The following is a 72089-nucleotide window of genomic DNA, read 5'->3' as shown; positions in this document are numbered from 1 at the left end:
ATAGGAAGGATTTCTAAGGCTGCTTGAGAAATGCTTACAGAGATAAAAGGGTCAAATTCATCACCAATTTTCACTCTGCACAATAACAGTTAAGTAAATGAAATAACATGACCTGCAAATCAGTGCAGGATACAAATCTCAGAACACATTGATACACCATAAAAGTCATCATGTGATTTCATGTTAACATGGAAGAAATGGTATCTGACCTCGAAAGCATGCACACCAGATCATTGTTTCTAATTATTGTAATGTTCTTTTTCTGAAGCAACAGCAGCATCAAAACACTACCAAGAAACTGCCTCCTGGCTAGGATTCTCGGCAAACCCTCATGGCTGTTTTCTCAAATGAGCAGCCCAAAAAGTAAGTTGCTAGCCTAAATGGAAATTATGGCAGATAAAAATTGTCAGCCTGGGAACTGAACTAATAAGGAAAATAATTGCATTAAGCTGACGGCATAGTTTTGAACATCTTGAAGAATAAAGGAAAGCACAGCTACTGAAATTATCTCATGAGACTGAAGTAAACAGGAAAAATTCACATCCATCGTTGCGTCGCACAGAGCTGATCAGTGCAAGATTCTCAGGAGCAATGGCTTACCCGTGATTTGACAAACTAAAACTCAAGACAGCATTTGCGATAGGCATTGAGTTAAGTGTGGACTGACAACGTAGCACCATGGTGCTACTGTTAACTCTCCTTTCTTTTCACTTGAGTGCAGGAAAAGTGACTAGACAGGGTTAGGCAACCTGGATGTATTTTTCAAAGCATTCCAGAGGGGTAAACAAGGTATTTGCAAGAGGTTGGGGAAGCATTCTGGCACAAGGTCCTGAGCTGGCCGAGTGGGGCGAGGAGTTGGAGGGGAAAGGTGATGAGCCACACTGGGCTTGTTCTGCAGTGTCTCTGGCTGCTGTTCAGACCATCTTGGATACAGTCCACTGACAGGCCTTCTGCCAGGAGATTTGTTACTGCAAGAGTTTTGTTTAGGCAGGATTTATTAAAAAAAAATTGTCTCAATCCTCCTTCTATAAAAATCTATCCCACCTTTCTTTTCTGCCCCAGGAGGAGGAGTATTTTGTATATATATCTGGGTGAAACACACAAACAATTTCATTTCCCATGGATAATGTATTCAGAGTGATTTGCTTTTCAGAGTCAGGAGCTCAAAATCATGAATTTATTATGCAAAGTAATAATTGCAAATGGTATCAGTAAACTCCATTCCAGGGAAAAAAAAAAGAAAGAAAAAAAAAGAAGGAAAAAAAAAGAAAAAGAAAAAAAGAAAGAAAAAAGTGTATTAACATAACTAAAAGGATTAAAAAAATACTGGCTCTTAACTTGGGGCTACTACAGATATTTTAGGAGGTTATATATCTCTGTTCCACCTAAACCACCAGAGGCAGTAGCTTTCATTTTAAAGGTCTAGTGAGATACTGCAATTAACAGGCCCACCTAACAGCATGTCGTGCTTGTATTGAGCAGTAAGACATGGAAAGAAAATGAAAGAAATGCTTAGTGTCATAAAAATTTGCATCTCTTTCTAGTTCATTTTTTAGTGCAAAGAAATGAAATATATCAGGGTCAGAACATGAAAGAATGTGACTCCAGTTTTTGGGTCAAGCTAGGCTATGCCTTTGGTGGGATAACTGGACAGCATATTTTGACTTTTTGGGTCTTAGAGAATCTGAAATGCCTCATTAACAATCCCTTGGAGATAAATAACATTTCCCAAGGATGACTGGAACAGTCCAGCTGCTCCATGTGAAACTAGGGGCAGGTGGTTACCCGTCCTTGAAGATGCCCACATGTTCCCTGCCTGGCTTGGTCCTTTGTGGTCATCAGCAGACAGGGGCACTGGGAGCTTCTAGAGTCAGGATCTTTAATGCAGTGCTTGTCAGCTACAGGAGATTTATTTGTTCTGTTGGATCTCTATGTTATATCAGGGTACTCACAGGATTAATTTGCAATCATGGTCTTCTTCATAAAAACCCCACAGCTCTGTGTTGCCACAGGAGCATGTTCTTCTCTGGCACGCATGTTCCATTAGAAAACATTCTGTAGTATTATATTATCCAGGCTAGTTGAGTTTCATAGGTAATTATGAAAAAAATAAAGATAATGTGCTTGTAAACTTTGCAAGAAATAAATGCAGTACTTATGGTGTAATTCACAGATTTGGCGCTATTAGAAAGTAACAAAGTAAGTTAAAACTTTAAATATAAAATATATTTAGCATTTCATAAAAGCTTTATGACCTGAGTGCAAGGATGGGATTCAAGTGTTCTACAAGTTACGTTTCTGTCTCTGTCACATGTGCTGACTGTGCTCTTGAGAGAGTATAGCGCTTTCCTTCCCATAGGGGAGATGCTTGAGAATCGTTCCTGTCAGCCCAGGAAGAACCTAATCAGGTTCTGTCCTGGGACCCTCTGTGTAGCTGGGCTTCCAGGCTTTACATGAGGCATTTAAAACTGTTTGATTGTTGTTAAAGCCTTAAGGGACATGCCTTTGTTAGGTGGGGAGAAGGGAGATTGTTTTTTAGCATTTGCAAGGGGCATTAAAGGCTTAGGAGCTGTGGGAGTTAACAACCCACTGCAGGTACAGAACAAACTGTCTAACCCTTATTATCTGACATATTTTCTCATAGTGTGCCTTATTGATAGTGATTATTGTAAAAGGGGTTCCACCTTGTTGAAAAATATCATTAAAAAAAGAAATTTAACTGAGATGTTTAGTGTGTAAACTGAATTTGTTAAAATTCTCCTTTACTGAAAAAAACCCCCTCTATTTTGATTTTCAGGCAGAGCAAGAGAGATCATGATTCACAGATTGTTTACACAGATTCCAAGACCAACGTGCCTTAGGACTGAAAAAGAGTAGCAGTCTGCAGCCTCCAACCTTGCCCAGCTGTATTATCAATAGGGGAAGGGAACACCTTACAAAGGTGCTCCTCAGGTGTCACAACACAGGTCCTCCAAATGGAACATATTGTAGTACGGTCTTGGTCTTCCCCATCAGATGAGGACACAGATTAATTAGCTCTTTTAAACTTGCAGTACCTCTAACTAAAAGCACAGTTAAAATCAGAAAAGGGAAGCAGAGTTCAGCAAAACTCAATGAAGCTGAATAACTACTCAACTACATCCAATTCTCTTGATATTTTTAGGGTTATTCTTGTGAGGAAGCTGTTTTTGGGAACTACTTTGGGTCATCCAAATCATGCTTGATGTGGCAGTGTTTTGATATTGTTTGGCAAGTTCCTGTCGCTTCTTCATATTCTCAGTGAAATTGCTATCATGACTGATGACCTCAGCAGCAAAGAATGAGGTGTTCTGTACCTCTCCATCCATTGACCCAAAGAAACTTTGCCATAAGGTTTAGCATTAAGTCTTGAAGTACTACAAACAGGTAAAAATGATCTCTACATGCCAAATAAATGGACATCATGGCTAAAGTGCCATACTATTTGGCAAAGCTAACAACAGAGGTTCTAGGATGAGCTGAAGATGCTCAGGTTAAAAACCATGTAGGTGGCTCCCAAATTGCATCATAAGAATAATGTAAAAATAGAAAGTCAGGTCTGTATTTCCTTGCTTGGGTCTCAAATCTGATTTTGAGGCTTCAGTTGGCCCCACTGCCTTGAAAACGGCAGAATGGTCGGATTTTACACTATTTTAATCTTCAAAATGTTTTGCAGTTTAGACTAATTTTTCTGCTGGTGAAGTGGACAGTTCAGCCCATCACTGTGTAAGAGTGGCAGTCTCTAAGTCTCTGACTTCTGAAGACAGCAAGGTGATCCTGAAGTGCTTTGGAGCTGATACCATGCAGGTGGCTCAGGCATGCATTCTACAATGCTGAATGAGCAGTTTATGTTTATTATCCTGCACCTCAAAATATGTTCAAAACAGCAGACAGAAGCATCTATTCACTCAGCCGGCAACCTCATGAATGTAGGTCTTATAGGCTTTTTAATTTTGTTGTTTCTCATCAAACTGAGAAGGCAAACACTGTTTTCTGTTAAAATATTTTGGGAAGAGAACATAGCAAGAGGCAGTGCCTGCCCTCTTCTTGTAGTGCAATAGCCCTATTGTCAGAGCTGTCACAGAGGAAGAGGGACACGTGGGTCCCATTTCCACTTCTGCTTTGGGCTACTCAGAGCCTTGTTTCCTTCCCTTTAGAGAAAAAGCTCTAGTCAACGGGAGGATTCAGTATTCACTGATAAGCCAGTGAATGAAGATGAAAGGGAGCTCATGGATTCAGGGGTCAGGGAATCCTTTCAGTTGCACTCTCTGCTCCTAGGATAATTTCTGTTTATTTAAAGATTTCCTTATGTAAGCATACACAGTCTTGTGATGACACAGCGACATAGTTTCAACATTTTCTGCTGAGCCACATGACATGGACCGTGCCTTGTAAAAAACATATGGAACACATATGTTTTTGTTGAATAGAAACTGAAGAGATTGGGACTATTCAATTGACAGAAATGAGCAGGAAGGAATATTAAATAGCACTATTTGAGATAAGGAATTGTACTGAGAAAGTAAAACAGGTTCTTTGTTTATCCAATCAAGAAAATAATGAAGCAGAAAGGAGGAAAAAATGTAATCAAAGGAAGCTTTCCCTTTTCTCTCTCTCTTTTTTTTTTTTTTTTTTTTAAACAAAAAGTGTAATTAACCTATTGAACTAATTACTATTAGGTATAACTTAGGCCAAGAGATTAGTAGGATCCAAAAAGGATTACACATGTATATGCATAATGAAAATATCCATAAGCTACAATAGGTAGAATATTATCTCAAACCCTCTTATAGAATAGCTTACCTCTTAATACCAAGTGAATCCTGTGTATCTCTGTCTAGTCAAGGACCTTGAGAAGCACTTCTCTTTTTATCAAGGGTCTGTACTTATCTTCCTTACTGAAAAAAAGACAATAAAAGAAGTCAGCTAAAAGATAATACACTCCTCTGCATTGTTTCTGTTCCAGAGGAGCAGCTATTTTCTTGCTTAGATGGAACAGTGATTTTACAAAGTTAGGTGATATGTATATTATCATTTTTGCCTTATAATTAAAATTAAGCTCTAGTAAATTGAGGGTGAAGCATAATCTGACCACCCAGCTAGGAATGAAATGTTTCCTCATTTCCATAAGAGGAAATCCACAACAGTAAGGATGTAATTTTCCATCATACGTTTACTCTTACTTGCAACAGGAGTGAGCTGACAACAGGTCTTTGCAGAATAGCTTTATAACAATAATGCATTGGGAGAGATGGACAGTTATCAAAGTCTCTATGTGTCATTTCATGCAGGCTGAGGATACACCTTTCCCCTACACTCTGTCATTAGGTGCACAATGATGCTTGGAAAATAAGAGAGTTTTTCAGGGTTGGGCTCTTCTTCCTCCTCTTCCTGGACTTAGTTATTTAGAAATTAATAAGTACAGGCAGATCTTAAAATAACTGTCAGAGTTTTATTATTCGTTTCAGCATCTGGGAGACCATGGAAGTTGAGGGAAGACTAATTCTCACATTATATTAAGTCAATAGTTTTTTACTTGCTGTAGTAAATATCAAATCAGAATTTCATTTGAATTTATACAGGATTTTGCTCTCTGATCTCTTTTTTGCTGGTCTCTTGGGCCATCTAAATTTTCCCCTTCCTGAGGAAGGCTGCCCTTCTAGCCTCTTAATGTGACTCTAAGGGTGAGAAGACCAACTGGTTTTCTGTTTGCTGCTGAATATATTGTTTTATAAAAACATAGAAAGGCCTTGCCTTGCTACCAAACCCACTGTCTCACATTGTCAAATTCAGAGAAAAGTCCCACTGTAGTTATATCCACCACAAGGAGCTGAGCATCAAACAATGGATTCCTGGGTGTTCTTGTGTCCTCAGGTACTACTGAAGTTTTTGCAGTATAAAGGCGTTCACTGCCTTAAGTGTCCAAGACTAAAGAAAGCTCTTTTTATCAATATAAATTTATTGGCTAAATTCAGTTGTAATTGACATTTAATAATTCCAGAGTCTCTTTACTCTTGTTTTATATTTGTCACATTACTTTATTACTGTTTGCAAAAGTAACAAAAGATATTGCAACAAGGATTCATTTGGGCAAATTAAACCTCCAGAGGGATTTCAAACACAGGCATTGGTTCTCTGGGATTAGATATCAGCAGCCTGTAGAATTATTTCTGACATTTCATCCATCATACACTCAGAATAACTAAACAAGCTGGTGATGATCTCTTCCTGCTCAAAGAACAACTTTCACAGAACCTTCCCAACCTATTAGTGTCAGTAAATTTTGCTTGGAAAGTTCAGAGAAAAAAGAAAATTCTTCTGCAAATGAAAGGCAGAGATCTTATCGTGTGTCAATAACATGCACTGGGAGGTCTGTTCATAAACAGATCTTTAGCTGGGTTAAATCGGAATGACAAAACTGGTGTATGTATATTGATTTAGTTCAGTCCTGGAATTTTCACACAGGGGTGTCTAGATCTACAGCTGCGAGAATCCAGACCTGGTCTTCTAAAAGTAAACCATGCAATTTGTATTAGGTGGAATGTAAGGTGGACTGCTTCTTTTCCTCTTCTTTGTTTGAAAAAGCAAATACTGAAGCACGTAAGTTTTCAGCATAACCTCTTGCACTCTGCAATTTTCAGTCTTTTTTTGAATTTCTGAGCACATATTTTGGTGGTCTAAAATTTTATTTCAACCAGCTGCTTCCAGGACAAACATTGTCAAAGTAGATTAACTGTACTATGTAAATACCATGGCATCAGTGAAAAAAACTCTGAGCTACCTCATAATTAGAGTATAAGAACTTTTTAAATAATATTTTTTTTTCTTAATACACCTCAAACAGGTTTCCCATTCTGGACAGAACTTCAAGGATTTTTTCAATTAAAGAAGGTTTCCCTCCTCACCTTGTCTCCCCCCCTCTCCTGCTTTAAAAACAAATATAATGCGCTTTGATGCAACACAGTCTCACACTGAAATCTACAATCAGAAACCCAAACTAACAGAAAAGGTAAAATCACCAAAAGGGAGATTTTAGAAACAGAATGCATAATCAGATAAATGAAAACAAAGTTTTGAAAAGCATTGCAGAAAAGTAATATAAGATATTGTTGGTGTGTTTCTTAATTCATTTTTGTTTTCCTTCAGTAAAAGTCCTATCAGCTGGGGAGAGTTACTCACATGTTTGAAGCTGTGTCTAGTTTCTCTGAAATCAAATTCCTTATTCCCAAGACTCCACTCCACAGTGCCAGCACAAGCATACATCAGCAGCTGCACAGCACTTTAAAGAGTTTTCAAGGACCTATCAAGCAATTACTCAATTTCAGATCTTTGTCCATTATTTTCACTGAGCAAATCTGAAGTTGGGAGAATCAAAGTCAGAGAAAGCAAATAAGCATTTTGGAAATCTGAGCATCTCATCTAAGAAGTGAAGCTCAACCACTGTTTAACCTTGTAGGTAAGAAGTGCTGCTGTGAAGAATGATCCCTTTTCCACAAATAAAGATTTTAAAAAGAACTTGGATCTTCATTGACAAATAAAGTGAAGTGCTGGCACACTGAGCTTTACTTCTGCCAGGGGCAAGTGCAGGTCTGGTTGCTTCTGCATTTGGAAAATTGTGTGCAAGCTGATTTAACCTCTGGTAGAATCACCTTAGTAGGGCTGTGCTGTGGATGAATTGAGTTAGGTAGAATGAAGTGAATGAAGAAACTAAGTTTGAAATTCTCATATTGCTTCCAAAATTAACCTCTTTCTGTTGTAGTTGTTGTTACTGAGCCTAGATTTTTGCTGTTTTCTAGCGTGCGAAATACCAGTTATTGTAGACAGACTTTTTGTAGAAACAGGTACACACTTATCCTGTGCCCTGAACCTGACAAATAAAAGCATGAAGAAGTTCTCATAAAATAAGCAATAGTGTAACCATGAGCCACCTTTCCTTTAAAGGTGTCAGTGTGACTGAGGTTTGTTAATAATACTTGTGGTGTCCCTCGTTTGACAGCAGCAATGCAATAAGGCATCACAGCAAAAAGGCAGGAAAATCTCAAGCTGATCTCTGCAAGCGTATGAGAAAAGACAAGATTTGCTGTTTACCCAAAAGTTTCTTTTGGCTTGTATGGTATTAGTTAATGCCAATAGAAGTGCTACACTGAATAATCTGAGAAAAAAGAAAAAAAAGAAAAAACAACCACAACAACCCTCCCCCAAAACCACCTAACAAAAAAGCAAAACCCATACAAGTACAATTTACCATAATGAGGAAGTCAGAAAGTTTCAGGACAACATCCTGATGTTTTACAGTTTTCTACTATTTTAGCTACTTAATCTCTATCCTCCTTGCATTTTCTTATATGTGTATATATATATATACACACACATATATAAAGTCTGAAACGAATGAGAGAGAACTTCTCATTTGTACAGTTAGGTGTGTCTGTGCTGTGGATATAGGATTTTGTAAATTTTGATAGAGCACTTTTGACAGTTTACTGCAGTGGTAAGCTAAAGCAAAGCTGTGGGGTTGTGCTTTACCTTCTTCCTTTCATTCACCCTCAAAGCAGCGAGATTTGCCCTAGGTGAGCATCTGGGGTGAATCTCCGTAATTGTATGCCCCTGGCAGAGGCGGCAAATGTTACTGTGAGATAGATCACTTGAACTCTGCCACTGATTTACAGCCTGGCTCTTCATCTATCCACCTTCATTAATGTATGTATAAGTGTACACAACTGTTTAGGTATCTCCAGTACTAAAATTTCAGCAAATAGTGCCTCAGTAGGAACCAGTACTTTCCCACCAGAGCAATTTGTTAGTTTTGCCATGGGTATAAGACTTGTGAGTAGGTCCATGAAGAGTTCTGGGATCCAAGCTTATAATCATCTTTATATGTCTTTTCCATCTTTGTCCTGGACATGTTTAATTTCTCTGAGAGCATATTTTTTTGAGCTGAGATAGAAAGTAAGAGAAAAACAAAACTGGGTGGGATGGTTTGGAAATATCAATACCAGGCTTTGCATAAGGAGTTATTTCAGACATTCATCCAAAACAACAGAGGATCAGCCCTAATCTCTGAGGCACTAATAAAACTCCATCAGTGCAGGAGACAGCACTGAATGTTTTTGGAGAGATGGGGTTGGATGTCAGCTTGAAGGAGACATGTACAGATGTGAATTGCTGCAGAACAGAGACAGGCATCATCTCATGGCTAAGGATTTCCCAAGATGCTTTAAAAGTAGGTTACTTTATTTATTTTTTATCCCTCTAGACCTTTTTTGGAAAATCTGGTTCTGCTTCTGAAACATTCACAAGCAAAGAATTATGGAAGATATCTGTAACTGAGTACTTTGTAGCAGACAGCTTTTTAAATTAACGACTTAAAATTTCTTTTCTGCCTGGAAAAAGTGAAATTATTTTTTCAATCTTTGTATTGGAGCCATAGAGTCTAATGCATGGCTCCTATGTGGCAGCAACAACTTTTTTGATTTATGCAAGCAGACACAAATACTCTGGAATAAACCTCCCTACTCAAGCAGGGTCTTCCTGGAACAAATGGCACAAGATTGTGTCCATATGGTTCTGAAATACCTCCAGTGAGGGAGACTTCACATCCTCTCTGGGCTATCTGTTCCAGTGTGTGGTCATCTGCATAGCAAAGACGTTCTTCCTCATGTTTAGGTGGAACTTTGTGTGCATCAGTTTCTGTCTATTGGCTCTTGCTTTATTGGTTTGCATCACAAGAGGAGCCTGGATTCAGCCTCATGATATCCTTACTTTAGATATCCATACATATCTATGACATCCCCTCTCAGTCACCTCCTCAAGGCCCAGCTCCTTCAGTTTTCTGTCCTACTAGAGATTATCCCGATCCTTGCCCAACTTAGTAGCTTTCTGTTGGACCTGCTGAAGGAGCTCCATGTCTCGTACTGAGGGGCCCAGAACTGCTCACAGTACTGCAGTGGGGCTGCACTAGGGCTAAACAGAGGGGACAAAGGGGGATCATCTACCTCAACCTGCTGGCAATGCTCCTCCTAATACATCCCAGCATTCCTTTGGCTTTCTTGGCCACAAGGGCACACTGCTGGTTCATATACTGCTAGTTGTCCACCAGGATCCCTGGCTTCTTCTCCTCAGAGTTGCTTCCCAGAAGGTCAGCCTGTGCTGGTGCCTGGGGGTTATCCCCGAATTTACCCTTTTCGAATTTCAGAAGGTTCTTCTCTGCCCATCTGTCCAGTCTGTGAAGGATCCTCTGAAGGGCTGCACAGCTCTCTAAGGCATCGGCTACTCATCCCAGCTTTGGATCATCTGCAAACTTGCTGAGGAGGCATCTGTGCCTTCATACAAGTCATTGATGAACAAGTTAAGCAGCACTGTACCCAGCACAGGGCCCTGGGGCAAACCCATAGTGACAGGCCTCCTACTAAACTCTGTACCACTGATCACAACCTTCTGGAATCTGTTACTTAGCCAGTTCTCAATCCAACCTAGTGTCCATTCATCCAGCCTACACTTCTTGAGCTTTCTAATGAGGATGTCATGAGAGACAACCTTACAAAAGCCAGAACAGACAATACCCACTGCTCTCTCCTCATCCATCTGGGTAGTTGTTTCATTGTAGAAGGCAATCAGGTTGGTCAAGAATGATTTACCTTTAGTGGATCCTTGCTGACAACTCCTGATCACGTTTGTCTTCCATGGTGGTAGATATGGCCTCCAGAATAAAGCACTCTATCTTCTTTCCAGGGACTGAGGTGAGGCTGACTGTAGTTCCCCTTGTCCTCTTTCTTGCTCTTTTTGAAGAACTGGAGTGAGATTTGTTTACTTTTAGTCCTTAGGCACCCCTCTTGATCTCAATGACCTCTCAAAAAATATAATGAGATATTATCATAATCCTAAATATCATATCATATCATAAATAACATTTATGATGTTTGCCAGCTCTCTCAGCACTCACGGATGCATCCTGTGATGGCCTGTGGATCTGTGGATGTGAAATTTATTTAGGTGCTCTCTGACATAATCCTTCCTCATTGAAGGAAGGTCTTCCTTCTGACATTTGTAAATCCTGGTCTCCTGGCTTAGAAATCATCTTGGGGCTGATGTTATTGGTAAAGACAGTGGCAAAGGAGACATTCAATAACTATGCCTTCTCTGTGTCTTCTGGGACCAGAGTGTCCTTCATTTACTTATGGGTCCACATTATCCTTTGCTTTCCTTGCACTATTTATGTATTTGATAAAGCCCTTTTCGTCATCCTTGACATCCTGGGCTAGATTTAATTCTAGATGGATTTTGGTCTTTCTAGACTCATTTCTTTCTTCTTATCCTGACTTCCTCTTTATATAAACTCCAAGTGGTCTGATCTTGCTTTCATCTCCTACGAACCTTTTGTTTATAGCTAGCAATGACAGGGCTTTAATCATGGAGTTTTCTTGCGCCCTTGGCCTACCCTGTTCCTCACTGGATGCATTGTTCTTGAACCTGAAAGAGGAGAGCCCTCAGGATTGACCAAGTCTCCTGGACTCCTCTTCCCTGCAGGAGCGAAAGAGGGGTCCCTGCACATATTTCTTGCACTGTAGAGTCACAAACATAAGTTGTTTACATGCTCCTGTGTCTTGACACATTGCTGGGTTGGGTCTTTTAGAAACCCTGGGTTAATGCTTCCCCATCATTACAGCAAACTTCCACTTTGGAAGTTTTTAAAAACAGGAAAAGAAATTAAATTAATTTCAAAATCCCTCTTAATTATTGACACAAGAGGACAAAAAGTTGTCCTGAAAACTGATGTAAAATGTCAAAGCTAGAGTTCCTCTCCAGTATATCATTCTCAGTAAATCTGGTCTGTTTGTTGCACACGTACACATATAGATCTGTCTTTATATATACTTTCTCCTTGTGAAAAGCATTCTGGCTAATTAACAGGCATGTGGCATCCTGCATAAATTATGCTGATTCTACGTGATTCAGACAATAAATTTTAAAATTGCATTCCATTTTCAACATGTGACTACACAAATTATGTGGAACGTGAAATACTGGAAATTCTTCATTCTCATTTGTGATTTTTTTTTTCCATTCCACAGTCCCATTGGTTTCAACTGGGCCGGGTAAGGTCTCACATAAGACCACATTCTGGCCTTGTTTTAAAACCACATCAAGTCTCCAGTCTTGCAATCTGACCTGTGCAAAGACAGTCACATTATGCTAGTGGGCCATTTTTCTGGTGTGGGAAGACATTTCATGGATCATTGCAATAAACAGTTAACTACCCAAACACGACAAAGCTTCACTGCAGCATTTAATCTGATGGGTTTTTAGGTTATACTAACTTTTAACTTCAGAGATGTGTAGTGTTTCCCCACCAAAAAAGTGTAATATTCTTGAAATATTCTTACAGCTTTAAGATGACAAACATCACACAAATGTTAGAGCATGGCAGTGTAGTCACTTCTGTAAATCTGAGGTGGACCACAGCAGACAAACGGCAATGCCATGTCCTTTCAGGACACCCATTCCTCCTGTTGGATTCTTGCATGCATGTTTTTCTGCTGTCTTATATGGAAGTTTCTGATTTGCTTGTGAGCAACATGAGTATGAAAGCTCAATCAGCCAAATGTTTAACATACCACTAGACAGATGTGTTATTTCTGTGACAGTGAAACAGAGGTATCCACTTTTTTCACAGCTTTACAGTGCCCGTCTGCTTTCACTGCTGCCTATTTTAATATTGACAGCGGTCAGAAATGTGAGTACTCTCTACAGGGTACTTTCAATAAACTTTCACTGGACTCTAACTGGCACATTCATGTCTCTCCAGTGCTTCAATGTGTTCTCTTTTTGCAGATATATCAGACATTTCGCTCCTTTAGTATATGGCATACAGATAGATGGTTGCACCCACACGAACCTTGTTGCATCAGTGGGCAGTCACAGTGTGCATTACAAGGAGAAAGGCTGGGGCTTGACATGAATAGAAGTGTCCTATAATATTGTACATGAATTGATCTTTAATGATTTTATTTGATGATTGTTTTTTTAATGGCATGAACACCACTGTAAGATTTGTTGGTTATCAACTATTAAGCCCATATCATGAAGTTCCTATGCATCTATAGCTTCAGTTTTCAAATATATCTTCCCTGAGTAAAAGAAAAAAATGGTGAAGGACCCAGAAGAAAAACTTTGCCTTTGGGCTTCAGTTGCTGTGTGTTTTCATATTGTATTTTAATTTTATAATGGGTTTTTAAATGATTTGTTCCGTAGTCCCCTGTTCTCCTGGAAAATGTTACATCTCGAGGTTTGTCCCTGCCCTTTTCCCTGTCCAGCCTCCCACACTCCTCCCAGTCCCCTCCTATGGGCCCTGTCTGTCATTCGGCTGTTCCTCCCACTTCTGGAGAGTTCAGGTAAAGGCATCGAATGATAGGGCAAGGACCAAAGAGATTCCTCCCTTTATGTTCCCATTGGTTTCCTTGAATGTCCCTCCAACCCTGTTCCACTCCCACCTTATCCCTCACTGGGTGTTGGTTTGTCCCCTCCTTTAGTCCCTCCCCTGCATATAAGCCCAGAGCACGAGGCTTCAGCCATGACTTGGTCAGGGCTGCGGGGCCGGGGCAGAGGTCCAGACAGGGCCGAACAAAGACTGAATAAAAGCCTTGGATTCCCCCCTGGATCAAGTCTCACTCCTTCCCTCCACCGCCAACGGAGTCTCGCTCTGTCTTGTGCTAAGGGGGAAAGCCCTCCACTGCCTCCCGGGCTTTTAGGACCCAGGGGATCTCTTTTGTCTTGCCGCTCGTCTCGAGCTCGTCTCTAGCTAGCCTGGGTGAAACGGAGCCGAGAGCTCCGAGAGAGACGAGCGACAGACTTCAGACTCTCTTAGCTTGTAAAACAACACTGGTGGGCTACATGTCTACAGCTGCTTGTCTATGTTAGAGCAGGACTGGAATGTCTTTAGATCTATGAAGAAATGAATTCTTTCTGCATCTTCTTAGCTCATGAAAAGTCATATTGCTGCCCTCAAAGGTGCAAAGGTTGAATAAAATTTCATTTCAGGCAGCGTGAATCCAATCCATCACCTGACTTTGGAATGCCATTTTGACAATTACCAGGAGCTGCATAATGGCTTGAAGGGCATCCCAGTAGGATTTCTCCTTGCTGGAGAGGAGAGCTGTGGAGGTTAATCAAAACAGGTACAGCCCTCCTTACCTGTTAATACTTCTGCTCATCTCCCATTCAGCACCTCTCTAATCCGTGCATGTTCAGTACAGTATTCCCTGTCTGTGCACTCAGAATGATCTAAATGCAGCTGTCAACATCTCAATCAAGGCACAGTTCTAATTAGATTTCTCTGTCATAGTGGAAGGAAACATACTTGGAAAGTTGCTCCATGCCATATTTCAACTACCAACAGTAGCTGTTTCTGATGAAACTTCCATTAGGTTAGAAAAAGAATATATTTCTTGTTAACTTCATGTTTTCATTTAGGAAAGACTTTTGGAGCAAAGGTGAAAACCAAAAGGCTTAGCCTAAAATGTAAAGGCATGAATTTAAAGGAGAGAAAAATTTAAATACTTAAATATAGGAGCTTAAAATGGAAACTAGTGCACCTCTTAGGCATGGTTATTTTCTGTACTAATCTTCCTGTCTCTATGAAACAAAGGCAGATACATTATCAGTTTTGAATTGTTTTTGCAGTCAGAGAAGAGGATGTCTTTAACAAAATAATAATAACAATAATAAATAACAACAGAAACAACAACAATAATAATATTGCCAGAAAAAGTAATGCCGAGTACAAAAAACATGCAAAACAAATAGGGGTCAGGATAAGGAACACTGGAATGTGAATATTCAATGAATGAAAACAGATATTATGTGGGGCATGTTATGCAAATAATGAATGCCTCAGGCCAAAACTTCTCAATAGCAAAGCCAATAAGTCACCCTAGGACAATATTAAAAACACCTCACATGACTGTTTTTTCAGCTCATGAGAAAATCCATGTTGAAAATGTTTGCTGTTCTAACAGCAAAACCAAACATGTTCCATAAGGAAAGCATTAAGAGGATGTATAACCTGCGCAGTATTCACAGCTAGGAAAATTATAAGAAGAAGAGATGCTTGAGGAGAAAAAATTTGCTAACCAGAGGTTTTCATATGGACCACAGCACCCCATGTCCCACATGCTGATTTCTCAAGGAAACCTGTTGCCAAGACACATTTTTTCTTGAGCTGTAAAATTCAGAGGACATGCTTGGCTTATGTTAAGAACACAGCAGTTTATTCCCCACACAAACAGCTCTATCTAGCTAGGCTGGATATAAACAGAAAGACTGTTTCACTAATTATTTATCCAAAGATGGTTGCATTCTGGAAGATACATAGGAACTGGAAATTGGTTTACTTTTGATTCTTACTGTTCTTTTGACTTTCAGGGCTGTTAGACTACTGAGAACCCTCTAGACCTTCATCCACAGGAAGGTAATCCACTAGTGATTTTTTCCCCCTGAAAGTACTGATACTGCTTATTTAGTAATAATAAAGTATTTCTATGAAGCACAGTCTTTACTTGGACAAAGAATTTGTCTTCCAGCCTGTCCCACTGGCATTTGAGACTACTTGTATGTACTACTATGTAAGGGATATGCCACAGCTACCAGCATCAACCTTGGTGCAGATGTTTGCAGCTGTGAAAAGAATATTCTTACATGTCCAGAAATATGTTACACTTATATGTCCCAGCAAACGGTGGCTTTTCAAATCAAAAGGATTACTTTTATGCATCAAGTGGAACTTATTTGTGTTTTCAGATTCAACTCAGCTAGTTTTTACATTATGCACCTCCTTCTTTCCCCTCTTCTACCCGCTTGCAGACCAAGAACTTGAAATACTGAAACAAGCTTAGGAAGGAAGTAAGGGGGGGGGAAGAGTCCTGGTGCTTTACATACTGTCATTCATGTCCTTTCACTTGTTCATGAAATGCAGCCACAATAAGGAATATGCGAAATAAGTTCCCAGCAGTTTAAAGCAAAGCTTCAGGGAAAGGAGGTGAGAGAAGAAAGAATAGTGCAGCCAGTAGAAAAACAACTATCATTTTGGAAAGGCAGGATACTATGGATCTGCAGTCACCTTGGACTGTGAACGGAACCTTACTCTGTTTTAAAAATATTTAAAGGGTTTGTGGGGTTTGGTCTCAGTTTAGGCTCTGAGATTTGCATTCCACTTGTGCAAAGTACCATGGAATTTTAATGAATACAAGTAGTCAGAGTTTCTGCTCTCTCTCAGAGATCTGTTTATTTTGCTCATTTTGAGACATTTCACATCTGACTTCAGTGGTGCATTTGTACCAGCGCCATACTGAGACAATGGTTAAAAAATCTGATGCTGAGAAAAGAGGCATCCATTAATCTTATGCAGTTCTAGATACACACATAAATGTTTCCTCACTTTAGATAATGAGATATTAAAATACTACAAAGATCTAAGAGTCCAGTCCACTTTGCTGTTGTGAGGGGTTTTTGGGTTTAAAATAATGGAAAAAAAAAATCAAGATATTATTTAAATTTGTGTTATAAATGCATGAATATTTTTCATTAGGAAATGAGTCTCTAGGACACGATTATCTGAACACTTGTTTTTGTCAAACAGAGTTACTATAGTGAAGTAACCCTTTAGACCCTTTATGCTGGGTCCTCAAGGGGAGTTGGGTATTTATCCAAAAATCTTAATCTAGCCTGAGAATCAAGATGCTTGGCCCAAATCTAAAATTTTGTGTAAGTGGTTTATATGTCTTTAAGAAGACTGTTCAAGAAATTTGTATTTTAGCCTTGAGATAAGGCATTGTGAGATGTGTAGTAAATGCTTTGAGACAAAGTTTTAAGCCTTTCACTGACATTTGCTTTGGCAAAAAATTAGGTAGCTGTCTATATAAAATCTGGTTACACAGCACTGAAATCTGGCTATATTCTTTTTGTTACTCAAAACCAGACAATAGTATGCAAATTGTCTCTCTCTCTCTTTTTTTTTTTTTTTTTTTTTTTTTTTTTTTTTTTTTTTTTTTTTAATTTCAATAGAATGAAGTATTTTGGATATTAGCTGCTTCTTAAAATGACTATAAATTTCAACAAATACTGAGACAGACACCAGCTTCAAACAAAAGTGGAAACACCTCACCACAACACTCTAGAGTACTTCACACAACATTTCTGGAGCTTAACTGCACTCTCTAGTGCAGCTTCTGGAGCTACAAAAATCTGTTCATTGTCACTTAATGTCACAGGTTATAGTAAACAATTAAATGCTGAATTTTAATATTTGTGTTTTTGTTGTAATTTAAAAGAGTCACTTAAAAATTGTTATAAACAATTGGAGCACAGTCAAGTTTTGGTAAAATCTGGCTAGGTGACGTATTTTCTTCATGATTTCTTAGCAGAGTGAATATTCATAGCTGAAATTGTGTTTCCTGAAATACGAAATTCATAACATGCATGAGATTGTGTTCTTAACAGCATATATGAAACAAATTCTTAGAAGCAGCTATATGTGACATTAATGACTCAAATATGAATCAGGCAAATTGACCACTTAGTTGCCCTGGGTGTGCACACCCATCACTGGAAGCAGCTGCTGGGTCTTGAACAAGAGAAGGGAAGAGGCTGATAAGAGGCAAATCCTGTGAGGGGGTATAGTGTTTTTTATAATGGCAATGTCCCCCCTAACATAATGGCTCTGGTGGAAAACTCCCCTCCAGGTGAGTACAGGACACTCAAATTAGCCAGAACGTATTCATGCCTTTTGATGGACCATAGCTGACTCAATTTTGCTGACAGGAGAGGCAGCTGTAATGTCAAAACATGAAAACTGCACCAATATCCTTTCAGCATCCAACAGGTGGTGACTCTATACCTTTCTAGTTTCTTTTTCCTATTTACTTCTATTTCTACCTCACATTTATTGTTAAATAGAAATCCACTCTATTGACTTTGGCATTTTGGTTTTGTTTACAATAACCAGATCATAACACTATATAATTGCTTTTTAAGTCAATTACTTGGTTGTTTCTCCTTATGACCCTATGTGTAGTTTGGGATACAGTACTCCCCAAACTGTATCAGATATGATTTTCATTATTATTTCCCCAAATAAGAAAAAAAAAAAAACAAATGAAAAATGAAGAGCAAAGTTCACTTGCAAAGATTATAATCTTCTGTAGAGTTCTCCATATGTGAGCATATTCAAGATTGCATTCTTATTGATGTAGGGGCTGCTGCTTTTAATGGTGCTTTCTTAGTAAAGTCAGTAGAAGTAAAGCCTTGGACTTGGTAGCAAGAAGTCGGTTGTGCATTTGAATCCTTAATTTTGTGGCTATAAACAGCCACCTCACATTTCCAGCAAAAACAATGCGATTGTTTTCAACTCTGCTCTACCAAGGAGGCATGTTTTTTATTTTCCTCTTGTATATACAGTTAAAACCATTCCAGTCACAGAACTCTGCCTGGCATTCACTTCTGACACAGAATATGGGGGATGTCACTCAAAAGTGAAAATCTTGCCCTTCCTTGGGCCAAATAATGAAAGAAAAGCCTAGTAGTGCAGCATTACTCACTGGACTTCTTTTAAAATTTTGAATTCATTTACTAATGATCAGAATCATTTACTAATTCTGATACTAATACTTGCCCCAGTGTACAATAAATAAGGAGATATCTTGTCATAAGCAGTCTTTTTTCTTTCTGTATGGAAAAGATGGAAGTATCTTTCTCGTAGTTCTAGCCAGGACTTGGAGGGTATTCTTTACCACCTCTCAGAGTTGCTGGGACCCAGGGAAGTGACTCTCACTTCCAAGAAGGGCATAGCTTCTGGCTGAAAAGAAGTGGTGGTATTGTCTGCCATTGTTTATTTCCTTGAGGTCCTTGCATGTGAATCATCCTCTCTTCTACATACTTTTGTTAATACTGTTGCTGTTACTGTCCAGTTTTCTTATTTTTTGTTTGCAGTAACTGTTCTTGTCTCAATCAGCGATCTTCACCTTCTGTGCCTCCAACTCTCAACTCCATCCTGCTGGAGCAGGAGTGAATTAGTGATATGTGGTTTGGGAGAGTCTAAGTGGGGTCGTTGAATTAGGGACGCTGAATTCCTAAACCCTGACCTTTCATCAGGCAAGTAATAAGGAATTGCATGCATGGAGTATAGGCAGGTTCTCCTCTTGCTGTAGAGGATTTCTACCAGTGTCTGTGTTCTTGTTGAGTAATAATGAGATACCATAATAAAACAGCAGAAGATGTATGTCAGATGGTTCTCCAATAACATTAGAAAATAAAGCAGCTGATGTATGGGATATTGAAGACAGATTAAGTTGTTAATGTATATTAGTATAATCTTAATTTCCTTTTAATTGAAAAAGACATATTGACTTTAATTAAAACCATTTCACAGGAACTGTCAATTAGCACATGTCAAACTGGTTAATTCAGAACAGAATTATTTTAATTAGGGTCTGCTTTCCTTTAACTGTGGGACCAGTGAAATCAGCCTTTCCTTATCAAGAATTTAAATGTCTCAAAGAAATACAATACAAATCTCTAAAAACTCTTATCTATTATTAGAAGCCCATATGGATAACATTAAAATGATGGTGCTGGCATTGTTCATGCCACAGACATCAGAGTTTCCTTTATGACTGTTCGAAAGAAAAAAAGGAAGAAATGGCTTTGAAGAAAGACTATTTTAAATACACAGATTTATCCTACATTAAAGAGACTACAAAATTTATGACATGGATGCTCACATTTAAATTATTTAGTATGTCTGCTTAAATAAATGGGCTTATTCAAACGTGTTGTGTGTTCTATCAGCCAAAAACATAAAACATTTTCTAAGCATGCAGCATGCAGTTCTTCCCTTAAATGAATTATAATCAAAAGGAGAAAAGAGATTAGATTTTTTTTTTTTGGAAAATAGAAGTATTTTAAACTTTCATTGCATGTGGAGATTTAAGAGTGAGTGCTAATCCAGTGGCTGTGAACATCAGTGTGCTAATGTCATCTCAGTTATCAAATAGTATATAGGCCCTGTTTTGACTTTCACATACTTTCTGAATATATCTCTAGCTTGCTGATGGGTCTCCAGCTCTTGGCTGATGTACTGCTTTAAAGACCTTCTCCCTGGTTTCTGGGAACAGCCACGTGTGACATCTGTAATGCTGGTCACATCCCTTTAGGAGTAAGAACAGCTGAGAAAAATATAACAAGTCATAAAAGGAATAATTCCAATACCTAGACTTACATTAGGCACTGTTTTACTGACCTCTGTCAACATAGGATTACAGAGATTAGTGAAAGGAATACTTAATAACTGAACTGTGGATTCCATAGAGGATTATCTGGTAAGATATTTCATATATCCTGATGTTTTTTTGAATATATTAGGAACCTGATTAGGGGCCTGACTAACTCAACAATAAAAGAAGACTAATTCCCCCAAAGTAAGTATAACTGGTGTGCATTAAAATTTAATGTGTCCTAGAAGTACACTTTACTGAAGGATTCTACCCATACCAATTTTTCCCCCAGGGCAACTGTCCGGTAGGTGGTGGGTAGTAGAGCTGGAGGAGGGCCATGTGTTAAAATCTGTGTAGAGGTTTCTACAAAACCTTGAAAAGTGGATGAATTTTAACTAGATGATCTGCAAAACTGAAATACTGTGCCCCAGGAGTAGTTCGGCTAGCAAGAGGCTGTGCAGAGATACCACTTCACTGCCTAGGCTCCAGTATAAAGTGTACCCCAAATATAACTAATAGCTGTAGTTCTACTTTTAAATATGACTGTGGATTGGTAACATAAGATCCTAATATTTATTAATTAATCCCATTGTGGTCCATATGAAACTATGCTCATCAATTTAAATGTTTTCCATAATTTAGAACCCATTCAGCTGATCTAAGTCACTTTGGCACTGAATTGCCTATTTCAACTTCTTTTATAACCGAGCAGAAACAGTGTTTTGCATTTTGATCATTTTGCTCAATATATTGTTTGTTTCAAAATGGCAATTAGCAGTAACTTTTCTTTTAAAATCACTCCTACAGTGGCTGTACGTGGGAAGTATGCTTATGTTCATCACAAGGGTTGTAAAACCGTAGGTGACTGCCTTTATTGCTCTGTTATACTGAACTTCAAACTGTAAAAATATTTGAACAGTTTAAATGATAAGAAATTCTCAGATTATGGTGAAATTTTTAATCTTTACAGTATCCCAGCCAGGTGGTTAATTATTGATGTAGCTCATACATAGTGACAGGAATAATGAAGAAATAATTTTATGAAGGGGAAATAGTATACGGAACCCTCACACAGAGCCAGTTAGAAAAGGAATTAAAAGTAGAAGACAGAAGATCCTCCCTGCAAATATACTGGAGCACCTCTCAACACAGCCTACTATGCTGTCAAGGTATTGCAAAGTGGTTTGTTTGTGGTTGGTGTTTTTTTTTTTTTTTTTTTTTTTTTTTTTTTCCAACTGGTACTAAGGTGACTCTTTGCTTAGCAGCAGCCCTAATATTTACACACCTATGGATCTGATGACTTAGTAGCAAGCTTTGTCTTCAATTAAACCTGTCAGTTTCTGATAGCAAGAAATCATTACAGAACTTCAAAAGCACTTGAACTACAGCAAGATCTTTACAATTATCTGTATAATATCTTTCTGCCTTTGTTGGCTCCTTGATCTTCTGTGGCAGCCCCAACCTCTCTGTCAACTTTGTTTTGTAGGAAGTTGAACCTTAAAGCAAGCTATTAAGTACATATATATATATGAAAATGCTGCAGTATACATGGATGCATGTATACATGAAATGCAGAATGGATTTCACCCAGTTTGACATTCTTTTTGGGATAAATGCTTAATAAAACTTGCCCACGTGAATCATGTTCTTTTCATGCATTGTTCATGAATCAAATGAAGAGCCATTTAAAAATTACTAGCATTAGAGAAATGTAACAGCTTTTTAACAGATTATTTAAATGACTGTAGCTCTGACTTCCAGTCATTTTATCCAAACAGCTCTGGCAGAACTATCCCAGAAAAGGGAGTAACTTTCTGATTAAACTCTTTTGTTGTTGGACTTAAGAAATATTTTAGAAACGAGAATTTCTCAATTACGTATTTGTCTGTCAGAGCACAGTCATACAGGGTATAAGAATCCCACAACCCCAGATGAAAGCACAAAGACTTTGGAGGATTCATTCCATTCTTACAATCACAGTGAAGAAAGCCTTTAAATACAGGCTGAGTAGAAAAGACAATTTATTCTGACTAACCAGTGTGTAGATCACTTCTTCAGGAGTCTTTGGTCCCTTCAGCTTTCCCTGCCAGGTACTTCCTCCTGTTCCAAGGAGGACTTTGAGTCATGACAGCTGTGCTCATTACACCAACTGGCTAGCAGCACCCAAAATTGGAGCCCCCACCCATTAATCTGTGAGAGTTCCTTGATCAAAGTCTTCTAGACTAACTTTTTTTTGCTATTGCTTTGAAGCACAGCTCAAATTTTTTTCAAAACCACTGTGTTTTGGACAATTATCTTCTGCTGGCTAGTTTTGAAGAAACCAATCTTTGTGTGAAGCAATGAAAACTACATAGTTAAAAAATAATGCTAAGGCACATAATACATACCTAATTATTTGCAATGTTGTTTACTAGCTGTAAACAAGGATAGTCAGATGGCTGTCCCCTCATCTTGAACAAGGGACTTATGGACCATCAGCAGTTTGCTGATCATAGATGAGGAGCTGATGGCTTTGTTCCCGCTGTGTCTGTGAGCATATTCCTTCAGGTCATATTGCCTCACATTACTGCAAGGTTGCTTACTAATTTATTAAACAATTCTACAAGCATAGCTAAAGCATTTGGGTTGTTAACATATATTAAAGAAGATTTCAAATAAGCACATGGTATTTTGCAGTGAAGTCATAAAAATATGCCAACATGAGCATATCTAACGAGGAAAATGTTGCATACAGATGTCAGTTTCCTTATTATCACATAAAATAACTGTGTATTTTTATTTATATGAGTAATTTTAAACACAAATATTTTACCAAACTCCCATTCATTTAGGAAATATATAAATACAATGAGACTAATATAAGAAAGTGTTTTAAAACATATTTTAATGATTACAAAATGAAAAGAAATTAAAGAAAAAAAAGAGTCCTAAAGAACTTTTCTTTCTCCCTCATGATGAGAAAAAAACTATAGGTTATCGTCTAGCATATTATTTGTGATGTGGCAGTGAAGTGAAATTTGTACCTCACGCTATGTATTCTTTACAGAATGATAATTTTTTTATTTGAAGGTTCTGTCTGGGCACATTGGCTACCAATTTTATTTTTATTGCAGTGCATGGATAGCTAAGTCACATATTCTTATGTTAATGCAGAGTACATAGGAGAGGAAAGGGAAAGTATAATTTTTGTTGTTGCTTTTGTCATTTGAAATTTCCATAGTGTCTATGCACATTGGCTACCATTTCCTTTTTACTGCACTGCATTGATAGCAATGTCACATATAATTAACACCAAGGTAAAAAACAAACAAACAAAACCAAAACCAAAACAAACAAACAAAAAAACCCAAAAAATTCAAGGAAAACCAGTTTCCCCCCCCTGCCTCTGCTATGACCATTGTTTGAAATTTTTGTACTGTGTGAATAGCATTTCCAGAGGGTGGTGGATATACTGGAAGATTTATCTCCATTGTAAAAAAAACCCTATAATGGTGTATGTGTTTATATTGCTCCATATGAGAGTGGATAGAAAATATAGTGCTACTCACAGTTCTTATCAGTGGCATATGAGTTTGTTCAATATCTAGGAACAGTTAATGTAGAAACAGCCATTTTCCAAGAAAACTGGAATAATAACAGAATTTAATTTCCCCAAATCAGTATATTTTATTAAAGTGCTTATCTCATACATCCCAAAATAACTTCTGTGTCCACCTCACTGTCTTTTATCTCTTGAGCAGAGAATGTGACCCTCTTTAGGACGTGTATGGTTATTCTGTAGTTGTGGTGGACTCATTCCTCATTGATTTGTATAAACAACCACCACCAGGATGGATACAGCACCCACTTACATGGGGAGGACCAGACAACTGTGTCGCTGGTCTCTTTTCCATGACATGTAGATTTGTAAGCTAGCACCAATGGCAGGCAGGAGTATGGCCCTTGGATTAACTTTGGGAAATTTGTACCTTATTATGGTGGATCTATTGTGAGCAATTTTCTCAGTTTCAGAAAGCAAAAGAGGTGAGTTTGTTTTATGTTTGAATTTATTATTAGAATTTGCGTATAATACACAACACTGCTTCTCTATACTTGACCTTTGGAGCAACTGTGTTGTGGTCCTATAAATTCACTTTAATTTTTAAGGAGACACCTGTGGACACACGGATATAGGGCTGTCAACAAGAGATGTCAAGCTCCAGTATGGTCCTTCACAGCTTGGGTAGTTCTACCAGTCTGAGATAGATCTTAGGCGTTGCAGCTTGCACCCTGCTCTTTAGGCAGCATGCCACAAGCTGCTCAAAAAAGCTACTGAAAAGACTGGAAAGCATAACTTTGTAGAGCAGCTGAGCATGCAGAGTTTATTTAGTTTGGAGGAAAGGAGGCTGAGGCATGAGCCTATTGCTGTCTACGACATTCTGAGAAAGGGAACTGAAGAGTGAGGGGCTGATCTCTTCTTGCTGGGATCCAGCAGGAATGGTTCGAACCTGCTGCAGGGAAGGTTGAAGCTTGCCATTAGGAAGTGTTTTTTTATTGGAAGTGTGGGCAAACACTGTGAACAGAGGGATGCCCCCAACCTTTCAATGTTTAAGACACATTTAGGTTATGTGCTGAATAACATGCTTTAACTTGTTATTTAATTAAATAACTTTAATTAGACCTGAAGTGCTGAGGCACAAGGTCTAGACACCTGTTGTAGGTCCCTTTCACTGTAATATTATCCCTCTTCTCTCCACTGGCCACAGAGGATGGTCTCAGACAATTTACCCAGCAACAGTAATGTTCCTTTGTTTTTGCTGAACAACATTTTGAATGTGAAACGTTTTGGAACATATGGCTTTGCCCCTGCATGGCCAGACACAAAGCTGTCTCCAAGTTTTTTCATGCACCTTTGAAGAGGCTCTTTATAAGGTGGCATAAACCAGTTTCCAGGCTCTTACACTCCTGCCAAAGAGCAGGACAAAAAAGGAACTAGGCTGAGATTTGTGGTGTACATGAAGCAACCTGAATCTGGAAGGACAAGATAACCATGTCCAACACATCTTTAATTAATGCTGTATGGCATTAAATGACTACAGATGTACATAATACATTTTGTGGTGTCACAACAGTTTACATGGCAATAAGCCACCTGAAAACAGAAATATGTGACAGATAGCATGGTGTACATTTTTAATCCATTTCCTTGTGTGGGGCTTGGAAAACTTGTAATAGAAGTGATTGATAATTTTCTGTGAGAAACTTTCTCCATGAAATATTATTCTTTTCCTGGAATGAGAACTGTAATGCATGGTGATAGATGCTGGTACTCAAATTTAGTTTATTTCTGTCAGAAACTTATCCTTAGGACTTTCTAGTTAGCAGCTCTTTTGATATTATCAAGTGTTATCAACACTTCTCATCCCAGAGACTCTTCAGCGGAGTGTGTACTTCTTGAACAAAAACTTATTGTACAATCTTCAGAATAAAATAATTCTTACTTCTCCTAATTTGATCATTTATGCACCTGGTAGCTTAGATACAAAGAGTCAGGTGCCTAAACTTTGGGAAAATTAAAAAAAGTCTCAACCCCCAGAAATCACCTTCCCCACAGAACACTGGCTTATAGTAAGAAAGAATTGGGTTTGCCTCTTTCTTTACAAATAGGAAATATCAAATGCTATGGCTTAAAAACGTTATCATGGTCTGGCAAAGTCAATTGTGTATGAAGCACAATATTGAATAGCGATTGTCTTAGTAACAACAGGAAAAGATAATTTTGCTGAATGCTGTTTTTACCACAGTCAAACCCCTACTTACCTCTCACTCAGGCAGCACTACACTGAAATGACATTTCTCGATAAATAAGAATTTGACCACATGTAGAAAGGCAATTTTCCTACTATGTGAACTCATGAACTGATTAGAAAAGAAGCAATTATGCTTTTTCAGCAGATTAACTGTAAATTTCCTAAAACCATTGTCTGATATTCTATATTGTCAAGTTATATTTAATAATTATTATGAGATTAAGACACAAGATATATCTAGTTTAAGGAAATATCTTCAATATTCAGTTGTAAGAGAGCTGTACTAAAGCAAATATTCAGATTAATGGGTGATGGGATCATTTAATGTCTAACAACAAAGAAGAAATCACTAAGTCAGTGGAGAGAGAAATTTTGGCATCATCACTGTCTCTTTGCAATCACTTCCCCAAATATTTATACATGTAAGCACTGACTAAAAATCCCTTGAAAGATTTAATCTGATCTTACTATAGTTTTTGCTGATGGCTTACTATGTTTGACCTGCTTCTGTAAATTAAACTACTGCATTGTCTGAAACTAACTTGCAGCAGGTGTGTTTAAAGGGTTAGATAAAAACATTCATGTTGATTATAAAATGAACAGAATAATTCTAATTTATTTCAAAATTTGTGTAAAAATAACTGCATCAAAGTACACTAAAGTATCTATTTATACTCAGATTTTAAAATTGTAAATATATAATAATTAACCAGTAATTTAAAATTAGATAATTTCCCTCTACGTTTCAATACATCTAATAACTGAAATCTTCAGGCTAGCATGTTCTAAAGAAGACATGCAAATGTTTGGTGAAAAAACCCCAAGAGAATGCACGCTGGTACTCCTTGGAAAGCAACTTTCAATGTGAAAACACTATTGACACATTTGACCTGTCATGATGTTAGCAAAATATGATTTTACAAAAATTAAAGTTATTGGAATGGATAAGAAATAAACAAAAAAGTCTTTGATAAAGGTTATATTTCTGGACATCTAGTACAAGCAATTATTGGTAATAATAATATTTCTTTTCATTGATGCCTATCAGAGGTATTAAAATGGTGTTTGGTAATCTGTTGACTGTCTGCCATTTGCCTGGCATACCAAAGAAGTTAAAATAAAATCATCCGGGAAGAACATTTTTTCTTCCCTAGATTTATGATTATATTCATAATAGGAACAGATTTCATGCTGTGCCATCAAGTGACTTAGTATATTACCCAACAGTTTTCTTCCTGCCAACCCAAAGATGGGCCCAGGAGGAAAAAAACTGCTTACTGAACCACATACTTCCCTCTTGCTCTCAAAACGTTACATCAGAGCATTTGTTGTAACACCACAGCCAGACAGGGGGAACATTTTTCAGCAGAACAAGATGCTAAGGAATGATCTACAGGTTTCCATGGGGGTTGTCACCTGTTCATGGTGCTGCAACTTGCTGTCTGCAGATGAAAGTTACTTCCCATTAATAATCGATGCTGCAATACATCCTAATCTGTTCTAGTGACAGATAGTGTTTCTTAGTTTAAAGAACCACAGCCAGGATCTTAATAATCATTGGTTTTGGTGAGCAGCAAACAGGCTAACACTGGCCTCTGTTTTTTTCATAAACACTTGAAAAACAACTACTGCCATGATCACAAAAGAGTAGCAATCCCTTTCCATAAATTAAATTTGTTCATAACCTTGTGACACAGACCAGAAATAGCCTTCTTATATTTCACACACATGAACAAATTACATTAACAGTATATATATTTACTTTACAAACAAAATATAAAGTGCCATATGAACAACCCATCTATTAACAAAGGGTTAATTTCCTACTCTACATGAAATCCAGATTGTATGCCCAGCTGACTTGCTTGCTATGACATTGTACTTGTTACAAGGTATAAAGTGGTAGCAAATAAAATATTAATCAGCTGGCACTAGGACTGCGTGTGCAAAAGTTACACCAGAGGAAAAATTAAGAGGAGGCTGAGATCTGCATCATGGAAAAGCTCGTGTGATTTTCTGCAGCAGATTAGGGAGTTTAGAAATGAAAAAATACTAAAATATTTAAAAAGAAGCAATTTTTATATTTGAAAATTATTCTTGGTGAGTTTACTGAGTATGTTTTATTTGCACACAGGATTAGTATGATAGTAATAACAAAAAAATGCTAAAAGAATATGGCAGAATTCCAAAGTACTAAATCAGAAAGTACTTGTTGGAGAGAATAAAGAATAATCTTTCCTCTGCTTTATACCTAAAACCCAGCTACCGTGTAGGAATATAAGACAGAGTAACCTTTTTTTTTTTTTTTTTTTTTTTTTTAACTGATTTCTCTTTGTGCTTTGAAAACTAGAAAAGATATCTCGTCTGATGAATTGGATATCTTAGTTTTTAAGTGATATAATTAAAAGTGTTGATGACAGGGTAGAAAAGCAACTGAAAGCGGTGTATGTAAGAAAATACTGATTTTTTTTTTTTTGTTTCAATGTTACTGCAATTTCTTGATGAAGATTTATTAAAAAACCCCAAAACCCAAACAATTAAATTCATAGAGTATTTAATTCTATCTTTTGTTCAACTTAATGGAAAAACATTTTTGCCTTCCAAATGCAATGATGCTGATTTGCATTTTCAAAGGAGAAATAAAAAGGAATTGTTAAGCAATAAGAATTGGCAAACCATTTCTATGCTGGAAATGTCTTTACTTTTAAAAATCTTTATTGAGTGCAAGAAACTGTCAGTTTGTTCTGTTATCTGAGATAACACAGGGGCAAAAAATGGGCAGATTGAACAGTCAAGAAAAAGATGAGTACCACAGAAATTCTGTTTCTTGTATACCTTTGGGTGATCAGGAAAGTGACCCTAGAAAGTGCAAGGTATTCAGGACGCCTTCTCCTTCCCAGACATGAGGTCAGAAAACCTGATGGATTAAAGGATATTGCAATCTCAAACACATCCATCTGAAAGAATGACCAAACCCATTTATCCATTTTCATTAAAAGAGACCAGGCTCCTTGGTGACATATATAGCACCAATGTAGACACTGCTGCAGGTTTGGAAGGATCAGCAATAAGCAAACTGCCACCTCCGGGTAATGGAAACCTGAGGATGGATCTGATTGGCAAGTTATGTTGTGAGTTGCAACAAAATTGAGAAGGAAAACTCTTTTTGACTATAAATTGGAAGGATGAAATTTTGCCTGTTTAGTTGAAAAGTATGCTTTTTGGTAGTAATCCACTCTTTCTCAGCATCAAATAGTTAACACTATGTCATGACAACCAGAGGAAATTATAATAGTACAAGATAATCCTTTAAAAAATAATAAAATATAGACTTATTGGTGGGTCTGGGTAGGAAGTGACACTTAAAGTTCATTTAGTCTAGTCCCTCTGCCACAGGCGGGGACAGCTTCTGCTTGATCACGATGCTCAGAACTCCATCCAACCTGGCCTTGAATGTTTCTAGAAATGGGGTGGGCATTTACCACTTCTGTGGGCAACCTGATCCATTATTTCACTATCCTAATCTTAAACTATTCCTTCCTCATATCTAATCTGAATATACCTGTTCTCAGTTTAATGTTTTTACCCCTTGTCCTTTTGTTCCATATCCTTGTCAAAAGCCCCTTACCAGCTCTCCTTTAGCCCCTTTAGGTGCTCTAAGGTCTCCCCAGATCCTTCTCTTGGTTGAACAAACCCAATCCTTTTCATCCTGTCTTCATAGGAGGGGTGTTTCAGCCCTTGTGGATTCCCCTGTATTTGCTTCAATAGGTCCAAATTCTTCTTACACTGTGTGTCCCAGAGCTCAGTGCAGCACTCCAGCTGGGGTTTCACCAGAGCAGGGAAGCAGCATCACCTCCCTTGACCTGCTGGCCACAGTGCTCTTGATGCAGCCTGGGGACATGCACAACCTTTCTTCTGTAAGTATGCACAAGTCCTCCTTGTAAGGTCTGCTCTCATTTCTCTCATTCCCTTGACTGTGTTAATTCTGGGGGTTGCCCTAGCCCAGGGGCAGGACCTTGCACTTGGTCTTGTTGAATCAGGTACGTTTTCCAGGGTCCCACTTCTTGAGCTTGTCCAAGTCTCTCTGGATTGTTGTAATACATTAATTGGGTTTATATTGTGTTTCATCGGATTTGCAATGTTTTTTCTCTGTATCACGCAGTCTGTCCTTGCTCAGCAGTGCCCATCTCCCACACTGAAATGTAACCCGACTCTGTTCCACTCCCACTTTATCCCTGATTGGGCAGTGGCTTGTCCCTGCCTCTGGGCCCTGCGCCCTGGGGAAAAAGCCCCAGCATGGGCAGGGCCTAGCCCTTTCTGGCACAGGGGTCCACGGGGAAAAGACTCTGGGATAAAGCTGTTATATGCCGCCCGGTGACAGAGAGCAGAGTCTTCCCTTTTGCCATTGGCGGTTGTCTGGTCTCATAAAGAAATACCACACTGGATGGCATTCTGTCCTTCAGGCAGATTTAATTTATGTCATCAAAATAAATGAGTGCAAGCAGTGAAGTAGGAAATGAATACACAGTCAATAGATTTGAAACTATTACATGCATCTCCACAGATATAATTAGGATTACTTAATCTCATTTGACTCCACCTTTCAAAGAAGTTTGGGTTTCTAGCCAAATGAAGGCCACCCATGTAGGGTAAGCTACCCGTTACTCCTTTGCCTTCATGTTTCCCCTAAAACAGTTGTAAAAAACCCCAAAATTTTTTGTTTGTTTGTTTGTTTGTTGTTTTCATAGGAATTTAGAAAATTATAAGACTAAAGTGGGCCTCAAAAACGTGAAGAAACCTTGGAGTGGACACTCTGCCAGGTAACAGAAATAGATGAGAGCGCACATCAGACAGACCAGGAGCAGTTAGGAGTGAAAAATCAAATAAGGTGAAAAATCAAAACAGTCGGAGAGCTTTAGAGGAGATACCATACTATTAATTTAATTACAAGTCCAAGTGGTACATGTGTAGACAATATCATGTGCTAAAGAGAGGGGACACAGAGGTTGAATGTTGAATTTCTCTGTTCCTTTATTTTCTTCCTTTCTCTACTTCATTAATCCTCATGTCAAAGGAGTGCAGTCTCTGTCCATACATTTCACTGGAATTTTATCAAGCTAATGGGGATTCTGCAAATTAATCTGTGATGTTGTATTATAATTCAGTGGACTATGTTTTCAAAAAAAATTTTCTAGACCTATCCCTGTATTTTTTTTTTTTTTTCATATTTTCTTGTTGGTGTGATTAAATATTTTAAATCAACACCAGTTGCCACATCAGTGTCTGAAATACTATTGTCATTTTTTTCCTATAAGATAGATACATTAGGATAAATATTTCGGTGACAAAGCCAATATTTCTTTCCTCCATGAATACTGTTAAAAGACTACAGATATTTATAGGTTTTTATTAATTTTCATTGTCGACACTTTTCAATACTCAGAAATTAAACTTCTCCCAGTAAATCACTTCCCTCAGTATTTTAATGTATTTTTGTTTCTAAATTCTATTCTATGGTCACATTTCAGAGGAAATAAAAGTGTGGACTTAACAGACTGATGAATGTCATGAAAATGATTCAGCAATTTGAGAGATACAGTCACCAGGACTGAATGATCTCCCTCCAGAATTCTGAAGACAGCAATTTATTAATTATAGTATGTACAGATGGGAATATAATTTCTCTCTTTAAGATAGTAATAATAATATATAACCACACCCCATCACAGTCTGAAAGGCACTAATACCGCTAATTTCAGGGTTTTGTGTTTAAGAAATGTTGTGAAAATTCAGACACATTCTGGTGCTAGGAACTGTTGAATTGTCTTAAAAATTATGACAATGCAGGACTTAAAGAAGTATAACTGAAGGAAAACAATGCCTTTTCTGTGAAGAGGAGCTGAATTAGAGCAAAACAGGTAAAAGTGAGAAAGGAATAATAAACCCTGGACTTTCCAAAATCTTATGGTAAAGATAATTTCAATAAACTGTTTAAGGAAATAAATTTCTGTGTGGGAAGGAATGGATTCCTACTTTGGATTAAAGCAGGTATTTATTATTTTTAGTGCATCAGTTCTCTCCTCCCTCTCTGCCCTCTCAGCACAAAGGTAAATTAAAATTGTAGTAACACATAGTTAGGATGGATAATAATTCCTGCTGTGTTTCTCTGGTGATGTCCACACATGTTGACTGGATGAGAAAGTAAGAAGTAGCTAATGTCAATAAGCTGATTTGAGTGGCTCTAATGCCTATATGGCCATTGGTAGAATGCTGGAATAAGTGAGGTGTCTGCTGAACTCCAACTCTCCCTGCCAGCTCTTGCAGGGTCTAACACCATACAGCAACTTGTATGTCTGTCTGTGCCCTAGCTGTGGCTGTGTTTACTCCTGAAACAATCTTGATTCTCCATATTTGTTTTGTAGGAGCATACTATGGAGACTGCAAGGCTGTTGTAGTGCCAATGGAGACTCATGCAAGATTTGCTTGTGAGGAGCAGTGAGACAGCTTGTGTTCTCCTGTTTAAAAGAATAGCAATAACCCAACCAGCCAATAAATAAGTTTTTTCTGCTCTAAACCTGTAAATGATACAGAAATAAATGTCATGTTGTCATCCTAACCACAACTTGTTGCTTGTAGGAGCATATCCATGTTTGTTCATCTGACTTTGGGAAGGACACTTGGTGTCACTTGGGTAATACACTTTGAAAATAGGTTTTATTTAGCATGTCAGATTGCAAAGCAAGTAGTTAGACCTCAGTCTGAGACTGACTCACTTTGGATTCACTTGATGTCCATAGAAAAGAATATTATTTGAGTGGATGTAGGCATACAACAACTGGCATGTATTCTGCCCTATTCAGACTTACAGACCAAAAATAAAATGGCATATTGATGAACTGAAATGAGATTAATTCCTATATTTGGCTGAAATTAAAATGGAATCCAGCCCTATTCAGTAAAATATTTTGGCTGGATTTTTGAAAAGGATTAGATAGGTGCATTGCTGTTATTCACAGTAACAACTCACAGAAAGAGATAAATACATGACTTTTTAAGCCAACTGCCCTTCTCCAGCTTTGAATGATACTACTGTGAAAAGTTCGGCTATCTAAAAGTAATGAAATGTAATGTTCCATGTTGTACAGTGGCTTTTCTGTCCAAAGAGGTTAGGAGGGATCTATTTTCCCATGTTAATGGGTAACCTCTCTTATTTTTTAATAAGCTGGTATGTTTTTGGGGTATTTACTCATTAATGCTGGAGACACAATATGCCTACTTCTGAGTGCCAGGTGTTACTACTCCAGTTAGGAGAAAACATTTAACATCCCAGAAAAAATGGAACAGTTGTTCCCTTTGCTTCTCATGGATTTAGCGAAATCATTCCCTTGTGTTCATCCAAATTTTGGTCTGTTGCTTTTATCTTCTTTTCTGCCAGAGTCAGGATTAAATGTTGAGATGGTGTTTTGTGTTCAGACTCAGATGTTTATTTATTCTTATCTATATTACAGTCTCACAAGCCCTGAGTTCTACAGCACTCCTAGCTAACAAAGTAAAAATAGCTGCTATTTCTTTCTCTACAAGGCCTTGTAAGAATAACCAGTCCAATTAAGAAATGCCACCTAAATTATTTTTACTTTTAACCCAATAACCAAGCCCCCATGGCCCGCAGTGTGGATCTTTCTTAGCCAATTGCAAAATACCATGCAGACCCATGAAGAAGAAGGTGAAAAAGGACCAACCTCCACCGTAAATATTCCATCTTGCCATATATATATATATATATATTACTATATTCTAAAACATTAAAGTCTTAAGTTTTCCACCATGTGATATTTCACACTTCTATTCAAACTACACACCCATAATCCCAGTTCTATCATTCAACTTTGGAAGCCTTTTCCAAGGCCTCAGGACAAATGCAGGGTTTTCTTGGGGGTCAGTGCCTGTCAGCACAGAAAGTCTAAAATTCTCTGTGCCTATGATTCCAGCATTAGTCTACTTCCTTACTCTTTCAGTTGATCAAATGTAATTTTTAATGTGCCCAGTAATCTCTATGCCCAGACCTTGCCTATTAAAATACAAGTATGCACAAAAGTGATGCAGGGTAATGATGACTTTTCCTCATATATATGAGGAAAAAGCTTGTCAAGTATACCTCTGCCTAATGAGAAAGCACAGGTGTTCTGACAAGCAACAGCAACAAATTAAAAAAAAAATAGTCACTATCTTGTCAAATAATGTTTGTGTATCAAGGATCTTGAATACAAAGATTTATCACAAATCACATTTTGAGTAGAATTCACTTGAATATAACACTTTTTCCCTCTAAGGTTTTGAGTGAGGTACCTTAAAGAAGATCATACAACTTACTTATCCCAGGAACAAAGGTTCTTTTTTGAAAGCTGTCAGCTTGCTGACAGATATGATGAACATTTACTTCAGTCTTGTAAAACATATTAATCAAATTTTCCTATAGCTTCAGTCCAAGGAGGGTTACTGTTTTCTTTAGAAAAATGTTGCACATAATTGAGGAACTATAAGTACATGTACAACTTGAATGCAAGCCATTATCTATGACATTAATTTATTTGTAATGAATACCTACTAGTCTATAGCAGGCTTAAGGGAGATGTAAGCAGTATACGGAAATCTGTTTAATACAAGGCTATTTGCCAAAGATCCATGCACCATTATTGAACCTTAAAAATTTTTTGAAAATATGGGTAGCATTTGCAAACTTCCATGTATGGAGAGCTGGCAAGCTGCCTGGTTTCTACTTAAAGGGTTGTCATCCTTGGAAAAATAAATCTCTCCTACTAGACAAAAGTCAGTGTTTTCATGTTGTACTGCAAGCAAATTGATATGGTTGACAATTTAATGTCTCAACACTTAAAATACCTGTGGATAATCAGTTACTTCAATCATTCATAACTATGAATTCCTCTGTTTTCAAAGACTGTATGCATATGACAGAGATATTTAACAGTTTTACCAGAAATCTCCCCATCCTTAATCTTTTGTGATTTCTCTTAAGCTGTGAAGTTCTTTTTTCCCCAAATGCATGATTTTATAATTAATGGGGAAAAAAATTCCAATCCTGCACTGTAATCAGATTTTTAAACCTTTATGTTAATGTCCTGTTTTATTTAATTTGATGTATATTTCATAACCTGCTTGCCTGTTAAACGGATGTGGAAATGTGCTGGCACTCCATCTGAAGAGACCTTTATGAGTGAGAAAATGCTCAAGGCTTTTTCAAAGTGGGTGCTGAACATACAATTCTCTTCTTTGACTCCAGGAGATGCTAACAGCTGTCTCAGCAGACAGGTATCACAAGGTTAAAGGCTAGCAGAACTGTGCACCTTCAGGATCTGACTGTCAGCAAAGGAGATGGGTAGTTTCTCAACACTAATAATGAAAATGGCAGCAATGATGAGAAGCAGAAGGAGCTGACAACAAAAAAATTAATGAAAAGGAACCAGCAAAAAATGAATTCTGGGCAGAACACCTGGAAGAGCTGATTTTAATATATGGCAGGTTGAATTCACTAATCTTTGCTATTCATATTGATGTGAAACTTCATAGAGTTTTAGAGATTTGTATCTCTTAAGACATGTAGGAGTGTTGCTACAATATGGGAACAAGTTTGCTAGCACCTGCCATTCTTTCTTCATGATAAAAATTGATATGTGCTGTTTTAAATGCCAAACAGATAATTACTCTCAACACTGAATAAGAAAAGCTACATCTTTAGGGTGTCCTTTATATTTAAAAATAATTAAAAAAACCAGACTAAAACTCACCAGCAAGGCAAACCAACATTCTTCCCTCTCTCTTTTTTTCTTTGATTATTTGGAGGCTTGTAATCAAAATAAGCTTAGTTTCAGGACCCTTGGGGCAGTATCTCAGTTCTATGTCAGGCAGCGTTGGAAAGCAATCAGTCTTGTTTCTTGTGCTGCCTAGGTAGAAGTGCCACAACACAAGGAGTGCAATACTTTGCTCTTTCTGTGAAGCTTCGGTGACAAAAGTTTTTATCAGAAGCTGACTGTATTTAGGATTATGAATATGCAATGACTCTCATTAGTACTGAAGCACAGGAACATGGTCTGACATCCCTTGCCACTTTTAGCTGCTGCAGAGTTGTCTAATGAATTTTCTTGCTCTTTTACTCTCACAGTCTTTACTGTTATGGCCCAATTTGAGAATACTATTGATGGCAAAAGATTAATTGCCAAAAACTGCTCTTGATTTTGTTAAACAGTGTTGAGTCAGTGTTTAAATTGTCAAAACAGAAACCCATTAAACTCTACAGGGGACAAATCCGTTTGGTGGTGAGGATATGCATATCTGCATTTATAGCCATGCACAAGTATAAAGGTGTATGGCACAGGTATGCATATGGTCTTGCAACTGTATTATACATACAAACATATATGTGTGTATCAGTGATGGGTCTCAGAAACTTAATGTCCTGATGAATTATTTATTTTTTTTTTTCCAATAAGAACAAATGGAGATAATGGAAAGTTTTTCAAATGAGCTTGACTCAATATATTGCTACTTGATTAGCTGTTTTATACTCTTTCTTATCCCATTGGAAATATGTCAAGTACTTTTCAGCTCATCTGCGATCCCTTTGAATAAGTTACTGATGAGAATGGTTCCAACAAGTGATTAAGATATATGGCTTTATTTGTTGTATTTGAGTACATGTGTAGGCTTTCAGAAACAAGCAGAAATGATCCTTTCCCCCCAGCTGGTTAAATAAAATATTTTTTCCCCTATTCATCTGAAAATTCTCTGACATAAAAGAAACTTTAATAGCCCTCTGCAGATTATGAAGGGTAAAGTGAATTGAAACTGCTAATGTATTCAAAAAAGCTTAAGCAGCATTCTGAAAGGTGTGTGTGTGTACTGCAAATAATAAGGGATATGAAGTTCTCCCAGTAAGATGTCAGTCCTCTGGAGCTCTATAGCCATTTAATCAGTAATGGAAATGGTCCCAGTGCAAAGAAAGAGGATCTCTTTAATTTTTACCGTGATTTTTTTACACTGTTGCTCTAATACAAGCCTGGCTTACCTCTTGATCCAGCCCCAGAACTGTCTGTTCTTATCAACTGGATTAGAAAATTAAGAACATCTACATCTTGTGAGTATCAAATACAAGAGCAGTTTAAAATAAATGCAGTTCTGACAAAAGTGGCTCAACTATCATACATCAAATGCTTGTTACCTCTCTTTGCCTTAGTGACTGCACATGACTAAGAAAGAGTGAGTGATAAAATCTGAAGAAAGATGAAACCAATCTGGACCTTTTTAAAGATCATCAATCATTCTGCACAGCCATGATATTATTAGTTCCAGTAAGCTTTGTTCTCCCATTTTACGGGCATCTAAAGCCCCCCACCCCAAGACCAATGCTACCATGGGAAATCATTTTTATGGGCAGCATCTCAGTGTGGGCCAATCAGATCTAATCACATAACAAACAACTGAGTTATTCAATGTTCTTTCTAATTTTGCATTCTTTCTGCACTTTGTTGTCACTACAGAGTTTTAAAAGTATGGATTTTTACAATATTTATTAAGAAAATAACCATTTGCAGAAATTTTTCTTTCTCTATAACTGTCAATAATCTTCATTCCCTTAGATTGTTGCAGTGTATACATTGCAATACACAGAATATTTTTTCTAAAAGGCATAGCAATCCACAATGTGTCACTCAGCTTTAAACTCTTCCAGTTTTTAATATACCAAATTTGAGGACAGCAATAGTGAAACAATTGTGTTCAAACATAAAATATTCATATTTACGGAGCAAACTATAACCAGCATGTCTCTTAGCTGTTGCTATGAATACAGGGCTTATATTGTATGTGAAAATATTTCAGTTTTAATTGCAAATCTGTGCAGAGATGATTTGGGGTCTGTAATTAGCACATAAATTTCAGACTTTGCAACTGCTGTGAAAACACACATTTTTTATGGAACTATTATCTAAATATAATTCAGTATTTTTTGCTTTCAATAACTACTGTAAAAGTCTAATTTAATAAAATGTGAAAAATTTCCCATCTCTTGCACTTCTGTTCACATTATGGAGCATTCATTCCTCTTCACCGCCGTTTCCCACTCTATCTGCAGTGGACTTTGCTTTTATCCATACATCACACATACCTCAGAGAGATTTCCTCACAACCATAAAGTGTGTGGCACTTAATTTTTTAAAAAATGAAAGCCTGGATTATTCAAATAGCTCTGAACTGCACAAACAGCGTAGTTTATGTGGCCTCCATCCTCGTGCTTTTCATCAGGAGTAGAAGTAGGAATAGATAGGAGTCTAGTCACAGCTGAGTTTAAGCTCCCATGTGCAGATTTCTGGTTATCCAGAGAATGTTAATGGAAGGACAAAGTGTTACCTTATTGTAAACTGTAGGCTCAACCACTTCTATCTCCCATGAGTGAAGGGCACAACCAGTACAAAATTTGCCTCTTGCTTGCCAGAAATCCCATTAGTTTTCAAAACAATTTGCTCACAAAACCTGTTTTACAGAAATAGTTTACAGCAAATGATGACCTTTTACTGTTCTTGAGTTTAAAAGTGTATTTTTAGGTCTCATGGAACATTTTTCTTGCTAGCGTTATACTTGTCTCTAGGTTCAGGACTGGAACTGCCAATAGAGACTGGGCACCAGGTAAGCACAGATACCACAATGTCAGGTTAAATAGTAAAACAGAGCTTGCAGTAACAACAATGACAAATCCATAATATGGACTCAAGTTACATCAGAATGTGACCCATCTGAAATTTTTCTCTCCTCTACATTTTTTCCCCTATGTATCCTTTTGAGTCCCTGTGTATATAGTTTTACAGTCTTTGAAGGAAAATACTCGCCCACTTTCTGTCTGCTTGTCTGCTTCCAAACTGCAAGATACCTTGCTGTCTCTGGCTGCTCTGGCACCTTTGAGCAATGACAACCTCAATAGCCACTGCAGTAATAATCAGAATAATGGTCACTAACCAGGCTGCCTTGCTTCTCCCAGGGCTGCCTGCCCTTACACAAAAAGCTGTATCTTCAGGAGCATCACCCAGCCCACTCACAGGCTGGGCTGAAAGCTGTATCAGAGCCCAGAATGTGCAAATTTTCTGGCATGGGGCTACAAGGATTTTCTCAGACCTGGGAGCAATACATTTTCATATGGGTGTCCAGTTGCTGGCACTGGAGACAGGCAGGATCCCTGCATGGTGTAAACAGGCATAATTTTCTATTTGGACAGTGATATCAATGTCATGGTGCACGTGTTCTAGAAAGAGAGTTACAAAGAGTAATTGAAAGATTCAGTGTGAAGCCACAGAAAGCTGTATTTTAAAGTTCCAGTATATAAAATCTAAAGTGACAGAGGCTCAATTATGAACTATTATTTTCTTACATAAAATTACTTTTTTTTTTTGCCTTTGTGAAGCCCTCATTTCTGTCTTGCCATCACTGCCACAGGACCTGTCTTCATGGCTTCTGGTGTCAGCAGGATCCTGAGCCTAGTGATGAGGAATGGATCAAGAGGGCAGAAAGGCTTGAAGCCTCATGGGGAACGCAGAGCAGACTCTGACAAGTGGTCTAGCCTGCTCTCATGGTAATACTAGACAAAGCTTCAGTACCTGTAGGAGATCCCAAACCTGCCTTTGTAAACTGAAAGAGGCATCTGGGGACTGAGAAGACAGAGAATACATTTTTAGGAAGATAAAAAAGGATGGGTGAGACAGGAGGACTTTTCTGACACACAGGTGAGTTAGTAATTGTGGCAATTGCTTCCTTTACAATTTTGATGCAAAAATTACACAATAAATCTTAGCATTCAGTACACCTCATAAGATTGTCTACTCAAATAATAAAAAACCCCTCCTATATATTTATCTGGCTGGTACTACATTGACGGCTAGAGATCAATAGGTTATACCATCTTTAAAACCTCAGGAACAAAGTGCTTGCAGTAGTCTTATAATATTGGTATATTTTTCTTAATGTCTAGCATGATAAGATGACATGAAGACCTGAGCTTTTTCATGAGAAGGAACGTACTGTTCTGGGAACAGGGAAAATTTTAATACAGAATATTTTTGAAAAGTGTCAGAGTTATGCAGCCATTCACACAAGGATTTCCAAAAATAAGAGTGGCGTTTGGACCATAGGTAGCAGAATCGTAGTCTAAAAATTCATGGCCCTGTCCGAATATCAGCTAGACCATTCAATGTGCAACAATTCAGATCAGTTTGATTTTTTTCACATTATCAATGTAATTCCAGATGCAGAACAATGAATCCAGTTTTCAGATGAGATTAGTGATACCTGAATAACATGGGAAATCCCTAATAAATGCCCAGGTGGAAAGGAAATCAGAGAACTTCTTTCAAGTCTGACAGAATCAATTATTTCTCCTTACAAGTGATATCAGAACATTGGGGTGTTTTTCCTAGCCACTGGTCAAGCAGCTGCACATAAGACCATGACATATCATTCTCACCTTCAGCAATGTTTCTGAAGGAATATAAGATAATCTGCGTACACTGATCATCATCAGCCCAAACAATTTTTATTTTTAATCCCACATTTAATCAAAATGGAAGTAATCAGGAGAAAATATCAGAGAAACTATTCAGACCACACCTGAGAACATTACTCAAGAGGGGTGTAAAGTAGAGGCAAAAGGATGTCCTCTTTGAAGGTACTTCTGCGGTAGGGCAGAAAATGATTCCAGGAGCAGATGATACAAATACACCTACCAGTTTACTCTCTGTGATGGTCATAAGTATCTGTGTTACAAAAGAAAGCTCCAAAACAGTGCAGGGAGACAAACCAGTGATGCAGTTGAACTTTCACTTGCCTACTCCCCAAAGCAGAAGTTAAAGCTACAACCAGAAAAGGTTTTTAATTTTTGACTGGTAGGCCATTGCTTTCTGCAATACTGGCAAGCTCAGTGGTGTTCATACACCACTTTAAATATTTCAAGTGGGACACGGTGCAGCTGCTAGACGACAGCATCCCTCTGTGCTCAGTGCTGTGCAAACACAGGATCAACACATCAAGATACCTCTGTCTAGGAGATTACAATGCAGGGAACTGACTGAAGATATTTCAAGTCCAATTTGGCAGTGACGCTGAACCCTAAAGGAAAAATTCATCACTTATGTCACTCCAAGTCTACCTGTACGTCGATATCACTGTGTATGTTGTTCTGAGCTTGAGCTGGCCTTGCACTTGAAGGAAAGAACCACCATACATCATCACCAAAGCAGTTGCTCCCAGCACCATCTTTGTAGCTGGCTGGGTACTTGGGCTAAGTGATCTTTGGGATTCAGCCCAAAGCTTTCCTGCAAAAACAGATGAAGGCTGGGCCCAAAGAAGGCTGTTTAGCATTGATTTAGCAATACTGGTGAAATACCTCAAGGAGGGACGCATGATCTGTGCAGATGGACAAAGCAATGGGCAAAGCTGTGATCTGCTGACAGACTGAAAAAAAAAGGATTTATCTTAGGCACTATAGACACTCTTCACCTGCTTGAATTTTTAATAGAAATCTTGCTCTTTAAGTGCTATGAGCAATACAGGTTTAATGTGAACTTAGAGGACCATGCAACACAAGCATAATTGACTCATTATGATCGCTCTTTAGATATTTTTTCCCTTTTTCTTAAGTCTTAATGTTTCATTCTTAATGGAATCAGAAAACAGCAGAGAGCTGGAATGTGACATAGCAGTTAACTAATGTGAATTCAACCTGGAAGCCAATATTGAAATTGGATTTGAATTACTCCATAAGTAATTACAGATTAGAAAATTGGAATAAAAGAGCCGTGGTAAGACATAAACCACCTGCAGTTCATAGGCAAAGGAAACTAGAAATAGTGTTTACAGAGGTCAAAAGTTTATGTTTTTAAGTATCACTGTATCAGGGAACAGAGGTCACTTTTTATGTTTGTGCCATTACTCTGTAAAATTTGAGTTTATTTTATATGCAGGTTTGATATCTTTCCACTAACTAGTCTTACAACTGAAAGACCAAATAAACAGTGTTTACACTGAATGTTTGAACTGTTGATCTGATATTAACACTCTTTTTAAGCACAAAATAACTCAGTGTTTATCTAGCCTTACTTTCATCTTCTCTCTCTGCTTGTGCTGCTTTACCCCATCAGCAGTAAACAATAAGGAAAGCTGCAACATCCTATAGTGACTATAACATGTCCTCCCCTTTATTATAGGTTTATATGGTTTGTCAAAACCCACCATCTGAACAGGTAAGATTGAATTCAGTGACTGCTGGATTGGACATACTCTGAGCTGAAATAAAAGTGGCAAGGTGTCTGTGCTTATTAGGGTTCCTAGCAGAGGTCTTGGTTGTCTTATGGAAAGGTAGTGTTACTGTCATCTGTGGCATTTTCTGGAGGATGAAACTTTGAAACAGATGAGAAACCATATTTGCTCTATTAACCAGATTAAAGTCTGTAAAACCAATGTAGATGGGGAAAGAACATTGACTTTTTTAAAAAAGTGGGCCTACTCCCAGTTTTAGGCAGTAGAGGAGAGGAGATGAAGTCCTCATGTCCTCACACTGGAAAATGAGCAACGTTGTATATTGCATACAAAGCTGCCAAGCAGATTATTTTTCTCTTAAAAAGATCTCAGACCCAGAAGCTCTCTTAGCTCTTTTGATGCCTTAGGAGGGCTGACCTGAAACACAGACTGGACAAAGCTAGAAAACAAAATATTTATTGAGAGGCCTCCAGGATCCGCCTTGGGCTGCACCAGCCTGCACCCAAGGTGGTCACAGAAGAAAGATGGTGTCAGGGTCACAAGTTCTTACATTTTAATAAGTTTTGGTCCATTTGCATGTTGGGGTTTAATTGTCCAGTTACAGCTTCAGGTTGTGGTCTCATCCTTCTTGTTCCTCCCTTCAGTCCAACGTTGTTTGTGGTTTTGGATTGCAAGTTGTCCTTGGTCTCCATCAGGAAAACTGTTTGTTTTGTCTACCTACCCTGTGAAGAGAGCTTACTGGCACTTAATATGAGGCTCAGCACAGAATCTGAAAATATGAAAGCTAAATCTTAAGACATCACTTTGAGCTGGTTATTTTGCTTTCTGACCAAAGCTTTTAGTCAGAAAAGACAGAAAAAACTTTGTATTTTTTACATCTTTTTGTAGAGAAGGATGGCTTCACAGATGTTTCTTGATCCTGCAAACAAGCCTGATTAAATGCATAGGAAAAGTATAACTTGGTAATTTTTGGGTATTAGTCCTTAAGCACAACAGTGTGAAACAGAAAGGGAGGGGATCTGCTTAGCTGGAGTCTGGACCTGTTCTATTTTCAGCTTTAGTAACAATGTTTTATTTTCCTTGATAATGATGTTTATTTTTTCTGTATTTCAGTGTATCCACCTTAAAAAACCTGTAGTAATAATTTTCAGTTGCAGAACAATGCTAGAATTCCTGCCTTGTTTAAGCAAAGTGTTTTGAGATCCACTTAGGAAAGGAGGTATAGAAAAGGAAAGCTGTACAAGAAGATAGCTGGCAAGAAATATCAGCTTATGATACCACCACCACCGCCTGTGATGCCATCATCTCATAGTATACCCTTTTCAACTTTCAATTAACACATCCTAGCTCAAACCTTATCAAAATATTTGCACAGATGCAGAGGTGAATATGGCCCTCAGAACTTTCTTCAAGACAAGAGAAAATGTTTCCGTGTGGAGAAACCTTATTAACAGTCAAAGCAATGATGGAATCAGTACTTGGGGCAACTCCAAAACCACCTACTCAAACTTACAAGGAAGAGAGTTAGACACAGATCCTGGCGGCATAATTAGTATTTCCTCTGTTTTGGCTCTTGTTATTTCTGTTCACATCGATTGAAAAAAAAAAAAAAGTTTTAAAGTTGTGATTGTGTTCCCCAGCAAAGCTGATTGTGATTTCCATTTTGCAAGAGATTTTAATTTCCCTTATATCCACTACCCGGCTGAAAAAAAGCCCCAATGACTTCTAATTCTGATTTCCCTCTGTTGACACCACCAGCTGATAGAAATTCAGGAAAGCTGCTTACATCATTCAGTTGATTGATATGCTGGTGTTGTCCCTGGGCTGAATGAATGTATGTTTGTTTCTCACTGTCCTTTCAGCAAAGGAAGTGTAGAGGAGAATGGAAAGAAAGGAAAATTTTAACATGTTCATCTACTTCCTTCTTTCTGTGCAGTCTTTTCTGCCTGATATTTAGAAAACTAGGGTGTGTGCCCATTAACACCTTCGTGAACAATAAAAGTTCTGTATATATGAGATAAGCAGGGGGACACTAATCATGTTTTGAGTTTATGTTTTGTGCATGCTTCTTCTTGGCCCTACTCCTCCCTTCATTCTTTAATTTGTATAAGCATGTAACACAGAAAAAACACACACAGCCAGCTTCCCAGTGCACATGGTATAGAGGAGAATGAAGGACTAATCATTAAAACACCTTTCATTTAGTAATGTCTGCATTAGGAGTACCTTGTTAGGCACACTAACGACAACATTGTCAGGCACACAAGAAACTTACACAAATCCATTTCAGTTTGGCCCTAATTTCTGAGAATTAAGTGTGTATTAAAGACTCAGAAAAGTCCTTCCTTAAACTTGAGAAAGGACATGAGAAACCCTTTTATAAATATAAGCAATATAAGCTGATAAATCGATTTTGAATTTTGATTTGCATCAAAAATGATGAAGAGACACATGCTGAAGTGTGACTTTCATTGTAGCATCTCAGTATCATACCCTCCATTTCTCCAGATGTAAAAGGTAGTTTAGGCTGGCTTTGTAAATGTATAGGTGGGCAGTATCTGAGCTGATATTTTGCTGTAGGCCTGAATTACTTGAGGGACAGTTCCTAGCTGCTGATGAAGCACAGCTGCATGTACCAGCTCTACCCATGCATGGATCTCACTGCAGGAAGCAAGAAACATCAGTGGGTCTTTGAACAGAGAACTAGGAATGGAAGCATGCTTGCTCAATGTGCTTTAGGGGATTTAAAGTAGTCTGACGTAAGTTTTTATCACAAATTTAATCACATTGCTTTGTAGGATCGGGCCCTTAATTTGTAGCAATAGGAGAAACCTTGAGGTAAGTTAAATTGTCAGAGACGGTGCAACCATGACAGATGAACAGAAGGTAGCACTGAGGACTGCCACCATACACAGCAAGACGGACACACAATGGGGAAAAGGAAAGAAAACCTCTCCTTCATCCCTCACTCTCTCAACCCACCACCCTGCATAACCTCCCATAGCTTGAAGCAAGACAAGAGAGTCAGCATTTCGCACCCTCCAACAGCTTTGACATGACAGGTATGGTATTTTCTTACCCACAGAATTGCCAAGGAAATCCGCCCTAACAAAAGTGCAAAAGTTTTCAGTGTAAGGAGGTGGGGTGCAAAAACTGGCTTCCAGGCAAAGGTTGAAATGACTCAATCTGAAACAAAATGTAAAGCAATTACTGCCTAGAAAAAAAAGATCATGCTGACATTTAGAGGCTGCAGGGATAGTATCTGTCCCTTCCTAGGCTGACATAAGCAGCCTTGATTTCATCCCAAAATGATTTTACTTTTGTTTGTTTGATATTTAGGATATCCTTTATTTGGAGGCGGGGGGCAGCAGGGTGGATTGCCTTAACTTCAGCTTTTACACTGAGAAGTAATTGCCACCCTAGAAAGGTAATTACATACGCCATTGTTTATACACATAATAGGCCTGGAAAACCATGTTCTACAGATAGAAAAAAACCGAAAATCCTGCTTTCACATCAGGGCGGAACACTATGCAAAGTGACAGATTGCCACAAATAGCATTCAAACCCTTGCACAGTAGTGGTTGATTTTTCTTCTGGGGAAGAGGGGGAAGGGATGAAGGCTATGGAATAGGGTGGAAAGTGGAAAAAAAAGGAAGACAATTTTGTTCAACAGCCATACTAACATACACAGTGGTTTTTACGGTTCTGATTGCTGCTAAGTGAACCTGATCTTTAAGTTGTTTTTAAAGTCCCTGCCTCAAAGGGACGTTTTTTGTTGCTATCTTGTGCAAATACCACTTCTCCTAAAGTGGCCTTAATTTGAATTGCTTTGAAAGCAGACCAGATAATCTACTAGAATATGTTGTGGCATGATGCATCTCCCCTTTGTGCCCTTATTACCACATAGAAAGTGAATTTAGCTCAGAAAAGGACAACTAGTCTCTTTTCCCCTCTCCCATCACGATACAAGGAAAGAATAAAACAAACAGTGTGATGTCAAATCTATTTCAGATTTTTTAATGCAAAATATGCATTTCTTCAAAATATTGAAAGTTTCAGCACTGAACAAAGAAAAGAAATGCATATGTATTTTGATATTGAACCAAGCATTGTTAGAAGCTGAAGCAATTCATAGCAGGGCTATTCTCCGTGGCAGTGTCCAGCAAATTGCATGAGCTGCTTGTTAGGCTTGACAACACTGTTTTACCTAACAAAGGCCTCAACAGCTCAGAGCAGAGGAATGTCAAAATGAGCACATTTCACACACAGATGTGTGACCATTATCGTCTATTAGAAGATGCATGGGGTGGAGGGAAGAGGCTGGATGCTGGGAAGGCTAACAGTTAGCAGTAGGGACATGGCCCTACTGACCACATTTAATCAACTCTTCTGTAAACAATTCAACATTTTCATTGTTCTCTAAAAACTAATAAAGAGAAACAAGCACTTTTCATTCATCTTGAAGTAATTTTCTGTCAGGTTTGAGCCCCTTGTGGCTTACAGCTTGCGCATTGCTAGCTGTGCGATACAACAACTATTTCAATTTATTTTACAAACTCTGGCCATTCACATGTCAGTTAGTGCTCACCAAGCCAGCATCTGAAATTGTGCAGTTAACGAGTTTTACAACATTTCTATCAAGAGAAACTGTTTAGCATAACTGACTCTTAAGGAGTTATTATACCTCTAAAAATCCATTTTAAGGGGCATTATTTAAATAAAATAGAAAAACGGTTCACTGCCTTTTAAAGGGGCTACAAAAAAAGTCCATCAGATCCAGTGCAGTAATCCTCAGCTTAAAGCACTCTTGAGAGCACTTCTGGGAATTATCAGCATAATGAAATGTTTTGTGAAATGTCCAGATAGATTCCTCTACTCAACAATTTTACTGCACTATATTTATTTTCTCTCTAGTTTTAGAAGTAGTGAACACTTTTTTTGAGGTGATGTTTCTACGTTGTATATATTAACTGAATGTGTTTTTGTCAAGGCTGTAGTATAAGCGAGGGGTTTGATCTGTGTACAATCTATATAAATTTGCACAGAAAAAAAAAAAAAAAAGTCAAGCACTTTATGTTATTCTCAGCTCTAAAAGGGTTAAATCACAATGAGGCTTATGCAGATTTGCATTTTTCTTGTAGCATATTTTTCTTATACTTTCTTAGACAATGGCTCCTATAAAACACTATATTGAAAATTATTCTTAAATTTCTCATAAGAACTTATAAAAATGAAAATTTTCAGAACTGCTCTGAAAAGGACAAATTTATGAGTTTTAACTTAATAGATAACTTTTAACCGTGGCAACTAATGATCCAAAACTCTTAATTCCTGGAGTCCACAATGGTAGAAACATTGCAGCATTTAAGTGAGTCAATCTCAGCATTTTAAACCTCCTAAAGGAGTAAACCCCATGTTTACAATGTAAATTAGTCACTATTCCTGCCTAAAATGAGCACTGGTAAGAGAAAAATTATATTACAGTACAGTTACAGATATGGTAGGCACATATGCACGTATATGTATAAAATATGCACACAGACAATGGCAACACATATGCAAGGTTGTACCTGGTGTTGTTTTTTCAGTGGGACAACAAAAATGGTAAAGGGTCTTGAGGGGAAGATGTATGAGAAGTGGCTGAGGTCACGTGGTCTGCTCAGCCTGGAGAAGAGGAGACTAGGGAGAAACCTCATCTGAGCCTACAACTTCTTCATCGGGGAAAGAGGAGGGGCAGACACTGATCTCTTTTGTATGATGACCTGGGGCAGGACCCAGGGAATTTGAACTGAACTTGAGTCAGAGGAGGTTTAAGTTGGATGTTAGAAAAAGGTTCTTCAGCCAGAAGGTGGTTGAGCACTGGAACAGGGTCCCCAGGGAAGTGATCACACCACCAAGCCTGTCAGAGTTCAAGCAGCCTCACAAAGTTCAAGAAAGACAATCCTATCGGGCACACGGTATAACACTTGGGGATGGTCTTGTGCAGGGCCAGAAGTTGGACTTGATGATCCTGATGGTCCCTTGCAACTCAATATATTCTCTGATTCTGGGATCAGTTGTATCTAGTTCCACTAAAAGCCTCAGAATTATGTGTCAGCCAAAAAAAAATTTGACTTGGTTCTTCAGTTTTTGCAGTCATTCTAAGACAGGGAGACTAAAACCATCATTCTCTGAGTCTTTTTGATAGATGCTCAGTAACTTTCATGCAGAAGACACCTAGACAATAATTTCTGGTCAAAGGTATAACGTGAAGGTATAAGCTTTCCATAATCACTGAAGGCACTACTACCACAGTAGTGCCAAGAAGCTGCCTCTTAGAATCTGCCAAGACAGAAATGCATATAGGATGGCTTCCAGACTGGCAAATCTATGATTGATCAACTATACTAAGTGAGATAATGGACACTTTCCTAGTAGCTGAGCTACAGCTCAGTTTTGCAAGATGTCAAACATTTGTGCACTGTCTGTACATATTAAGCTTTAAGCAGTCCCTGGCAGAACTGGCTAAAGCAGAAGGCTTTTTTATGACTGAAATTTTTATTGGAGTGGTGTCATGCTCCTTAGCACTCAATGCCTTGGCATAGCAAAGCACATAAAGCATGAGAAAAAGGAGACTGTTTTAAAAATATGCTCAAATTTATGTTAGAATCAGTGGAAAACTTAACTACACTTAAATAATGTATGAATGATTATGCTACTAAAGGTAAGGAGAAATGAAAGCCATCAGATTTCCAGATACTAAAAATTTTGGATGGTGAAGCTTGCAAGAACTCACTGTACAAAAAAGTGTATCCAGGAGAAAAGCAAGGAGGAACAGACCAGAAATGAATTTTGTAAGACTGAAGGAACAAAGGAGTGAGCTGAACTTAATTCTAGTGACACTTTACAGTTGTATATATTCATGCTTAGTTGTTAGCTTTCTGCATGGTCAGCCAGTAGACACTGCAGCAGGAGCACTAGAGGTCTACTGGAGAGAGGTAAAAACAGGCCATTAGGATACTCTACACAGTCCTCCCATATTTACAGGATATGACTTTTCTTTATAAACGTCACTTCCTTCTGCTTGGTCTGAAAGAGAGTTTTGATAGGAAATTCAGAGTTGTATCGTCAATCAAGGGCAGCAGCAGGAGGTCTGAAATGAAAAAAGAATGTGTGAGACCTCTTCTGCTGTGTGCTGAGGAGATGCAAAAGAGAAAAACATTGAAGTGGAAGGTAGGATAGGAGGCTACTTGACTGCAGCCATGTTATTTATTTTAGCACAGTTAATTACTGTCATGTAATTCCCATGAGTTTAATCCCATGGCAGCAGGATTTCTTTGTCACCTGATTATTTATACTTAATATTGACCAAAATGGAAGCAAGTATTTTTCAACCAAGCACAGAGATTTTTTTTGTTCTGGAGTGAAGGTCTTTCCCTTTTGGGGAAACATCTGTGTAAAACAACAAGAACAAAAAGAAAATATAACGTGAGTTTTTAGGTATGACCAATGAAAGGTGCGAAAGGTGCCTAACCAATTTTTTGTGTGACCAGAGACTTGATGCTTGCTCCACTGATTTTTCATTTGTTCATAAAAGTTCAACTTTTTGCCCAGGAGTTGTTTAATTTTTTCCCTTTTCTAAAGGGACTTGTTTTTCCCTGCAAGTAACATGCGCACCTAACTTACAGAAGACTGTAACAGGTCATGGAGATACACAGGATTGAAAGGGTTTAAGCTGGGGTGCAGACAAGCTCTGACTATTCCTTCCTGCAGGCCTGTGGGGTAAAACCCCTACTGATGAGCTGTGGGTGGGAAGCACCTGGTTCATGAATTCTTTTACTGAGAACTAGCTTGGTTATTCTTTGGCCCTACTGAAGTCTACTGAAGTTTGGACATCTCAAAGCTCTAAGTATGAAAGAATATTATTATTTTAATCCTGTACCCATATGAACAGCCAGTCTTTTGGTCCATATTCCTCTGCACTGCTGGGCTAGCTGTTTTCTGTTCTATTCCCAGAAAAAACACTTCCATTATAAGGTGACATGGTCAGTCAGGGAGCATGGTCAGTAGAAAGCTGCATAAGTGTGCTTTACCTCTTTAGGGAAATTCTTGTCCTTGTTAAGCCTTTTACCCTTCAGAGAAGACTTGTGAATGTTTCGTAACATCATGACTGATTTAAAGGAATAACGTTTATGACAAGTGAAGTTATTGAGACACCATAATTTAGGTTTAGGTAGACAAGTCATCAAATAATTTAAAATATTACTTTCATAGAGAAATAACCCAAAATCTGAACACATGCAACATCAAAGTTGATACTGTGTAGTGAAAAAGACATTTATATTCACAGTTTCTGTCCCTAAATTCGTGACGATATAAACGCCAAATTCCCTCACATTAAACAGAGCTATGCATCAGGATAATGACATACAAGTCCACATCAGTCTGGTACCATGACTAATAATACCAAGCTCTGTTTTAAATACTTCTGACCTTTGATAGGAAGAAGTGATGAAGAAAAAGTGGAAAAATTGCATTAAAAAAATCAAACATTTTCTTTTAGCTAGGCTTTTATGTAATGGCAGGTGACTTAGGCTGGATTTCCTTGACCTTTTGGGACACGGTGACACAGTTATTTGCCATGAGTCCAAAATTTCATTCACAGACTTTTAACACAGGCTCTCTAGCCTGTGAAGTTGAGTTCTGGTTGATATAATAATCTCTGTAAGAGCTGGACATGCAGCCTACCTCTATTACTCTCACAGATGCTTATAAAAATTATGACATTACAGCAAGATTAATCTTTGTTGCCTTTTTTTACCTTGGCTTCAAAGCTCCCTGGCTTTTTTTATTTGAAAAGTTATACACGTGTCCAAGTAAGTTTGAACTCATTAGCTAATTGTAGTTGATTTTCTATGGGAATGGAAGAGATTGTGAACCTAACAACAGAGCAAGAAACTCAGCGCTGTATCTCAAAATGGTCAGGTATATTCAAATGACACGTGGCAGTTTTTTTTCCTGTCCCATTGACTTATTAATATCAATGTCAGTTGCCAAGTATTCTCCCATTTGTTTCTGAATATTTTCTGTATCACTCATTTTACCCATGTCCCTTCACTTTCTCTTCCCACAACTCAAAAAGACAAGTTGTCAAAATGACAAATCTTAGCCTCATGCTGTCAGTTGCTGTAAAATACAAGATTAAGTTTGAAAAAACAAAACAAACAAAACAAAACAAACAAAAAACCCCCCTAAACAAACTTGCTGCTTCATAGGCATGGTGACCTGTTTATTTTTAAAAGGATGGTATAAAAGGATACATAACCCCCCATATTTCAGTAACCAGTTGCACCGGCCATGGATGGCAGATTACCAGATGGGTGATTACCACTTAATCAAAAAGTTTGTGGACACAACCTCCCATAACAGGCTGCTGGTACCTCTTGAAACCACCTATAAAAATACAAAAAAACTGATATGGATTACAGAAGGAAGAGGAGGATGTATAGAAGAAAGAAGAAAGAAAGAAGAAAGAAGAAAGAAGAAAGAAGAAAGAAGAAAGAAGAAAGAAGAAAGAAGAAAGAAGAAAGAAGAAAGAAGAAAGAAGAAGCAGCAGCAGCAGCATTGGAGTCTGCCTTGAGAACATGGAAGCTGACTGGGTATGCTGGAACCTGGAAAAGATCAACACCTCTGTTGACATAAAATGTTTAGACATACTGAAAGAAAATGTCAGGGGAACATCTCTGAGATGCAATGATGGCTAGCACAAACCCTCTTCTGCCAACTGTTTTTGGGTGATTTGCCAGTAGATTCGACATCCATGGGGCAGTCCTGAAATTGGATCAGCCCTGCAAGAATTATCAGAAATTAAATTGGGTGGAGGAGCAAAACTGAGGCTTACAACTTGAGCTTTAATAGATTTCTGCCATCAAAGCGATCCTCATGTGTGAGAAGCTTTTGACAGCAAACTGACAAGGAGATTGAGCCACACTTTTCTGGGCTAGACCAAAGCCTTTGTCGCCTTAGCTGGCACTGGGACTGCTGAGATACATTTCCTCAGGGAGGGGAACACCCTGTTTGTTTGGACACGGCCATTTTATTCAACTAAACTAGTATTTCTTCTTTCATTGAGTTCAGGATTCACATGCTTTCATCTCTCTGTGGGGAATTTTCTTCATATGAATTACAATGGAGTCATTGATATGGTGATTTTCTTGGCAAGGTTTGCAGTGGGTTTACAAGTCAGACAGAAGCCCTAGCTAGCAATCACTTGAGCAACAAATAATAACTTTAATGTCCTGGAATGACAGTGCTTTATGTTTCAGGACTAGCCAGGTTTCGGGTGTATGTCACCTACCTACCTCAGATGATAATGTTAGCTGCTCTGTACTGATGAATTGCAAAAATAAAAGTCTTGCACTTCAAACAGATATTTTTTCATTGTGAAATCCACAATATCTGAAAAGTAAAAATCTTGAACAAAAGACAGTGTGGACACTTACTTGATGTCTTTTAGTCAATCAGAGGCTATAGTCACAGCCACACTGTGCCATTGCTCATTGACAAGTTCTGTTCTTTGGGACCTAATATAAAGCTGGGAAGGTATCTATTCCTTTGCTCCTGAAGACAGTATGATTCGAGCAGTGTCAACAGGAAGTGCAAGGAGATCTATCACTCACTGCCCATTTTTAGTTACAGAAGTTCCCACTAAAATAACAGATGAAGTGAGGCAGATGTCCAAGTGCTTTGATTACACTGAGGCCAGTACATATTGACTTCAGTGGTTTTGGACCACATTCCTTCTTCCCTGTCAGTGGAAATATGGAACTGGATAATTTAGTAGCCTCCTAGATACCTATTATCTTTAGTGTTCCAAGACAGGGAAGAGAAAATCAGAGTAGAAAGATTTCCTGCAAATTGCTTGTAAGTGTGTTTTCTTCACTCTAACAAGTCCTTGCAGTACTTCATGTGCTTTGACACTAGTTCAGCTGATGGTGAAACATGCATTTGCAAGATTCACCTGACTAACATGGGAACTGAGTCTATGGGTTAGAGCTTAAGCAACAGGTAAAATTCAGATTTCAACATTTCATAGATAGGTACTTCATAGAAGCAACCACAACACAAAAGGTGATGTCAGGAAAACCCCAAGAACAAGACAAAATCAAAGAGTGATTTGTTATATCAAAACAAGTGTAAGTAATAAATGTGCAGCTTGTAGTGTGGGTTTTTTGTTTGTTTGTTTGTTTGTTTGTTTTGTGTGTGTGTGTGTGTGTGTGTGTGTGTGTAATTCCATTTGAAAGACCATAAATTAGGCTTTTCAAAAATAGAGAATAAATTGCCACTTCACATGGTAGTACATAGATCTGTGACACAGGGCTCTCTTAAAACTGATTTGCCAAGTTGTCTTGGGTATATATTCCAGTTGTACATTGAACTACTCACAGCTGCAAGGTATGCTACAAATTTTTCATATCACATAGTTCGGTGATGTTGTAAATACTCACTAATGCAAGTTGTTCCAAATGACCTCTCAAAGAAATAAGACTAACTTTCTTAAACATTTTGATGCTTTCCACAAATATTGTAGTGCTGCCCCTGTATAAAGTGTATATCTTTTTGCCTAACTTATTTTACATTTATTTTATTAAAATGATGCCTTATGTAGACTCAAATATATTCTGGGTATGTACTAATTTATAAACTTGGTTAATATATTAAATTTTGCTAGATTTTAATAAATGTGCTCTTATGAAGCTTGTTAAAATAATAAATTAATTTTAAAATGACAGTTGCATTGGTGTATCTATTGTTCAAATTAAAACAGCGCAGAAGAGAGTATACATCTAAAGAGTCGAGGGGTAGCAATCAAATGCATATCGATTGCCAAAGTATCCCTTTTTAAAAATTATAACAGGCTTTCTAATTGTCTCTGTGTTAGATGCTCGATATTTTTAGATATTGTTTACCACAGAATAGGTCCATTCAGGGTGTAAAAGGTGAATGTGTGGTTTTCTCAAAGTCCTGTGCAATAATTCCTATATAAACTCTGAAAATGGAACTGATAATATGTCAATGATTATAATACAAAGAAGTTAAATATTACAGCTAATTTTCTCACTGAAATCTAATCCAGGGATTAGCAACAGTGGGAAATCTGTTTTATTTGCATTTAATTTGTACCTTCACTCTATTATCTCCCATGTTTTAGTTTCAGGAAATGTGGTTTAGGCTATTATAACCACATTTCATGCTGCAGTTGCACTGTTATTTGAGCTCTATGATAGGAAATGACTTACTGAAAAAAATAAAGGAAGCATACTTTATTTTAATTATACTACCACTGTGTCTAAGTACAAAAAACTATGTACAGCATATATTTAATATGGAGCATGGATTAACAGTTTTATGAGACATAAAATCTATTTATATAATTTTATGTTTACAAATCAGTTATATATCTTTCAACAAAACAAATGCCTATAGTGTAAAAATGAATAAGGAGAACATCAAACTAGCAATCATGTAAGCAGTAAATAACATCTTAATTGGCCTGGAATGCTGGAGCTTGATTTTTTTGGAACTAGGTTTTATTTATTGATCTGTATGGCATATTTATCTTTCCAGTGATTTGTACAAGTCCATACCCTTTCCTCAATATTAGATCCATGAATGGTTTTATACTGCAAATCCCATTTGGGGAAATAGCCAAGTAAGAGAAGAATTGTTGTTTCTGGAAAAGCCACCCATTTAAAACTTTTAGTGAGGCAGGGATAACTTCACAGTTTTTACACTTCGTCTTCTGATAAAAAAAGAAGGGGGCAGAGGGAGAGGGAAGAAATGCTGCTATTATGCAGTCCCCACCCAATGAATGTTTCAACAGTCCTTTACTCTTTGCTGGTTTGGCAGTGACAAGAAAACCAGGAAGTATCTATGTGCACTGGGAAATGTCTTTTAGATGCTCCTGCCTATGTTCCTTTTACCACTGAGACTAGCAGGCAGAAATGGGTATGGTGGGCTTTATACATGGTCCGCAACCTCTGGATTTGGTTCTTCTCAGGACCGTTTGTGCAGATTTGTTCTTAACACCCACACCATGCTCCAAGCCACATGGTGCTTCACCCCACACTTTGCACAATTCCATGCAGCTGAAAACTGGCAAATTCAATCTTCCTCCACTAAGGCATCTGCTGGGGAATTCTCCTCCTTGCTGAAACATAGGTGTCTGCTGCTAAGTCAGTATACTTGAGGAAGAGGGAAATTTATCAATGACCCTCTTATAAAAACGTAGCTGAAAATGTCACTGCTCAGTTGCTTTGCTTGGGATTGTAAAAGACTTGCCCTTAAAACTGCTTCTGCTATTCACGGTGGAAAAAAAGGATTTACAAACAGTGTTGCACTTGCCCATCTTCTGCTTTTATGAAAGTGATGGTATAAATACAGAAAAGATCATGTTCTGATATCTCTCATCGCTCTAGTATAACCTTAGCTGTCTGGAAGTGAGCTAATTAAATTTTTTTGGTGTGTCTTTTAGAGAATACATTTGCATTTGACATAATTAGTGGTAGGCAGACCAGCTATATCCAGTGGGAATCTCAAGACAACTGCTTTACTGACTATTAGTGCCTAATTTCTGAATGTCAAATTCTACACATCTTAATTTCTAGAGAATAAGCTCAATTGAACTTGCTCCCCAGTTATGCAAAAACTGTTCAGATAAAACCAAGTGGACACGAATGTAATGAATGTGGTTATTAAATTGTTTCAATTGAAAGAACCCTATTCTTATACCATCATAATGGGAACAATTTATCCCCACTGATCAGCCTGTCTCTTTTTTCTGAGCTCTCTTTGATCTTGAAGCATATTGCAGTGGTGTGTCCTATTGAAAAGCAAAACTGGGGCAATTTTAATGCTTTTGTACCTTACCAGTGCTCTATTTTTTCGTTGTTTAAAAATAGCTGTTAATTATAAGTGCAGTTTAAATGTCTCAAGTGACCCAGAAATGCAGGTTGGAATGAGACAGATTGTGTGTCTCATATAAAACAGATGTACTTTCACAGTGCATCCTGAATTCAGCCCTCAATATGTAACCTTCTCTAAGGTTATTTCAGTCAGTTATTGAGCTTGTCTAGCTTTTGTATATAAAATCCCACACATTTTGGACAATGAAGATGAAACTTCATCTATATTTATCTCAAGAATAAAAAGCCTCTTTTTCTATGTGGGTGTATTTTGCTGGTGGTGTTTGATGGGATGAGGGCATTTCTCTTCGACTCCAGAGGGAAGTATACCTCATTTAATCTCCACCTCTTCTACCTCTTAATGTAATAAACCTCATGCCCTTAAAGAACATTTGTGGTAATAAACTTTCAGGAGATCATCTTATTTTGACGGGATTAAGCACTGCACAAGTACCAGCCATACCTTGCAGATATAAAATTTCAAGCTTTCAAGCTTTTGAGTGACTCAAAGTAGTTTTTTTTTATTTTCTCTTCTGCCAACAATTTTTTTAAAATTTCTACTTGTGATGAGCTTCATCAAAAGAAATCTGAAAAGTTGGGTGCAAATAAATTAAGGAAGACAATGATTTACTGCAGGGACTGAACAAATCAGTTATTTATATATTTATTTATTTGTATGTTGTTAGACAGCAACTTACAGACATTTCAATTCATCGACAAGACTTGGTTTCAGCTTTCTAATTAGAATAGCCTGTCAAATGCACTGAGTTTGCTGAGCTCTCCTGTGTCCCTGAAGATCAGTAGTACACATTTCAAAGCCACCACCACTTCATGAAACTGAACGGGTTGATGGTGAAGGAAGCCAAGGATCAACCAAGCTTGGATTGTACACTGAGATCTCAGTCATTAGGAGAGACTGACATCCAGCTAAGGGCTGGAAACTGCAGGAATAATTAGTCTTTGAGCATGCTCTGGAGATGAGCAGCAAACCTGATCCACAAAACATTTTAAACCTTTTTCCCTCTTTTTGGCTATTAACTATCATATACATTTTTTATTCATGTTAGCTAAGAATAAGGTGGGAAAAAAACCACAAAAACCAAAAAACAAACAAACAAACAAACAACAAAAAAACCACCAACAAAGAAAAAGGAGATAATAATCCTTCAGGATATCTAATTTCTTTGGCTAATAAAAACTTTTTCTTAAAAGACCCAGAATTTTATGGCTCATGCTCAGACACATCCTCACATATAAGAAATATACACGATGAATAGAGGAAAATCTGCTTTTGATGGTGGGAACAAGTATACTATTTTGTTTCCCAGTCTCTGGAAAATAATTTTCAATTTAATACTTAGAAAACTTCTGAATCTCAGAGGATGTTAAAAAAATATAATAAATTGCAATACTGTGAGTTCAAGAGAAGCCACAGACCTCAATGTTTCCTAACATCAGTCCCTAAAAGACCATATTGATTATATCTGCCTTTGGGAACTTTCTGTAACTTTTGTGACAGAAACAAGAGTCTTCCAATAACTATTCCCAGTTTTACTACTTAATGTTATCACAATGAAAAACAACAGGCTTGATAGTAGCTGAAAGGATAGCACATCTATATTTGAAGTAAGAAAACTGAAATTAGGAAAAAGAGTTCATCAGTTATCACTGTGTTTCCAACTTTTGAGGACAATATTTTGGTGCATAAAGGATTCTCAAAGAAGAGATGTCAAGAGAAAATTTGCTATTAAAACTCCATGGGCTTTATTTTAGCTTCTAAATTTTCACACTGTTATTTTGTGAAGCACAAGGCAAGGACTGAGCCTCAGTTTAAACGCCTGCATGAGTTAACCACCCCTTTGGCAAAGCAGTGCAAACTCAGACTCAACCATATACTTAGAATTGATTGCTATCCTGATGTGGGATGGATACACACTTCAAAGTTCTCCAGCAGTGAGAACATTAATTTGAATTTAGATGAAAGTATGTGAACTGAACTCAATACCTTCTAAAGTGAGTTAAGCAGGGATAACTGTACTGCTAGAGTTGTGCTCAGATCAAGAAAACTTTATTTTAAGGTGATTTGGGCCAATAATTTTTGTGCTTTAATTTTAAATTTCCATTCTCCAATGAATGACAGTGGCAGTGTTACTATACTAAAATCAATGCAGTTTGATATATGAAGTAACAACTGTTATGTGGCACATCCCAGCCTGCCCCAGCCTTCCCCTCCCCTCATGCCCCCACCTCTGCACACACACAAAGGATAGGCAGTCAGCTTAGGAAAGGTTTTCATGTTTTGCTTTTCATAGAAATTGGCATATCACAAAATTTGTGCCTCTGCCATGAAAGAATAACCTTTTAGAAGTAGAGTGGGTCACACCATGTGAGGAGCAATCATGGAGCTACTCACTGTCATGAAGCAATCAACTCTCTAAGGAGGCAGAAGTCACGAAAACTTTTCTGAAATCTACAGAAAAGACTGTCCAGGTGATCTAAATAAGAAACAAAAAGGTAAAAGAAAGCAGGCTGAAAAGGTTAACAAGAGGACTGCTGCTTTACATGTACTTTCAGTCCCAAAGAGGTCTCCATTGAACTGCTGAGCTGGTTTTACTCAGATTTGGATTCAGTTCTATTCAGATTGGGAAAAGTTCATGTAAATATACTGAGTTTTTGTGTTGGTAACATTAGTTAGACTTTTAAAAAGTCTCATTAAAAAAAACCTCAGTAAATTCCTATTTGTCAGGTAAAGAATTCTGCTGTGCCATTATGATTTCTGGGAACAGAAGTGTTATGTTTTCTTCCCTAAATTCAGACATAAAACAGAGCAGCCGTATTTTGCACATCAGACAGAACATATACATGCATATAAATGCTTTCTATATTCAGTTGTTGCATTTGCTTACATGAACTGCAATGAGTGAGCCTAAAATATCCCTCAGTTTCAGAGAGGGATCCAATGATTTAAACATCTATGACCCCTCCAATGAAGCCATCTTTCCACTCAGGATTAATAAAGATTTTGCTATCATTCTTAATCTCATTTCAGACGCTACGAGACTGAGGGCCTTTGGAGGAGCAAGAAGAGGTGGCACAAGAACAAGGTCAGGGAAACATGATCCATGAAGAAACCCCAAAGAGAGGTTGATCACCCTCTAGATATGAAGATTGTCAACAAGCATGGTCACAATATTTCCCTGCTGAAAAATCTGGTGCCAAAGAGCAGTGAGATTTGTTCTCCCTAAACACAAAAATTTGTAGAAAAATTACTTATTGGGCTTGAGCTGCAGGAAGGTCCAATCAGCTGGATGCTGCAGTTTTTTGGGGAGATGGTTATGGGAAGATACTACAACTAAAACATGGGGAGGTGTTAAAGGCAGCTTTGACAGAAATAGCTTGCCAATGCATTTGAAGTGTTTACGAAACCTTTGACTTTTTTCCTTCTAACTAATCTTTACATTTACCTTCCCTGTAACTTATTCCATTTCTTCCTAAGACTTCCAAATAAAGGTTTATTGTCTTCCACAAAACTGCATTTATCAATGTACTGCTCCTTTCCTTTCCTTCCCCTTCCCTATTGCAGTTTTTATCTCTTTGTTGCAGCTACCCATGAAGATCCAAGCAAACCAAAATAAGTTGAAAAAGTATAATATGAGGAGATAGATGTGATTTTTGGTGGACCAAGAGCCTGTGTCTCTATCTGTGTTTATAAGTCTCTCATCATTAGCAATTTTTTGTTTTACATTTTATGCTTAAACCCAAAGTTGATGATCCTAAAACTGATGTCAGTGTTTCAGCTGAAGTTATAGTCATCTGAGTTTTGTAGTTGTAACTGCTTTATGTTATATTTTCCTAATGAGACTAATATTTTGCTTTCATTTCTTGCCCACAAGTTCCTTGGCATGTAGTGATGAGAAGCTTGGATTCAATTTCATGCTTATGTTATGGTAATTCCAAAACTGTTTCATGTAAACTGAACAAACTGTCCTTATGGGAGGTACAGAAATAGGATCGTTTCCAGACAGAGTCCTAATGGGCAAGATTCTTTTGTCTATCTGTAATTCCTACTCTTTGCTTTCTTTGTTATGCTTTGCCTCACAGTCTGTAGTTCAATGAATTTTATTCTTGGTGATGGACATGCTTCAATAAAAAATAAAGAAAATATTCTGAATAAGGGTTTGCATGGTAGATAAGATCCACACCCCCACAACCCCCCCCCAAGGGAGGGGGGCTTTTAATACAAGATATAGAAGATAGATTTCAGATGGGGTAGGCTTCCCTTTACAAAGCTATGGTAGGACTAGGAGGGAAAACCACCTTTCCATTGGCCCTGGAATAAATGAACATACATTATACACATTGGTTGGTAGGTTTAGTTTTTTGGTGTTTTTTAAAAAAAATTTAGGTATACAACTGAGATATTGGTGATAGCAACTCACATCCATAGCAATTTAAGGAACTGTGCCTGAAGCAAATACCTTTTAGGAGAAATCAAGTTAATGATTACTTGTTATGATGCTCAAACATTGAGTTACCTCAGGTGCTGGGTGGAGACCAAGTCAATGAATCTGTGACATGGTCTAATACTGGACCATAATGAACAGCCGGGCTTTGATTTAAAAAAAAAAAAAAAAAAAAAAAAAAAGTTATATGCATATTTTAAAATTCTTACATGAAGTGGATTTATTATATGCTGCATAGTCCCATTTCCCAGGGCTTGTGCTTTGTGCTGCCACTCATTGCACCCCATGGCTGCTGCTAGCACTGGTACTCAATTCAGTGCTATCACCCACAGATTTATCAGGTGATGTTTGTCATCATGAGAGAGCTGTAGGCAGAACTGCCAAGAGGATGCTGGTTATTACATCTTTTGCTGTATTGGCTCTATTTGAGAGCAAAAGTACAGAAAAAACCCCCTTCAATAAGCTGCATAATTCTTCTGTAAATAATATTCCATTCAAAACAGCCAGGAAATTTTTGCTGCCCATATTTTGTGCCATGATACCCTTTGAGAGAAACTTGTGTAAAGCTCAGGATATTTTCCTAGGTGCTAAATCCACACTAATCACTGAGGAGGTAGGAAAGAACACATTCTTTCTGAATTTCTGTGATTCCTGGCCCTTTATTCCAAATCCATTAATATACAGGGATTTAGCATGATTGGACCTGCTGGTAGTCAATTAATTGACTGACTCTGTAGCTGGTGATAAGGAAAATGATTCCACTACAATTCAAGCACTTTATTACATCCTGCTCCAAGTCAACATTATAGATATTTTCTAAATTTTAAGATGGAAAACATACTTTCAGTCAAAAGATAAAAGCTTTGTGCACAGGAAATTGTAATACAGTCCTTTATATTTTTATTATGTAAACTGAAGTTAGAAGACAGTTTTCTTCTGTCACAATTCCTTGTTGCCTTGAGGGAAAACTCACTTATTTGGTGGCAGGAAAAGGAGTCCATTCTCAGCGGTCAGTTTAATTAATACATCATTGTAAATTAACTTAATTGATTTAGCTGTGTATGTTATGTGTAAAGATGCAAGAAACAGTCCTGTTTCTAAAGCATTAAAGAAAATGTGATACAGTGAATTTTTTTCAATTTGATTTGCTGACTCACAGAGAAACTTTGGATCAATCATATAACATTTCTGCACCTGACTTTTTTTTCTTTAAAATGATGCCCAGAATATCTTGTAGATGGATTCAGACAGAGATAAAAAACAAAAGCAAAGTTCCAAAGAACCAGTTGAGGTTGGATTACTGAACTCCCATAAGATATAAATGAGGAATTTTTACTTCTAATCATAGCTAATTGCAACAAGGCTGTGATGAAAGTAATGGGAATTTTAGGAAAATTTGATGTGACAGTGTGAGAGGAGACTGAAAAGATCAAATAGATTAGAGGAAAAATGGAATTAAAACTTGATCTTGTTCTCCCTGGAGTCATTGATGAAATTCTCATTGACTTAATGAAGCACAAATATCCAGATTCAGAGGATGACCAAACAATATAGACATATGCACATGAATAAATGGTTTGGAGCCAGTCAGCTCCTCAAGGTAAAGAAGTATCCTATCAGTGAAACTGCAATGGAGGGGCCTTAGAGCAAATGGAGAAATTCCTATCCTTATGCAAAACTTCTTACAATTCAGCACTGTATAAAATGAACAGATCAGAAAAAGCAGAGAAATTTTAAAGATATCTACAACAAGGTATAAAAAGAATTCCTAAAAACTAAGAAAACTGGCACATTATAGGACATAGCTGAAACCTAGAACTGTGTTGAAATTGAGCATAGAATTCCACAGAAACTATGCCCAAGGTAAATTTTCTATTTTGCAATTTTATGCAGCTTTGGCTGTCTTGCCACTATCAAGGCCTGAGAATACAATTTCATGTATCTTCTGCTCTCATGCATTCATCATCAGGCAGTGTTCCTCTTTTCTGTCCTTTTCAGACAGGTTATATATAATGGATTTATTCCAGTTATTGAGAGCAGGAAGTATGGCAGGTATCAGGATTAAACACATAATAAAAGGAATTACTTACTATTTGTTCCCTATGCATTACTCTTTGGCTCCTACTTAAACCTTTCATTTTTAGACTACCTTTTGGAAGCTGCTGGTTTGTGTTGGTGTCATGGGAACTTGGATGTTAAATGTGTAACTGCTTGAAGTGTTTGGGATTGACACATGGCCAGGTATTTCCATACAACCACTGTTACAACTTCTCTCAACCACAGGGATAAAAACAACTGAATCAGATATTTCAATCAGACTACAGGGAAACAGATATATCCTCCAAAACATTATATTATTGTTTTTGGATTTTTTCCTTTTGTAATTGCTCAAAAAAAATTAGATATTTTTCCTAAGTATTTAACATAAAGAAAGAAGTATTTTTCCATTTAATTTGTACATTGAAGGGATTCAAAAAATCTTGTTTGGATGACACATCAAAAAGGTGGTGATAACACATTGGAATTATATTTTTTAAAATGTTACTGTGAAAGTTTTCAAATTATTTGTGTGAGAGAAGAAAGGAAGAATAGTTAAACTAACAGTTAAATGGAAACTACTCAAGCATCTGAATTTTACAGTATTTATCTTTACCACAATGCTGTGGAACTCATTGTCACAGAGTATAGTGCCCAAGGAGTAATAGAAAACAGACAAGAATTTGATAAAATTCGTTGGGAGTCAACTTGATAATTGAAGGTTGAAATATGCAGGTCTCAGAGTTGCCCAGATGATTGTGGAGTCCACACTGTGTGCGTGTGGTAAAGGATTTCCCTCCTTGCCTCGCCAGACTCTTTTCATAGGAGACTGACAGCTCTTGGGAAAGAAATAGCACAGTTTCATTGTCCTATTGCACCATACTGCATACAGTCAGTATGGTCCTTCTGAGTCACAACGCTGTGCTGTCTCTAAGTCCATTGAAACCTGAATATTGCACAGGAAGATAGGTGCAAGGAATGCCTGGAGGGAGAGCGAGTGGTGGGAAGTAATGACATGCTGAGGAATTTGGAGGAGGCAGAAATCAATATTCACTTGAAGAGTGTACTTGTGGTACCTCAGGTGAAGAAATAAGCTAGAAATGATAGAAGGGGCTTTAAATAACTTGTTCACTGATTTTGAACAAAGTGTCTCCTTCCTACTTCCCTCTCCTCACCAACAACTTACAGAATTTGACAAACTTTACAAGACAGGGAATCAAATACACAAGGGAATAAAGATGAAGTCTCTCTGAATAAAGCATGACATACAGAATTTTACAGATGAAATACAGCTGAAGAGACACAAACACTTCGTAGCTGGAGATAAAGACCAGCATGCTTTAAGGGAGCTCATCCAGTACTAGGAAGTATAAGGCAGAAGTAAGTGCAACATTTTTCAGAGAGCTCTGTACAGCTGCCAGAACATTAGATTGTGTGCAATCAGAGAGTAGAGGTAGAAAATACCTTCACAGAACTGTCTCATTTTAATTAGTCTTATATGAAATAATGTTTATTGTCAGGAGGCTTTGACAGATATAAGCAAATCGCTGCCTCTCAACCAGTAGTTTAAAGAAGAGTGTTATCTTAGATCCTCCTAAGTATGCTGACATAAACACCTGAGCATCCAAGAAAACATGTTTTGAAAGTGAAAGCGCTTAACAATAATTCTAATATTTGGAATGTTAAATAATTTGTTTCATGGAACTCTGTTTATGAACAGAATGAAAAAACCCCAAAACTACCTAGAAATAATAGGACATGGTAGGCATGAAGGGACCAATTTTGCAGTGTGTGTGAAACCACTGAAGCCATGTGAATATGTTGAAGATTGCAAATCTGGGTCTGCAGGAAGAATTTGAAAAATAGTGTGGAATCCAGATATAAATGGTCTTCAGTGCAATTCTCAGGCCAAAAAATGATGGGGGAAAAAAATTTACAATTTTCTACTTTAAAATTTAAACCCTGACCACTCATGAATTTGTCAGCTGGCACACACAAACCTTCTGAACTTCTGCTTAGTCCAGTTATTAACCATTAGACCTGGCAAAGTTTCACATGCTTCATTAGGGAAAATATATGGGCCAAAACCTGACCCACCCAAACAGTAAGAAATAGGGCTCTCAGAATATTTCCTATGCTCATAAATGGGAAGGACCTTTTCAAAACTGGGGGAATAAAAGTTAACTTATAAAAGATAATCCATGTCATTCATGAATGAACAGGTAGTGAAACAGGAAGTCATCACCCATCATTCTGATGTGACATTTCTCTCAATTAAAATGGAATTTGACTGAATTACAGGCTCATACTCTGATGCACCCTGCAGCTGCACTGGTTTTACAAGGCTGCAAGTCACCCGAGTTAGCCTGGGATCAAAGCGGTCCCTCTGACTTTGCTTTTCCTTTATCTGTTTCCAACTTAAACTTAAACATTGTAAGATTTGATAAATTAGTATTAACATGAGGTCTCTGGCTAATTGGGATCGAATATACATCTTCTGAAGATATTTGGGGACTAAGACTCATTCCAGGAAATATTAATTAATTCAGTGCCTAACTACTTGGAGGGTAGAGTCCACTGGCCATATGTTGGAAGTACAAAAACTCTTCTCATAAAATACTCTGTCCTTTAGCATAATAGAAGCTGCCTCAAACCCCAATGAAGATTTTTTTTTTTTTAAACATTATACTTTACAAATTCTTCATACCATTCAAATGCTGTTATTGCTCAGAAACATTTCAGTTTAGGAGCACTGTATTGTATAATATAAAGAGCTGCTGTGTACAAGCTGGATCCGTGGTGGGATCCTACTGGATCTCCATTCTTACCCAACAGTAAATGGGAGAGTAAAGAATTCCCTTTCTTCGCTGGGAAAGGAACAACTCAAATTAACCTGTATTTTATCCTGAACACATACATGGTTGTGATTTAGTGATTGCTGCATTTGAAGTTCACAGGAAAATCTACTCGGTGATTATTTGTTCATACACTTAGATCTTCAGTGGTTGGCATTCTGAAGATGAAGATCAAAATAGCTTAAAGCTGTAAGCATCTCAGTGAAGTTAAAAGTGTGTTTTGTAAGATCCTTGCTTTTTTATTGCTTCTTTACTTAGTTACTTTCACAAAGTATTAAGTAAATTAACAGATTTATTACTGAGAAGGAGTTAAATGCTTTCAGTGAGAGTAATTTAAACAAAAGAGTAACAATTAGAAATCAGAAAAACATTACTTTCTTTTCTTCCTTTTTAGGACGTTTTAATTTCTTTTGGCCTTTCAAATACAAGCCACAACAGAACTGCTTAAAACAATGCAAAGCAGAGCAAACCCTAAAATTTTTAAAGCTATATTCTTTCAAAGACAATATCTGTTGTCTCTATGAAGAATCCTCCACTTCAGAGACCTTTCCTGAATTTTACAAAAGAGTTGAACTTACTTCCAAGTGACTTGTAACTTTGTTAAGGATATGAAGGTAATTGGGTAACACATTTACCATTTCATAATTGAGAAATGTATTTTAACTGTGTAAATATAGCTTACTCAGCACTTCCCTCCCCAGCTTAATAGCCTTTTCACTTTCAATAAAAACACAGAAGCCCTGGTTTCATGTTATACTACAACAGACTCCTTGCAATTGATTTGAAAACATGAGCAGGAGAGACTGTTGCTAGAAGGGATGAGCACAACCAGCCCTGGTCTCACCGCCCTGCAAAGGCAGGAATGTCAACCCATCAATGAATATGGTTTATCAAGCCAGACCTGCCCTTAGACTGCTGGCCAGATGAAACCCATACAGAAGCCTGCCCATTGGAGAGACAGGCATGGGCATTATTTAATGCCAGAGATGTTTTTGGGAATGTAACCAAAAATATCTTCTGTGGGAGGAAATGTGAGAGGAAATTGCTTGTTACACAGAAAAAGTGAGACAGAATTGAGCTGTGAAGGTGAGGATATGGCTGGCAAGGAGAAGAAGATTTGTGTACAGTATATAGAGAGGAAAAGAGCTGCTGGAGTAGGATATATCAACAAGCCAGCACAGATAAGGAGGAAGCAAAGTCTGTGTGGAAGGTAAACAGATCATGATGGAAAAGTGTAGCCTCGCCAAGAATAATAATTTACAGATAATTAAAGAGAAAAAGGTTAGCATAAATATGGGAAAAACTACAAGTCTCAAAGCAGACTTAAAAATCCCCATTAATCTTATGATTCAGAATATTACTGTTGACAGTAACCAGGAAGAAGAAAGACAGACATTACATAATTAAGTTCCAGACAATCTACTGTTTAGTAAATGTTATGAGTCAAATTTTTATATTAACTTGGGCAGTAGAGGTTGCCTTCATCCCAGAATTACATCTCAAATTCAGTGTTAGAAACTGCCACTTACTGAGAAAAGTTGCTGAATACTACTGGTTCCAGGGACCAGTATTTTCCAGGTCAATATTAAAATATTGTGAGGAAGCTTCTAATATTGTACCCGATCTGTAGATGAAACTGGTAACATGAATCCCTGGAGCTCCATCTCAAACACTTAAAATTGCATAAATTTGTAGTAGGAATAAAGATGCTTTTATCAAAACAACTTCAAAAATGGCAGGAATGTCAGGAAGTAACCAAGAGAGCTCTGCATATCTTTATGCCATATAATAGCTTCTTTACAGTAAAAAAAATATAGCAAGTGGCATAAAACATGGTACTTGGACTTCTCTGCACCCATCTATGACTGCCCAGTGGCCAAATCCTTTTGCATCTCGAAAGTCTCCCAGAAAAAGTAAATGTTAGTATGCATGATTCCCTTAGGCTGTTAACAAAACTAAACAGAATTGCTCTCCTTTCTAGGAGGAGACTTTTGTTTTTTACTAAAAATGCTAGGAGAATGAGTATACTTACAGTATTTTAACAGGAAATTATGACAGAGACAATTTCTCTTAATATTTCAATGTACCAGAGAGTAACAAAAATCTGCAAGGCTTATGCAGCTGAATATATACACATATATATTTTTAACACAACTGTTGACGAGGAAAATACTCTATTAGCGAATGGACCCTTTTATCTCTGGAGGATAAGGATGAAATAATTTTCTGACACACAGATAATTTTTTTTTTTTTTTTTTTTTTTTTTTTTTTTTTTTGTGTGACATCTTAAAGAACTGTATAGAAGAAAATGGGAGAGTGTGGGCATGTCAGTGTCTTACCTAACATGTCTGAAACCCAAATGTAGTCAATGATTTCCTATTAAAATTATATGCTAAAACAGCTTATTTTTTTGTGTGTGTTGCAGAAGGAAAGTTTACTTGCATTATTGCTTATGGTGTATACATGCTTGAATTGCTTCACAGTCCTTTTGCCTATTCATGATGGCTAGAGACAATCAAATGGTGGCCAGTTGTACAATGCTGCTTTGAACAAGCTTTCACAGAGATGACATCTGTTGTGCATATAACCCATTTTCAAGAACTAAAAGAGGTGTTACTAACATTTCACTTCCTCATGCGAATCTCTAAATTCAGTATTTAGCACAGTTTTCTTTGTGAAGACACATAGCTTGATTTGGGTATTAAGAACATGTTGAAATTCATGTATCTGGACTGGATAAGACATTTCTTCATCTCTAGGGCCTAAATAAATATTGTGCTAGGGGAGATTCATCTGAATCAGCAACTGAGAAAACTGAGTCTGCTGAAGGCAAATGCATTTCCTATTGCTTGGCTTAGTATTAGTATTAGTAAGTGAGGTGTGAAATTTTCACTTTAATGACATGGTATTTGCAAGTAACTCAAAGCAAAATATTTGTGCTACGTTCTGCTCATCTTCTGCACTCCATTAGTCCTGCCACCTTCAAGGAGACTAGTGCTGTGTGTACAGAAAGTGGGATTTTGATCTTTATTCTATTTCAGTCTGCTGCAGTTTTGCATTATGACAGACCAGAGACACATTCTGTAAGTTTAAATGGCATTGACTTTCCCTAGTTCCCTTTGCTGTTAATTTTCAACTTGGTGCTGAGGTCTTGTACAGCAGTTTTGTATCTATAGCTGAGGCTGGTGTTAAGTTCCCAAAATGTACGGAGATCGGAGGACTCCCGTTTTCCAACCTGCTTTGGGTTTACCTTGTTACCTAACTGAAGATATAACTTGCCTCATTTTCTGCAGAGTCAGTGGTAAGAAGATATTATGGCAATATATAAGGGGTTTTCAGACTAAACTAGACAGCTTGGCTGCAAGAGAAATCAGAAAAGAACCTCCATTTAAATAAGCAGGAGAGAAACAGTTAAATCCATACACAGTCTGGTACTGTCAGAGAAATGTATGTTTATAAATGTAATGAGGCCAGTGACCACTCAGTGATTTCCACTGCTAAAAAGCACTTGGTACCAGGACAACTTTGTATAGTAGAAAGCCAGTGTTGTAGAGACCGAATGCACTTCTGAGGAGGGCGATCTTTCCTCAGGAAGGTTATAGCCTTCTTGTTAAATAATACTTTACAAAAGATTTTAACCCCTGTGGGTTGCTACAGCATCTCTACATAAGTTGTCAAAAATTTCTTTTATAAGGCGCTTTCCAATATTAATCTACTTAGTCAGTATCTTACACTTCTGCATATGTATGTGATGGTTTCTAATTTCAGCTTTAAGTATGTATAAAATTTATTCTGACTTTCCTATCACAGTGCTCCTCTCTTCAATTTTCAGCAGAGTGACTGCAGTGGGTGACTATTGCTAGGGCACACTGAGATAAGAGCAACTGCCGCTGAGCCTTTCAGTAGCAAGTGCCTCTAACCCAGAGCTGTATCGAGCAGCAGCTTGGATGCGCCAAGGCAGCTGACTCAGGCAACAAAACTTGAAAGATCATTATAATTAATGAATTCAGACCTTGAGTGGGCTGACAGTGCTGGATTTATAAATCCCTTCTAAAACACACAGGGCTGATACTGTACTTTAATTAGCCACCTGGTTGATTTACAACTTCCAAAAGTAGATGTTGTAGCTTGCGGAGATGCTGAACAGCACCTTTGCAAGAGACACTCCTCAGGCTGGTAAAACCACTTCAGGTTTCCAGGTTGGCTGTTTGTCCAGCCCTACAGCATTTGGTGGCTTCTGGTAATTAATTTCTTGTTTGTTTTATAAGGAGTTTCATTCAAAGCTTTAAAGAACCTTGGCAGCACTTAAGTGAGCACAGGTCACAGTGCAAAATGAGTTAAAGGGGTAAATGATCAGGGTGTGCCAAAACCCTGCAAGTTTGGAAGTTTCAAAACTCCAAGATGATATATCACTTAGTTCACATTAGTAAATAATTCTAGGGATCTTATCTGAATGCTATATACTGAAATGTTAATGTGCTTTTGGGTCTGGTGAGTTACCAAAAGAATGATGCCAGCATTGCGTTGGCAGTGACACTACTGATAGTAACTACACTATGATTTTCACATACACATCCAGGGCAAAGAGAAGAAAAGAAAAAAGAAAGAAAAAAAGAAAAAAGAAAAAAAGAAAAAAGGAAAAAAGAAAAAATGAGAAAAAGAAGAAAAAGGAAAAATAGAAAACAGCTGCTTGTTTTTTTAACAGGAACAGACTGTACTAAAAGTCTATAGGCACATGAATTATCTTTCTCTTCTGATTCCTTATGAACTTTATTAATACCCATCTTCTTTCCTCCTTGAGCTGGCTGAGCACGTGTACTCTAAGCAGAATACAGACCCTACACCCTACCTCCTGCTCCTATTAGGCACCCTGTCTACAAAGCCGTGGAGCCTTTGAAAAATACAAGTTTGACACCAGCTCGTGTTTTTGATACTTGTCAATGTACACATAATGATTAAGAGTTCACCATAATTGAAGCAAAAATACAAACTAACTTTGAATAAGTGATTATCACTGTCTTCTAGATCAAGTGTTTCACAGTTAGGACAAAAGAAAGGTGACAAAAAAAATCAGTAAAAGTATCTGCAGTGTGGATATTGCTTAGCAAATCAAATTGAATGTTGATTTTCCTTTCATTTAAACACTGCTACAACCATTGGCAGGGACACGTACAACACATACCAGCAGGTTCCCATATCACCAGGAGAACAATGAATTTAGAATGCAATATCCAAGGTGGCCCATCCATTCCTGTACCTTGAGCTTTCTTCTTCCAGACGCTGCTCTATCAGGAATGTCCCTTTGGAACTTTGCAGAATGAACAGTGGACAGTGGAACAGGGACTTTTGCCAGAACACCTTTTTTCTTAGATGTTCACACAGCCCCCGACAGGATGATGTGCTCCCCTCCAATGGCATTTGTGTTGCATAAGCTCTTTCAACAGTTCTTAAACAGGGAGGGTAACTCAGTCTTCTTGTCAAACACCAGCTGAACAAATATGAATTACACTCAGGATTCTGTATAGTCACTGTATTTTATAAAGGATTTAGTTTCACACTCTCTATGGGGTCAGAAAGCAACATCAAAAGAGAAAGCTCCTTCTGGGATCTTGTCTTCTGCATTGAGGAGTATAACACAGGCAAACAGTGGGTGACTCATACTTGCTGGTTTTTGACTCTGGGTTAAACTTGGAACATAAATTATGTCAATCCGCTGATATAAATCTTCCAGAAATCATGATTGCCTTGAATTACATGGCACATGCTTTTCCCTAACTGCAGGTATATTTAAATTCAAGTAGGCTGTCAAATAAGTACTTAAAGGTGAAATGTACAAATGAAGGCAAACCACAACCACTAAATGCTGATGTGATGGTCCTTTTTCATGTTGTAAGAGTCAGAAGATTGTCATGCAAATATATAGGGGTGTTTTGAGTAAAAATAACACATGCTACCATAGAGTGTCTTGAGCTGTGAATAAAAATCTCTCATTTGAAGAAGTTATGGTTTAAAATTTTTAAATATTTTCCAGTTAAAGATTGTCTTTGTTTCCAGGCCAGGATTATGTCTCTATTTTTTTTTCAGGATATTACTGATGCCAGAAGAGGCATAAGAATTAGGAATCAATTAATTATTAATAAATTGTAATCATATTTGAAGACTGTAGAATATAGAAGGTATGTAATAATAGTTGGCCAGGAATAAGGATGAAGAAGAAATTTAAAAAAAAATAAAATTTTGAGGCTGTTTCTTTTGTGCTTTTTGATCATAGGCTAAGTTACAGCCATCTGTCTGTTTCTGCATCTATCTAAATATGTGCCTGAATATATTTTTGGAGGTTATGTCTAATTTACTGGACCAGCAGAAAGCCACCTCCACTCTAGATTCATTTACTTGTTAAAGCTT

Source organism: Hirundo rustica, chromosome Z, assembly GCF_015227805.2.
Source record: "Hirundo rustica isolate bHirRus1 chromosome Z, bHirRus1.pri.v3, whole genome shotgun sequence".
Lineage (NCBI taxonomy): Eukaryota > Metazoa > Chordata > Aves > Passeriformes > Hirundinidae > Hirundo > Hirundo rustica.
This window is presented reverse-complemented; position numbering follows the sequence as displayed.